We start from the raw sequence: 70,023 nt of genomic DNA, 5'->3' as shown, positions 1-70,023 counted from the left end.
ACAGCCAAAGTAATTTCTACTTTCTATCTCTATTCATTTTCCTTGAATTAAATTCTATTGTTTGGGCTGACGTTGAAAACCTTGTCTGAATGAATGTATTTATTCATATTGAGTTTGAGCAGGCACGTCGGGCCTTGAGATGGTCTGATGCAAGCTGCACTGTAGGTGCTGGCTTTGCCTTGGCAGATGTATGCACTGAAGAGTGGGCTGATAAAACAGCTGAATATTGATTCCCAGTTTCTTTTGTGCTTCTGCGTTGCACACCAGTATTTCTAAAATATCCGGAGGTGTTCTTGAATGCAGGTGTAGACAGCTCTTTCAAAACAGTTTTAAACAGTCTGTTCTTTGCAAAATATGTTCTTGAACTATAACTGCTTCCTGAAGTTGCATTTGATATTAATTTCTCTCCTCAACAGCCGATCAACGAATCACTGAGCGTCCACTGTCACTGAATTGTGTTCAAGCTCACAGCACATACTGTGTAGTCCTGTAAATTAGCTCAAAGCGATGGATTGTGAATACTTGTGCACCTGTTTCTTTTGTTTATCTCTCATTAGAACCTACATGGTACAGGTCCAGAAACAGGCTCAGGAGCAGGAACTATTTCCCCCAGTGAAGTGAGTATGAGTGAAGTGCATCTTCGGTCACCCTGGCGCTTCCAAATAAAAAAAAAAAAAGGCAGGGTTTGTGCAAGCTGGCATCTGTCAGCTGTCACTGGACTTTCATGTCTTTTCTTTCCCCTCTTTATCTCTCCCATCCCTGTTCTTGCACTCCAGTTTTTCATTAATAATTGCAGATTGTTGGAGACCTGAGTCTGTTAGAGCAAGTTTAGAGGAACAGCATGGGGTTTGCTGCCACTGGTTGGTTTTAACTGTACAAGTGGAAATTGCATGCAGTAAGCCACTTCTCCTTAATCTTGAAAGTGCATGACAAATGCAGCTTTTCCTGTACAATTATGATAACAAATGAAAATTGGAATAGCATTTGCACAGCAGCAGCTGCATCCTACCATTTTATACCCTATACTTTATCAAGCATAGCGTGATCATTCTGAGAAGTGTGCTCAGAATTCTATTGACACAAGCGCTATCTAATAACTGAACATCATCTTTTCCTCTGCATTTTCAACCAGGTAACCTCCACCTCCTCCACTCTTCTGTCGTCACTGCTGCCTGTTCTTTTTGCTGAACTTCTTTGCTTTTCTTCTCTATTATTTAACAGATTAATGTGATCTATTTTCTCCTCTCAGCTTCCTCCACTCTAATCTCAATTTACTATTTACTATTATTCTGCTCAGGTGTGATGGAACATTTTTCCCTGCTATTGTTCTGTATTGTACTAGTGGGTCTGTGATCTAGCATGTGTTGATAATATCGTATAATGCTATAGACTGCATGTGCAATGCCTCAGGTTTGATCGGTGACGGTAATGCAAGTTTGGGACTGGCCTTCTTCCATGTGCTCTATCTGCTTGTCAACTACGCCATGTTTCAGATCTGCACTAATTGTACTTGACCTTCTAACACTTTGTTTGTTTTCCTGATTACACAGCTAAGGCTCACGCTTCTGTTTGAGTAAATGTTTGCCTCTGTCCTTTGCAGAGCTCTCAGTACGTCCAGTGTGTGGCTGGGTGCCTTCAGCTGATGCTGCGGGTCAATGAGTATAGGTTTGCCTGGGTGGAGGCCGATGGAGTCAACTGGTGAGTAATGACTCTTTATAAACTGTTTTTTCACAGTCTAGAAAAAAATGATTACTTTCCATGTTCTGGAAAAATTCTGTAACTGGGCAATCAAACATGTAAACTGTGTGAACAGGCCGATGATTCAACATGATAAAATTATTTTTGATTAATCAGATTTGTCATGGTTTATAATATCCTTGTTATGGCTCTGGTCTAAAGAAAAATGTTATGGTACTTTATTTATGGTAGATTATGAGATAAATGTCAGCGTGATAATTATATTGCATATATGCAAGGCTGCAGTATCTAACCAGTTTGTCACCAAGTGCACAAGTCCGTCCTCATTTTTATATTGAGTAAAGACTTTTCAATGTAACAATGGTCCAAATGTCTCCAGGTGGGCTCAAACCGGGGACGTTGAAGTTCATGGTCTGCAACTTGGTTTATAGACAGCTGTCACATTAGAATGAAGTACACAAAAGTACAGCAATGAGTAAAAACAATAATAAATACAAAAAGGTGCTTAGGTTAATGCCAACAGCAGTTTTGTCATCATGAATCGTCACCAAAACCACCTTGAGAGACCAGCCAGAAGAAGCCAGAAACTAGAGGACCAACCTGTCGGATCCATAGCTAGTAACAGGCCAAATTACATTTTCTTTAAAAAGCCAATTACGGATCAGTCACAGTAAGATGACCTGAGCAAAATGGACCTAAAAAAGGGTGGTGCTCATGATCCAAAAAATACCCTCGTTGTGAAGTATATGTACAACTATTTTGCTTTGTAATTTAGAATCTGAGATGTTAATTGACAGGTTCATACCATATACTCATGACATGGACATATTGCCTACTGCAGCCACGTTTCTAAAGGGAGTAAACCAACTGAGTGAAGGCTCAATATTCCTGTGGCTGTGTGTTTGTGGTACAAATTCTTAATGATCCGCTCTTTCACTTCCCATACGTTTTTCTTAATAAAGGATTGTACAACTAACCTTACTGCTTCATTTGGATCAGATAATTATCGCACATCTATGAGCTCCACATCTCTGCACTTACCAGCTATTTCTGCAAATGTACGACCCGCTGTCGAGCTGTAGTCATTAGTATTTTGAGAAACTCTTCCATTATCTAAAGACTGATTTTATTCTTAACTATCACCATAGATAATGGATAAGCAGCATGTAGGCACACAGCTGTGAAAGCTACTCTATGTGTAAACAGGTACCAGATATAGATGTGGCTCCTTTTCCCAGCACTTTGCGTTGTTTTCTCCATTTTAGTTTTTATTTATTTATATAATATTTTTTTCTGTTTAAGCATCACAGCAGTGCTGAGCAACAAGTGTGGCTTCCAGCTCCAGTACCAGATGATCTTCTGTGTTTGGCTCCTGGCCTTCAGTCCTCAGCTCTGCGAGCAGTTGAGACGCTACAATGTAGTGCCAGCGCTGTCCGACATCCTCCAGGAGTCTGTCAAGGAGAAGGTCACTCGAATCATTCTGGCTGCCTTCAGGGTATGTGGAAAATTTCTCACTCATTCTGTGTGCCTCTAAAATGACACTTTTCTCTGAAAATCTTTTTACCACACTGGCTGAATTGCTGCCTCATATACTAGTCGTTTATTTTAAACAGTGGTTCCCTGCTGCGGCACCCTGGGGTGCCTTATGGACAGGCCAAGGAGGCCGCAGGATTTATTTCCTTTTTTATTTTTTACTCTACATTTGTTCTAACTTTTCACCCCATAGAGAACGAGGTAACATTTACGTTAGCTAAGTTTTATATTGCGTTTTCCAAAGAATGAAATAGATGAAATAAGTAATAAACGCCAATGAAATCAGCATATTAACCCTGTTAAATATACGGTCAGCTAAGATGACGGTAACACAACACACTTTCCAGTAAATGAAGGGTTGCCATTGTTTGTTTAAGTTTGGAAACCACTGGTCTTATTATTCTTTGTTTTTGGCAAAACCTGGCATTATCAAATATCTTTAAAATCGCTTGCAAAAGTTTGCAAGTCAGACCTTCTGATATGTAACAGTCTGTGTGCATTTTTCAAACTCTAGCACAGCACTTTGCTCTTGTTGTGATGTATACAGTTTAATTGAATGTGAATGTTCAAACTGAAATGATAAAAGATACATAAATATGATTTATGATTATGCTGTCCTTTCAGCTCGCTGCTGTAATTGCTCAAAACGTCTCTTGAATATTTGATTTAGTCCTAAGAGCTGTGCTCTGGACTTGTTCTGTTGTTTTGTGTTTATGCCAGGTAATGAATTCCCCATACTATGACCTGACAAAATTAAATTAATAGCAGAGGCCCCATTTATCATACCATGCTGTGATGCTTTTTTACTAGAGGAACTGAGTGTGTTTTTCAGGGCACCAACACAGGTCTGAAACATCTGGAAAATACATTGAAATTCAGTATGATAACTTCCAGGTCTTCAGAGGGCTGATTATTGTGTTTGTAAGAGTATAGAAATTGTTTTAGTCCCAAATGATTACACATTTTATGCAGATGAACACTCCTCTGATACTGATATTTTTTGTTAACAGTAATAATCCTCTCCTATAATAACACTGTGCATTCGTCTAGACGACAGCCTGCAGCTCCTGGCCACCTGCAGCACATCATATTGAATACCAAACAAAATATTCATGTCGAGTTGACGAATTAGGGCCTTGAAGAAATATGGATTTTTAAATGAAAAGCTTCAGTGATATTCTGGCTTTGTCCAACCTGGCAACACCAGACGGCCTCAGCGACCTTTCTCCTAGCACAATGGTGTGGTAAATGGCATTGATTACATGATTGAAACATGAGCTCATACACCAGTGGAGGACAGTTGGCTGATTTTCAAACCCAAATTTAAGGAAGGTTCTTAAGGTTGCTTGTACTTCTCTGTCAGACAGTTTCCATCAGTATCTCACTGTCATTGTAACCCCAGTAAATAGGCTTCTGTGTTCCTGATGGACTTCCTTTCTCGTGTCTTCTGTTCACTGAAAGAAATTAGTTTGAGACCAAATTTTAGAGACTATATTCTGCCATGTCATGTTTGCCTCAATGGAGACTGCATGTGTTCCTGCTTTGAATTTACCCCATAAGCTCATTCATCACACCTCTCATGCCAGCAGAGCTGTCACATCAAGCGTTTGTGAATTCACCCATAAAAGAAACGGACTCTGTTTTTAATTGGTCAGAGTAGCTTGTTGTTCAGTTATATCGCAACTAATTAAAAGCAAGGGTGGGCAGTGAAGGGAGACCCTGAAACGTCTTGACGCTGAGTGGGTGTTCCCCAGAGTCGTTCAACTTACATTACAGTGAGTGTGTTTGACGTGAAGAGAGCTGCGAAAACATTCCTCACCAGTAAATAGAGAATTGTTTTGTTGAGACCTAATGGTTTCTATAGTGTGCCATGGAGATTTTTGGAAGTTGGGATTATCACAATGTAATGTAACAGGAATTCTCTTTTTACAAAATCCTTTTACAAACATTGTTCCACAATGTGCTACATGTTGCTATTTTGCTATTTTCCCAAATGTCCTAATTATGCAAATGATTCTGCTCACCATTTGGGACTAGCAATGTGATTTAAATTATCCGGACCATCTGGAAGTCCTTGAACACATCCTCAAAGGCAGTACTGCTGTGTTTGTGATGTGTTCGCCCTAACCTATCTCTGGTGGTACTAAAAGTGGTTTCTTTTTTTCTTTTTCTTTTTTAACATATTCAATTAGGAAACATGAAATTTCCTTTAGCCATATGCCTTCAAAGGCAGACAGGCTCTAAACATTTGCTCTGCCTTGGCCTATTTGCTCGCTGTTGTGCTCAGTTCGCAGGTTATTGCTAGAAAACTGTAGCTGTAGCTTTGCCCTCAATGGTAGCTTAAAGGGTCCTACTGCTGAAGCCACTTTTCTTTTGTGTCACTCCAAAATGTCGCCACCAGAATATTTTCTCTACTATAGGAGAGACATCCAAGATGGTTTCCGGAAGTTCTTGCTACAGAAGTAGCTTTTACAACACTTGAACACTGTGTTCTTGTTGCAGGACAGCTTTCATCCTCTTCACATTCATTTAAGAAGTGTATTTTGAAATGCATCTTGGAAGAAATTCACAAAAGCCTCTATCACAGTATATTCCATTTTATATCACGATAAATAACTTTTTGGAAAATCAATTGAGAAACTATTTTGGATATCCCCATTCCATATCATTATGTCTAATGTTATTATATCTAATGGTAGCTTGCTGCCATTGAATAAAAATGAAAGATATAAATCCAGCTATTTACGATTGAACGTGTCCTCACTGCTTTACATTTCCAACAGATTACTGTGCTCTCTAAAAACTCTTTCCCTCCTCATTTCTTGCTACACAACACTGTTAGCAAACCACATTTGGTGCCAATGGTGTCACTTATTGTTACCATGGAAACATGGCTCTTAGTTTTGAGTTAGCCTGGTTGGCTATCTTTTTAGGCTTAAAACAAGTAAACTGTCTAACTTGCATTAGACTAATATAAAAGCAAAATTAAGACTTGCCTAACACCATGAACCAGTCTAAATATCTTCATTATTGAACTTTAGGCCTGCTACTTACAAGTATCTTCATTATCAATCATCTGTTGAGTGTTTTATTATATTAAATGAGTAATGAATTATTCATTTAGTTTATACAATGTCAGAAAATAGTAATCACAATTTCACATCTCACTGCTTAACCTAATTGCTCACGTATGAGTGAAGTAATTGATATAATTAAAAAGCTGTTCCTCACTCTGTTGTTCTCTGTGGCAGAATCTTCTGGAGAAGTCCGCAGAGAGGGAGACTCGACAGGAGTACGCTTTGGCCATGATTCAGTGCAAGGTGCTGAAGCAACTCGAGAACCTGGAGCAGCAGAAATACGACGATGAGGACATCACCGAGGACATTAAGTTCCTTCTGGAGAGGCTGGGAGAGAGCGTGCAAGATCTAAGGTACCCAGTGGACTCCATTTCATGAATAACATGAGGAAACCCATAGTTTACCAAACCATTCATTTTTAGTCATAAGTAGTCCCGCTGCAGAGAGCAGATTGTGAAAAAGAAATGCTTGGAACAAATATTTAAAAGAATTATGGATATTTTAGTGTTGTACATGAATCTGATGTATCCTTATGAAGCTATTTTCTAAATACATATTTGTTCATTTTGACTGCTGCATTGATTACATGTCAAATCCCTCCTCTACACAACAGATGGGTTGAAAGAAAGTAGCTTTCATTTGGCGAAGGGACAAATAACTGAAGATCGTTGGACTGTCCTTTTTACTCTTTGGAAAGTTTTAATGTTCCATGTATTTTTTTATCAACAGCTCATTTGATGAGTACAGCTCTGAACTCAAGTCCGGCCGCCTGGAATGGAGTCCTGTGCACAAGTCTGAGAAGTTCTGGCGTGAGAACGCAGTTCGCCTAAATGAGAAGAACTATGAGCTCCTCAAGTAAGATGAAGCATGTTTTTTCTTACCTTGACATTAAGTAACAGCTGAAGAGCTGTGCTGTTGAATGGGCACAAACTATTCTTTACCATTGACTAAGATATTACAACTAGAGGTAGATTTTAAATGACGTATACTTCTACTGAATTTGAATGTGAAAATCGGAATTAACAGATGCGATTTGATTCAGAAAGGTTTAATTTAATGTGATGTTTTCTCTTTATGATGCTCTAAACTACTTGATGCTTTCAAGGGTTTATACAGCTTCAAGTGATTATATCAATTTAAAACTGCTTTTGAATTAGTTAATACTGAATGGCTCTAGAAATGGAAATGTCTGTACTTTGTGATTAGTGCTAATTAGCAATTGTTAGCATGCTAACACACTAAATTAAGATGATGAACATGGTAGATATTATACCTGCAAAACATAAGCATGTTAGCATTTTCATTGTGGGCATGTTAGCAAGCTGACATTAGCATTTAGCTCAAAGCACTGCTGTGCCTAAATATAGTCTCACAGAGCTCCTAGCATGGCTGTAGCCCATATGAAAATGAGGCTTTGAAAGATTTTATACTTTTTCCCAAATATATAATATTTATACAATATTGATGATTGACAGTATTTTTAATTAATTGAAACTGAAACCAAATGTTGAAAAATTGAATTTTAAAGTAACAAATTCAGATTCCTTCATAAATTTTAAATTTAACTGGTTACATATATATAGATATATATATGCTTAACAAATTTATTACACCACCTGTCATAAAAACGAGAAAACACAAATATTTTAGAAATCTGTCAAAAACTTGTTTCAAACTAAAAATTGTATTGTTATTTATTAGGCAAATAACAAACTTATATTGACCAAAAATCTTTTGTATGACCTCCTTTGGCCCTGATAACAGCTTGCATTCTTGCTGGCATTGTTTTTATGTACTTTTCGACAGTCTCTTTTGTTATTGAGTTCCAAATAGTTTCTAGCTGTTCCCAGAGACTTGCTTTGGATGAAACTTTTGTGTGATCTATTTTTGAATTCAATAAATCCCAGATCTGTTCAGTAGGATTCAAGTCTGGACTTTGACTTGGCCAGTCCATCAGTTCCAGTACTCCAGATTCCTTTTTCTTGGTCAAGTAGTCTCTGCACAGCTTTGCAGCATGCATGGGGTCATTGTCTTGGTATATGAACCCACGACCAATCAGGTTCAATCCAGAAGGGATTCCATGATGCACCAAGATGTTGTGGTAGACCTTCTTGTTCATGATACCGTCGTTTTTAACTAATTTGCCCATGCCGTGTCCACAAATGGAACCCCATACCATAATGGAATCTCCACCGTGTTTCACTGTAGGTGTAATGCATCTAGCATCAAAACGTTCTCCAGCTTTTCTGCGGACATAAACACGACGATGCTGACCGAAGAGTTCAAACTTGGACTCGTCCGTCCAGAGTACCTTCTTCCAGTCATCTACAGTCCAGTGTTTGTGCTCCTGGCAAATTTTAGGCGTTTTTGGATGTTTGCAGGCCTCAATAATGGCTTCTTAGCGGCTATTCTTCCCTTTAAGCCTTGTTCCTTCAGTCGTCTGCTTATGGTCATTCTGGAGACTTTCTCAGATTCTGATCTAGAAGCAGTAATCTCTGCCTGAAGATCAGCAGTGGTCTTCCTTCTGTCTCTAGTACTTAAAATCTTGAGGTGCCTGACATCTGCTTCAGTTAGCTTTCGTTTTCGGCCTCTTCCTTGACGCATTTTGTAAGTACCAGTCTCTGCAATCGAGTCCAAGGCATACTTGGACTTGGACACACTGTGAGAACACTTTATGTCTTGCCCCATTTGTCTCAAAGACCATCCAGCATCATGAAGTGCTTTAATTCGGACTCTTTCTTTCCCAGTGAGTTCCCTACGCTTCACCATTTTGAACAGGAGTGAGGAATTTCAAACTGAATTCACGTTTTTATACCCAAATTTGAGCCAGCACACTGGAATTCTCTGAGAAGTCACAAATTAATCAAGAATAACATACAACCACTAAAACAAATTTTTCTGTTCAGGAATGCAAGTAAATAACTGTAATTTGGCATCTCAATCAAAAAATAATAATGTGCTTTACTATTCTTTTTCTGCTTAGTAAATTTGAAAATTCATGGATAACAACAATAATTATATTTTAGCATTAAAGATATCATTTTGATTAAAGAGCTTGCACATACTGGTGCATTAACCATTACAGAAACATAAAAAAATATTTTGGTAATGAGCAATACTGTTAATTTAGGGCAGCGGTGGCAAACACCTTACACTGGGTGGTGTCTAATAAATTTGTTAAGCACTGTATATAACACAGATCTGTTGTAACACCTATCTCAGGTCGTACTTTTAACAGCTGCTGAAAAGACACACAGTCGCCAACATCTTCTTTGATGATTGCACAGCTTCTTAACATTGTTTTTCGTTGTTCATTGTGTGTGTGTCCAATCTAAGGACTCCGATCACAAGAGATAAAACATCAATTTGTGTTCTTTGTTATTCCAGTCACACACACTGTTGGGCCTATTGACATTCAGTAAAAATCCTGATCTACCCATCTCATTGTCTCATCACTGTCCTCTCTCTGTAATCAGCTCAGGCATCATCTCGGCTTAAATTGCCCTCGTTTTTTATTCGCCCCTTCCCCGACTCTCAAACACGCTTTGTCTCACTTTGAACCCTGAGGTGTCACTTCTTCAGAGGATGCCCTATATCTCACGTCCTTGGATTTAGATTTTAGAGTTTGGGTTTTACCTCAGTTTTAACATTAACCAAGGCTTTCAGAGAGATCATTGCATTTCTACAGCCAAGATAATCTCAGCTAATCTATTTATTTCAAGAAGCTCTCTCAGAAAAGTCTTTGCCTAGAAGCATCTGAGGAATATGTGATTTTCAGTGTGAATAGGGTGTGATTGAATCTGACCCTCTCCAATTGGATGCCTCAACTTTTGTCTTCCTTTCTTCAATAGGATCCTAACAAGGCTGTTGGAGGTGTCTGATGATCCTCAAGTCATAGCCGTGGCAGCTCATGACGTTGGAGAGTATGTGCGACATTACCCACGTGGCAAACGGTAAGGCATTTCTCTGTGAAAACCAATTCATAACAAGGCTTAAAGCCTCTACTTGTAGAAATTCAAGCTTTTGGTTGATTGTGGTGGTATCAAGAGACATTACGATAGAGAGAAATGCACGCTGCTACCACAAAAACCTACTTCCACTCACAGATCTAAGAACACTTTATGTCCTCAGAAGCAGAAAGAGGACATACTGTCTTCCAAAACCTTAGGCCATAAATTCCGATTGATAGCTTTGATAAAACTGAAGTGTGTTTCTTCTGAGGTCAAAAAAACACTGTCCTTTAGATGAATGTGCTGAAAGCAACGCAGGCGTCACCAAAGTTCATCAGGATTGGGTCATTTTTCAATGGTCAAATCACAATTTAACACATAGTGGCTATAAGATTGTATTTGTGGTTGCCCCTACATTGTCGACACCTGCTTGTTCAAATTAGTTAAAATGGTGGTTAACAAAAGGGGAAAAAAGTTTGCAGCACACCATACCTCAGTTCTGGATGTACTTACAAATAAATTAATGTTGGCAGTTTTACAAGTACTGGACGGGTGAGCAACACCTTTTGCATGTGCTTCAACAAGTTCTCTCCTCCTGAGCATTTTGGTTGGACTTTCATCATCCCAAGGGTTGATATGTAACAGTACCAGAGTTCCTGTACTTTCACCTACTTTTCTTTTCTCTGGTCACACCATTCACTCTATTACCACATGCATTATACAGCTCTGCTTCCCTTTTTCAAAGCATTATATCCTTGTACAAGGCCAGTGACCCTTCATAAAATACATAGAAAATTTCAGTCAGGCTGGATTCGATTACCTGGTGCCGGACCGCTGAATGACATAAAACATGAAAATAGTACCTGTTTACTGTGTGGAAAAAGGCTGTTTCCCATTATTCCTTTTATTCCTCCAATTTCAGGGTGATTGAGCAGCTGGGTGGAAAACAGCTGGTGATGAATCACATGCACCACGAGGACCAGCTCGTTCGTTACAACGCCCTGTTAGCTGTGCAGAAGCTCATGGTCCACAACTGGTATGAACTAATTTCTAGCTTCATTGATTTTATGCATTCAGTTTGAACCACTCATCATGCAGATGTTGTCTTGAGGAAAACTTGCCCTAAAAGTTTTAGTTGAACTGTGATTTCTGACATTAAGTAAAAAAAACCTTACATTTGCATACAAATGATTTAAGGCCCTGCAATAAAGCTAACAGGAGACTCACAGGCATGTCAGTCAGACTCTGTACATACACACCTACACAGTCATATAAAAGGTCTATTTAAACAAAATAAGTGAAATCACCTGTGTGGGTGGACCATGGCAAGGCCTTTAAAGACGATCTGAGATACATCAATATTTCAGTGACACCCAACAGGTCACAACTTAGCTACCAGCTCCCTGTTTTGACAGTGTGTTATATGTTATTCATGGAGAATACAAAGAGAAAGATATAGAAGGCAGACATTCGTCTTGTTATTGATGACTCGGCTATGACTAAAGATTTTTTGTTCTGTGAGGATTTAGATGTTTGCCATTGTGTTCTTCTCACATCAAGGCAGAGTAGGCTGTCAGTTTTGATTTGATGCTGTTAATCAGTTTTTTGCTGGTTCGTCTTTATGGTTGTTTAGTGTGTGCAGAGCTTCTTCATTGTGGCTGCAGTTTAAAGATGGCCCTTTTAAAGATGACTAGGTTGATGCTCAGTGAGAGCTGTTTGACATTTTGGGAAATACAGTTAGATGAGAACATGGATACCGTTTTCATATGTGTACGTTAAACATGAAGCTGCAGCCGGTTAGCCAGTTAGTATTTCTCAAATGTAAAATCAGAACAGTACATATCTTGTACATATCACATATACACATATCACAATTCTTTAATAACAAAATTTAAGGGACCCTAATCCAAAATCCTTGTTAATCTTATTTGTTTCTGTAAAAAAGCATATATATATCAGCTGATATGTTGTTCAATATCAGATTTTTTTGAACTCTCAAATATCTATCCGTATCTATTCAAACCTCTCACCAGCACCATTACAAACTCTATATGTTTTATTTTACTGAGGCACCGGTCCGTACCTCAGCTTTAATGTTAAGGCACCACTCCTCAGATTTTCTCTGGGTCGAAACACTCAACTCGGCCATCATCTTTGTGTGTGTTTTCTGTCTACTGGAAACACTAAAAATCAACAAGCAACAAGTGAAAATGTGTTTGTTTTGCTGCCACTATCTAAAGCACACTCGGCTCCCTGAGCAACTGTGGATGGAGGTATTGTGTTTAATATCATATTGTAGTGCTGTTTTCCCATCTAAGTGACCATAATGTTCCGTGTAAAGTGTATGTTCACTGAAGTGTGGCCAGAAGTTTATTTGTTCATTGTAGCACAAAAGGTTTTCAGTCTGGTTTCAGTAACTGACAAGAAAAACAAGCAGATTGTCATTATCAGACCTACAATAGAAAGCAAGATGCGCTTTCCACACGTCAACTTGAATACTGTAACTTTCAATGCAAGATAGATTTTCTAAATTTCTAAATTACATTTTACAGGCAGAGAAATCAGATAACCGTTGCAGAAGGAGAGGGGGGCAGATGCAGGGTTAATTACATTATTTGGAAGTTTTGAGAAGCTAGCTTGAAGCTAAGAGAGTTAGATACCTGTTTTATCAAATATATATACAGTATTTGGCCGTATGTTGAATCCCAGAAACTGGATCTCATGTTGTCGTTTTATTTTCTGTGATGAAATGAAATAGATGGAAGAAAGATGAAGTACTAAAATTATATACACAGGCAAGATAAGAAAAACTGAGCGCTGCATAAAAATATTTTACTGCAAAAACGCAAAAACAGGAATTACACTAGCAAATGAGTTATACATGGAGTTGAAAAAGATGCAAAGACAAAGTTAATTTGATTTGATAAGGAAATAGAAATTTAATCACTCGCAGCTTGTTTTTTTTGTATTTAGCTACATGAAAACGTGTAATTTTAAAAACCCGGCACACAAATCACATCTGAAGACATTCATCTGTTGTATTGTCATTAATTTTCACTGTGCTGACGTAGCACTACAATGATTGATTTGTTTTTGTGTTGAAATAATATAATGAATGAGAAAGAGACAATGATGGCAATACATGAGCTTTGTTGTCTGTCAGTTTTCTCTCTTATGTGCCGGCCGCTTCCTCACTAGTTTATTTATTTCAACAGGATCTATAATGTGAGGAGGCTTTACGTCTCAAGGTTGTTCTGTCACATTGGATTATTTGTGCTGCCTACACTCATTTTTTTTTTGAAAAGGTGAGGTCTCATTTCACCCACAAATTGAAGATATTCTCAAAGCGGTTCACCACACCCACTGTCGCCTTGAGTCGGTTGCCTTGTCATTGTTACCATGAGAAGATCCTCTCGTCTCTACTTACTGAAGGTCCCTGCTGTCATGACAACAGCAGAGATGAATGTGGGAACGGAGAAACTTCTGTTATTTATCCTCGTGGCCTTTCGTCTGCTTTGAAAATTCGTTTTCTTTAATAGGTTTCCTGAGCTTGAATACTGTGTTGTGAAAGAATGAAATCTTTGCCGCTCAGCTTTCTGTTTAAACCCATCAGCTATTGACAGTCACGGCTCTTTCTACAGAAGTCTATAATTGACATTTCATGATATATTATTAGCATTAGATATATAATTTGCTTTTCATACACTAGTTGGCTGTTAGACCCACAAAAACACCCAAATGTCTGTTCAAAATCACTTTGTGCTCCTTTTTGAAAAGCCAGAGGGAGGGAGTGAGAAAATTGACCTTGGTGAGAATTTAAAGGGACCAAGTGCTCTTAAATTCATATTCCACTCTAGGGCTGAATCGAAATATTATTGAAATCGCAATATGGCCAAGAGCAATATCCAGATCGCAGGAGCTGCAGTTTTTTGACAACAGTAAAATGTGTCACAACATACCATTTTATAAATGAAGCATTGTGGTGCTGCAGAGATGCCCTGGCCTACAAATCATATTCTTCAGACGTAAGGGAACTTTGTTTGGTACAGACCCCAGCTAAAATCACGCTGTCATCATTCTTTTTTTTCAGTGAAAATGAAATGCAAAAATTACCATGACTCATATTGCAACATCTGTCAAAATAATCACAATATTCCTCTCTCCAGTACTCCTTTTGTGGAAACAGTTATCTGGAAAATAAACATTATCAACACATCAACATTACGTTCTATTCAGGGACAGTCTTTATTTTTATATTATAGTGGATACAGCCTAGTTACTTGAAATCCCAAACTTTGCATATTAATATCTTGCTTTGTTTAACCTCCAGGACTCATTTGGCTGTGTAGGTATTAATTCATACAGCAGCTGCAGATGCGAACATCAGAAAGCACTCGGCTGCAGAACATTGACTTCATCATAGTCATAACTCCATTATTAAGACCCTGGCAGTATTCTGAATCAACATATAGCAGTTATTTGCAGATCAGCTCAAGGTTATCACCGACCACTTCAGGGAAATGGAGAGACTTTTCAAGTTGATTGTTTTTTCCTCTTCAAAGCTGAAATTCTCCATGTGGTTGATCTAAACAACCTGTTGTGTTTGATAGATCTGAATTGATCTAGAGCAGGTGTGAGGAGTCATGTTCCTTGGAGAGTCTGCAGGTTTTGTTTCGTTTTTAATCAACTGCTCTAGTTGTTGAAATCCCCAGGTGTAGATACAGACTTTTGGCCCTCGAAACACTGCATACCTGCTTGATTTGTTAGGAAAATGCTTTGGTATAGTAATAGTTGGGGTCAGTAGTCAACAATGAGATTAAACATTTGTAGTGCAGGCGTGGAGGCTTTGACCGGAGATGAGCAATGTTTGGTATTTTAAGAGGGAGAAACCTGTGACAAATATGGAAACAAATTATGTTTATCAGCAGTCACTAGTCTGAGTTTTAGTTTTCGAAGCTGGTGTGCGGGACTTTTACAGATAAATGAACGTCCATTACATTCAGACGAGTTCACACAATGCTGATTAACCCTATCACCGCCAGGTAAATCTCTCTGTACTGTATGTATAAATCTGATGTCCGTGGCCACTTTCCCGTGCTGGTGCATTTATTTGCCAGCCTTTTCCATTTTTAGGATTGTGAGAGCCATTTGATATTTGTGGTAACAGTAAGGTGAATGTCATGATATCAAATCTGAAAATGTTACTGCCAAGAAGAAACCTGAAGGAGAAGTGTGACCTTTCAAAATAATGGCATTTTATTTCAACACTTAGACTCACATCATGTCTGGGTCAGAATAACTGGGGGAAGCTCATTCTGAAAACGAGTTAAAACTCCCACTTACTCTGAAATTAGAGGAAATTGAAGGTCCTAATTCCACCCCAATAATCAACTGGATGGGAGTTTAAATACATTCATTAAAGGAATAGTTCAACTTTTTTGGAAATACGCTTATCCAATTTTTTGTTGAGAGTTAGATGAGAAAATTGATACCACTCTCATGTTTGTAAAGTAAATGCGAAGCTACTGCCAGCAGCTGTTTAGCTTAGCTTAGCATAAAGACTGGAAACGGGAAAACAGCTAGCCAGCTCGGTTGGCAAATCAGTCATTCGTTTAATCTGTATAACAACTGCAAAGTCTTGTCGACACCGTGAGGTTGCCAGGAGATTACTGCTCCTGGCCAAAAAATAGTCTGACACAGAGCTAAAACAATTTGTCAATAATAGGTCAACTGGCAGAAAATAAATCAATGACTATTTTGATTACCAATGAATCACTTTGGCATTTTTTCACAGATTTCTTCTCAAAAATAACTGAAGTCATTTGTCACTCGCTGGTCCCAGCTTCTCAAATGAGCGGATTTGCTGCTTTTCATTGTAATACATCATTGTCTGAATATCTTACGGTTTGGGGCTTTCTAACAAAACTAGCAATTTGAAGATGTCATTTAGGGATTGGGTAAAATTGTGATATACATGACAAAATATTATTGACCTATTGATTACTTAACAATGTAATCTTCAGATAAATCAATAATGAAAACAATCCTTAGTTGCAGCCGTAGTCTCAAACAGAAAAAACACATCTTTTTTTTTTTCTTTTTTTTTTACACTTCAGCTTTTGTGCGGATTAAACAAACAAGATATAACATGTTCATTAATGAGCTTTAGAGGAGCTGGTAAGCGGATTTTGTTACTGTTAAACAGAGCTAGGCTAGCTGTTTCCCCCTGCTTCCAGTCTTTATGCTAAGCTAAGCAGCTGCATGGCTGCAGCTTCATATTTACCGTACAGACATGAAAGTGGTATTGACCTTCTCAGCTAACTCTCATCAAGAAAGCATTAGTATTTCCCAAAATGTCAAACTATTCCTTTAAAGGGTATTAAAGGCATATTAAAGGCCATGAGTTGTATGTGAATTCAAATGCATCTAATTTGGCATTAAGTGGGTTTGTGTCGAGGTGTAATTTGTTGTTTTCTTTTACAGGGAGTACCTGGGAAGACAACTCCAGTCTACTGATCAGCAGCAAGCTCCAGCCGTGGCAGCTCGAAGCTGAACTGCTCCTGTGCATGCGTGTTTGTGTATTACTGTGTGGATGAGTGTGTACCGTATGTACGTTGGTCTTTGCCATTTTAATTATCATCTGTTCATTTTGTGTAATGACTTGAAAATCGAACGGCGTAGTTTCCTCATTCCACCTGTGAATCCTAAATGATCCTCGATGTTCCTTGATTTGACTGTCGTGCTTCGTGTTGTGCCCTCTCAGCAAAGTGATGTGTGGTGATTGAAGTCGCACTTTATGTCTGTGATAATGTACAAAACTACAAGTTATTTAAGTCTTACCTGTAAAACATTGTATGTATTCCAATAAAGATGCTTATCTATGGTGCTCCTGTGTGTTGTCTGCATTTCCTGTCCAGGATTTAGCTGTTATTGGGGTTACAGCTGCTGAATAACAACAAGATTTACTGAGATTAACTTGATTAGGTTATTGAGTTTTCTTATCAGACCATATTCAGTGGACAGCAGAACATGTCATTCTTTCTTTCCAAGTGTTTTTGTTGTCATGTTTACTCTCATCAGCCTTCAGGCTCGAGTTGAACGTGCCTGTAGTAGGGAGTCAAAAATAGCTTGTGAAATGATTTCAGCGCTCTGTTGCCAGGTGAAATGTAGAGGTAATGCAACGGGGGTTTTTTTCTCCTTTTTATGACTTGCAATTTTTTATTTTGAAATATAACATCAGGGCACTCCGGTAGCTAACCTTTAGTCCTTACCGCAGCGGCCCGGGTTCAATTCCTGCATGTCGTTCTCTCTCTCCCGCCTTTCCTGTCTCTCTTCAGCTGTCACTATCTAATAAAGGCAAAAATGCCTGAAAGAAATGATTAAAAAAAATAAATAAATAAAACATCAGTACTGTAAATCATAAAAAAAAAAAGATAACAGCCTGTTTCCAAACAAAACATTCCCAGTTACTCCTACAACTCCTACGTGGAAATCAGTGTGCCGCCACCTCATCCTCTCCCTTTCGCAATTACAAAAGAAATACACACTAGGTGGTTAAAATATGTAACTTAAATTATGTTTATTATTAAAGTCATAGTTAAAGGTGGTATTGTACTGCACTACATTATATTGAGAGGTATTTCTAATGTTTCGTCCTCCCTGTTTACATACATGAGGGGTCAGAATATTAGAACCACCTCTGAATATAATGCAGTCCACTACAGCACCATCACTAATTATCATCTCAATGCTAAAATATAAAACTGAATCAACACCTCTACGATGGCGTGGAAAATTGATCATTATAGGCATCATAAAAGCAGACTTTACAGGTAGAACAGTTGCATTGGATTGTGTTACAGTGGATTGTACCTAATAAAGTGGCCATTGACTGTACATACTTCCACCTGAGGAAATGTTTTTCTGTTTTGTTACACATCCTATGCTCTTTCATATAGCGCTGCAATGATTAGTCGATTAATCAATTTGTCGATCAACAGAAAATTATTCTGCAACTATTTTAATAAGCGTTTCATAATTTTAAGGGGTCGAGCTTCACAAATGTTAATATTTGCTTGTTTCTTTAGTCTTCTATGATTGTAAAGTACATTTATTTGGGGTTTTGACAGCTGAAGATGTCACCTTGGGCTTTTGGAAATTGTGATTCCCGTTTTTCACCATTTTTTGGGATTTTATGGACTTTTATAGAATTCATCGATAAATTGAGAAAACAAAATTATCGTTACTTGCTGCCCTACTTTCGTATGCAGCAACTTTGCAAAACTCTTGTCAACCCAGTCCTGAAAACGAGGCTCTTCAAGCTTCTTCCAATTATTGAGAATCACTTTCCATCCAATCAGTGACGCCGTCTTGGCAGATAACTCCTCACAGTCTCCATAACGTCTTTGACAGAATACAAACCTGTGACGTTAACAACGTAACAGTGAATCTTCATCCAAAACTGACAAATATGCAGAGGTTTGCTTTTAATGTTGAGCAGACAGGATGCTTTTTAACAAAACCTCATTAAGGTTTTGGTTGTTGTCTAATTAACATGCAAAAGCTTTACCACTGCAGATCTTTGTTCTCAAACCTTCTTGCTGAAAGGCCAAAACCTTTAGTCCTTGAAACAATATTTATTGCTTCTATCTGCAATCTTCCCAACAGATTACAATAATCCATTTGTTCTGGATGAGTGGCTCTTAAAAGAAAACTATTTTGTGACTGTCTTATACAACAAGTTAGGTTTCAAATGCTGTTGTGAGTTTCTGTGTGCTCCCATCAGAATTTAAATTGAATCTGAGGTGTGTTTGACCTTTTTTCATCTGACCTTGTCTGTACACATGATTTTCAGTGTTTCAGCACATTCAGCACATACAGTAGTTGTAAATGGACTGAACCTTCCTATAGGGGGAAGAGGCCGCTGTTTGAATGTGTTCTGACTTATATAACAGGAGGTGTTGATAAAGGACTGAATCTGAGTTTTTTATGTAACTCCCAAGGCTGTTTTTTGTACCTGTAGTACCAAGTTGAAGTGCTGTGTTTCATTTTTCTCTTTAATGGATCCCCGAGGAACAAAACAGTTCTATCAATCAACACATTTGTATGGAAAGCCATGGCTGTGATTATTCTTTTGTTATTTGTAGGGTTTGAGTCGCATTGTCATTGAATAAACATCTTTAAAATAAAACTAGAGACCATCTTGAGATGGGATCACACCAGCCGCGACGCCCGTCAGCATGTTGATGTTCCGACCCACATACGAACATAGTATTTTGCCACCATTTAAAACTAATGTGGTCCAGGGAAGTAAAGTGGGGGAGGGCCCTTCCCTACTTTGTACCCCCTACTTATACATACTTATACATATAAACACCTGACAGTACACAAAACTGCTTCTGTGGTAGTGTCTCCAAGACCACATCCTGTAGCGGCTTTCTCTATTATAAACTGTTGTCTATCACAGACACATTATTAGTACATGCTGTACTAGTAAGGCACTTACTTATATTGTACTCTGTATTTTTAGGAATATGAACTCCACTGATTTCATTGATACACATCAAAGTCTGTTTACAGGTTTTTGGAGCATTACTGCCTATGAGAAGTAAAATGTCTCGTCTTCTACTGATGTGATATAAGGTGATAAGTTGTATTGTATTTGCATACCTGAACTATAATTACTTATATAAACGTGCGCAGTCCCTCTTTGATTAGGTCTTAGTCACGTGGCCAAAATTATATGTATTTTCATATTGAATCATATCACAGATTCCGTCACAATAGTGTAAATGCGTCCAAAAGTGTCCTGGTGGCCCAGGGCCGTCCTGCTGGGGACCTTTGCTGCAGGTCTGCAGGCAGTATTGTTCAATGAGATGCTTAAAATAATTCACATATACAGACAATCGTGGAAAGGTTCCCATATGCAACAAGTTCTGCAGTAAATAGCCATTTAATTTGGAGACATTAGTATTTACGACAGCTACTGTCTGCTGAACCTCACAGCTGCGTAGACAGCCAGAAGGCCAGGCTGGCAGCAGCGTACCCGAGGGTAATCTGCTTCCAGATGCCTTCAGTGCTGAAGTTAAACTCCACGAGGAGAATGAACATGTTTTTCAACTTGAATCCTCTGCAGAAATCTTTCTATCCAAATACCCAGACCAAGAATGTCCAAACAGAATTCAACAGCCAACTTTCAATGTTAACTGAAATCAAAAGTCTGCTTAAACTTTCCATCTTGACAGTCTTCTGAATATCACTTCTTAACCTTGGTGGATAAAAAGCACCCATTCAACATTAACACTTACAGTTTCTTGAGCATGTAGCTGTCCTCCAACTTTGTTAGCAAGCATTCAAATCAGGTTTCAGTTGTTGCAGACTCTGATGCGCTCATCCCTCCTGTTTTGACGTCTAAAAGGTCTGCAGAGCTGGGATGTACACAGAGTCAATATTTATGTAGAGGCTCACTGCATCTGGCTGCAGTTTGCCTGGCCCTGCTTTGCTCTCTGAGCGCTATTTACAATGGCTGGCACTCTGTAGTCCCCGTGCATGCTCACCTGCAACATCTGAGTGAACTCTGGACCCTGAAACAGATGGTTTTTCTTCCCCCACTGCCTTTTTTTTATTATGCTACCCACATTTGTTGTTCAGGGTCAAAGCAGAGGGTGAAAGTGGCTATTTGTGTGCACAGTCAGTCTCTGAGGTTGTGTTTATAGATTAAACTCCCCTGAGGCAAAAGCTGTCTTTTGTCTTGTCTCAAATTTTCAATTCAGTTTTGTTCCCCCGCTCTCAGAAAGGGGTTTCATGCGGTCATATTTCATGAATATTCAGGTAATGAAATGTGATGGGCAAATAAAGACAAGTTTCCGGTTCATGCTTCCAAATTGTTTGTGTTTGACACCTTCGTCTGCGCAGCCTGGCAGACTGTTAGATTTGCTCAGTGAAAGAAGAGTATTGTTGCCTTGTTTCATCGATCAAATCCCTTTGCTCTTGTAACCATGGGTCAGAGACTGTTCGTTTCCATAGTGACCATCAAAACAAGACTCTGCCAACAGCCACGCGGCGTTAAGCTCGATTTAAGGCTGCGTCTAAGGAGAATCACAAACAAATGTGAGTATTCACAGCTGGCTCTTAAGCCTGAAAATAATGCTCCTGTGTGTAATACCTGTTGTGGCTGTGGATACCTGTTATCTCATGCTGTGAAATCAACTATGCCATATGGACACTAGAATTACCCAACTTCCAAGGCTTTCAGAGATGGACTTCATATCGCTCATGACCAAGTGCAGGTGCACAGTAATTATTTTCATGCTGGGCTGTGTGCAGTCACACTAGATTGGAGAACCATCTCTGCAAACAGTTTGTTCTTATGTGACCTGCCTGTCACATAACAATCGGTAAAATCTGGTTTGAACTGTATGTTGTTCTGGAAGTGTTACTGCATCTTTTAATAGTGAACAGAGGAGGTAATTTATTTACTTGCAACTGCTGAGTGACTGTTTGTACACAGTGGGGTCTGATTTCATTATTTACCAAAACCAATTAGCATTCCTAAATCAATACTTAATAATAATGGATTATTTAGAAACAATTCCACTATTAATAAAATAAGAAAATAGAATATAATACATCTTAATATATTGTTTGGAAACACGTCAGTTTTCCCAAACTGTCACATTAAAGTTGCTGTAATGATCGAAAGCCCCAGAACATTATGTACACCCTGTATATGCAATGACATCTAAATGTACACGCACACACAAAACACACACAATACACACACACTTATACCAGCAACACAGGCAGACAAAGTTAGCGACTAGCTGGTGAACATAGTGAAGCATTTAGCAGCCAGATATTTTCCTCAGGAGTTGGTGGAGACCAGAGCTGAGCTAGAAGATGAGTGAATATGAGACTTGACATGACTCCATATGAATGATAATGTTGCTCCATGTTTGATGTGTAAATGGGCAGTAGTTTGTTGTGGATTTGAGCTCAAGTGGCCAAAAAATCTGATTAATGCAGCTTCAACTAATAAATGGAATAGTTAATGTTACAAATGTGTGCTATCATCTAATAACTATTAAAATATTAAAATGACTAACTCAGAGACTAGTTGAATGATATGTCACCATACATGTAAATGAGTGCTGTAGCAACTATCAGGTGACATATGCAAACACATGTACAGTATTCTCCTACACTTAATACACCTCATGAATTGGTTTAATCTTTTAACATGTCCATCCTTATAGAAAAGGGTCACACACACTGACAAAATGGGGGGGGGGGGGGGGGGGGGGGGGGGGCTCTAGAAGATGCTCTTCAGATGCCAAATATAATTTCATATACAACAAGGGTCTGAAAATTGCAAAATAAAGGTGAATGTTTCAGCCATAAGACCATTGTTAGCACAACTTACAAACTGTGTTATTCTAGAGATTTAAATTCCCTCTAGTTTGTACTTTTTGTCCACATCTGACAAACAGTAATGGCCAATTGAGAGAAAGGTGGCAAAAGGCAGAAAAGGTTTTCCATGAACTTGTCAAATGGTTGGGTGTTGTGAAGCAGGCGTACAAGAGTATCTGAATGAATATATACACACTGTGTGCTGCTCTTTCAATAACTGCCAGATTCAGTGCTGTAATGTCACAACTGCTGCTGTTTGTCCAAACAATCACGACCAAAAGAAACAAACATTTTGTTCCAGATTGTTGTCCTCGTGCAGAAATACAAACCGCACTGCAGCTGAATTCTCTAAATTGACAACATCACATTTTCATCTTCATCCAGAGCAGACAGGCGCTCCTGAGATGACTACAACATCTGGATACCTGTGTATGTATAGGTGTTGATCTTTGTGAGGCAGAACAGCGTCTGCATACACAGCTGCTTTCACAAACAAGTAGGGTGTAATTATGCTGCTGAGGTGTTTGTGACGGTCATACAGTTGTCTCCACATGAAAACCTTTATGGTTGGATACCTCATTTTTGTGCAAGAATTTCCATCCGACACACAAGACTAGACAATGCAGGATATTGGAAAAGAAAAGGCTTCATAAGTAAGAAAATTGTTCTGGGTGCTTTACCTGAGAGCATCTTACCTAGTTCCCTCGCCAGTAAAGTGCTGGAGCATCTTATGAGGGAAATCAACATCTGGATACTGAGCTGTTTTGATGCCAATTAACAATTTTAGAGACATTTTTAGTTTAAAGCACACGGGGAAATGGGTCTCCAGATGCAAAGACAAAGACGCCCTATTCAAGTATCTCCATGTACCTCCAAAGTATGGAAATGAAAAATAATAATATTCAGATAAACTCTCTTAGACTAATAAAACCTTTTAAAACCCTATTGGATTATCTCACAAATGCATTCTCACAAATCTTAAATGGTTCATGGATGTTTTGAAGTTATGAGGTATTCACTGGACAGCGACAAACAAAAGACATCTTCTCTTCTTTCTTGCACCCTCTCGGGAGATTTCAAAGCGCTGTGACGAATATAAATCTTGGAGGTAATGAGACATTATTATGAGCTCTGCCAGGATTGCCTATGGATCTTTATGGGTGTAATCTGTAGTTATAGAACTCAAGAAATTACACCACATCTCAACAATAGGGACAGATTACTTAACCCCAAAGACAGCGTGGAGAACAGCGGGGAATGGTTTGGACCTGTATACCTTTTTAAAAATGAGGTATGTAGGTGCAAACCCTAAACTATTACACATCAGATTAACTTAACTCACTGAAATATAAATCTGTCCATTTTCCCCATTCCTTGTTTCACAGTCAGCATTAAGCAGTTCATTCTTTCCATCATTTGCTCACTGAGAAACAGGTACATGCAAGTTTAATATCTTCTGTTTCAGTGGATTTCTCAAACACAGTGATGACCGATAAGCTTAAATCAAGTCCAAATTGTGCACACTTGAGTAGCATGTCTTCCTTGTGTAACAGGTCTGGCCGAGCGTGGGAGAAGAGGCAGTTATTTTGAAATTTAATCAATAACATAGTAGTAGGATCAAATGAGTATTTCTTTGCAAATGGGGAAGGGTTTCAGTCTGCGAAATCCACGTTTTGCTGCTGGGGGAGAGAAAAGCTCGAAAAGCTGCTCCACAGGAAACAATGCATGGCGAGTGCCATGACAATTTTCAAATCCAGGAGGATAAATGAAAATGAGACGGTAATCAGCTTGTAGTATAATCATTTGGGAAAAAGCAAGAAAAAGAGTCTTGTTCACATATTCACAAAACATATTTTTCCTCCAAATATGAAATGATCAAGCTCTAATATCTTAGTGTTGAACACCTGTCTTCATCATTGAACCATTCATTAAAGCATTTTACTGAAAGGACGGCAGCTCTCGTCGTTATGCAAAGGGCAGTAAAATGCAAAAGGAATTTATTTTCTCTACCTCGTCTACTGGACGTTACATAGCAAACATTTCCTCTCCTCCTCTGGAACTCAAATAAAACGTCCTGTTTCAAGTGCCAGAGGAAGAGCAGCAGATTGTATCTGTGCGCAAACAGACCTTTGCTACTGCGTTATTAAGGTTGAGGGTAAATACTCTCTCTTTCCTCCGCTGGAGCGCTCATATGAGGAAAGATGTGGTTCACCCTTTAATTACTGCCAGTTCAAGGTTTAAGGAGGACCTCAGTGAAGTTGTATCAAATATTTGTGCTGACACTCACACACACACACGGCCATCTCCCAAACTCAAGCCTGTGGGGCACTTAACAATAGCAGCACACCTACAAAAAGGCTTTGTCACTCAAGCAACACCTGGCCATGATGGGTCTCTAAGCAACGCATGTTGGTGCATGAAAGGAGGGAAAAGGAAACAGCACCCGCTTAATCACGTGCTGGTTGAAATCTGTGTCCTATCTGTGGGGGTGAAAAAAAGAAGGTGGTTAGAGAGGAATAGCCTGTGATTTCAGTCAGCATGTTTGTATTTTACATTTAGAGCCAGATTCACTGCTGCTACATTTGGTGTTGCTGTGGGGATGATTAGTAAACTCGCATTGAATTGATAAGATAGAGAAAATGCACATGAGAAAGGTGTAAATCATGAGCCCACAGAGCTGAAAGGAAATGATGACAATGGCACTCTTCTCTTCTTGCTGCAAAGCTAATTCTGACCAATTTATAGTCAAAACAAGCAGTTTTTATTAGAAGGCCTACAAAATTATCTCGATAATAGTGCAGTTAGTTATTTTACATGTTGCTTATCATTTGGTGTGGCTGGCAGGTACAGATGTGATCATCAAGAAGGTCGTCCTTTATACTTCATGCCTCTTCAACATCTCAGAGGACTCTGCATGTTTGCATTGCAGTGGTTGCAGGAGTTGCTAGGGAACATCTTATGACAGCATCGATGGGTATTTAAACATTTTCAGAAAGGTGTGCACATGATATTGTAGCACACTTAGTTTTACTTTTGAACTTATACAAAATGTATAAAATATGTTTTTTTAAGGTTGATATGTCTGAATAGGAAAGCAGATGTTTTAATGGTCACATCTTTGCGAGTGTGAGGGGTCTTTAATGATGCATTTGACCAGAAATGATGTAAAATATATAACCACATCTAAATACAGTATTAAATGTATGTGGTTAATATGTCTTCAGCTGACTGAGATGCACATGGTTGGAGCCTTTCTGCTGGCTGGAGACTCTCATATCTGTTGGCTCAGCCTCTGATGTCACTGAATGAGCAGTGCGGGCTTCCAGTGCGCACCTTCGGGGACGCAGAGGTGGCACAGGCAGTGAATTTTCTGCTCGTCCACAACTACCCAGAAACCTTTTGTTTCTGCCATATTTCCAGCATCCGGACTCGAATCAGTGGCTGAGCGTCCAATAAGAAACTCCTCATCAGTGTTGTTGTATTTGAATGAACTTTTCAGACGCAGAAAAACAGGTAAGGTGGTGTTACGCTTGTGCAGTAATGTCCTTGAGTGCGGGCTGTTGCGCTCTTTTTTCACTGGAGCTGTAATCTGTGATGGTAGAGAAATTTGCTGTTTTTTTTGTTTTTTTTCCAGCAGTCGTCGGACATTTCAGCTGTCTTGACCGACATCTGTTTAAGTTGAGCGGTCAGTTACGCCCATCAGCAGCAGCCAGGCAGCGATCAGCATCATGGAGAGCAGCGTGGTGCACATCTACAAAGAGGACAGGTGTCCCTCGGGACAACCGGAGGAGTGCATCCCAAACTTCACCTGGCAACCCGGCTTATCGGACATCTTCAACTACACCCCCAACGGCACCTGGGACGCTGAACCGGAGCCCATGTCGCCCATCATCCCCATCATAGTCGCGGTGTACTCCGTGGTGTTCGTGGTGGGCTTGGCGGGCAATTGTTTGGTGATGTATGTCATCATTAGGTGAGTTTCCAGCTTTGCGAACATGTCAGCGATTCATTTTATGTCAAAAGCAAAGCCAGTCATCTGACCAGGCATGCGGCTCATAAAGCAATAGGAAACTCGTATGTGCGCATTCATTTTTGAACAATACAAGTTTATAGCTGTGAAACTGCTGTACGCGAGTGTTTGTTCAGCTGCTGTCATGAATGTGTGGAGTTTCACTCGCATCCAGGTCCCTGCAGGGCCATAAATGGAAATAAACCGTGACAATGTAGAAAGAGAAAGCTTAAAAACAAAGTGTAATTAAATTTGCTTGAAATTTCGTTGTTTGTGCCCCTGTTTGTGTTTGTGTTTCCTGTGCATGTGTTTAAGGTTTCTTTTGGTTTTATTGGTAAACTGACTCCAGCATCCTGAGCTATTTTCTTTCTTCACCAATGACCACAATGCGTTATGGACTGTAACAAGGTTTGCAGTGATTGTAATGTCAATACCTCCTCTCACAGCTCATCTGTTCCATTTCATGTGATGTTCTGTGCAAAGCCTCATCATCGTCTGTTCATTGTACGTGCTGGCTGCGAGATCAACCTTGATAGATCACATTTTCCTCCCTTTGGTTCCCTTTGTGTGTATAAACAGTATTTTGGCTGTTGAAGTTAATCTGTTTACAGAAAAGAGCTGGGCACTGTGGTAACTAAATCCATATCTCAAAAAGTGATTTAATTAACCTTGTTTCTCTTTTAAAGGATTTAAACAACAAAAAAGTGAGACAAATGACAATCATATCCATTCTTCATGTCCCCCCCCCCCCCCCCCCCCCTCCCAACAATAGATACACCAAAATGAAAACCGCCACCAACATCTACATCTTCAACCTGGCTGTGGCCGACGCTCTGGTCACCACCACCATGCCCTTCCAGAGCACCGACTACCTGCTCAGCTCCTGGCCGTTCGGCGAGGTGGCATGCAAAGTCTTCATCTCCATCGATTACTACAACATGTTCACCAGCATCTTCACCCTGACCATGATGAGCGTGGACCGCTACGTGGCCGTGTGCCACCCCATCAAGGCCCTGGACTTCCGTACGCCCGTCAAGGCCAAGATCGTCAATGTGATCATCTGGGTGCTGTCGTCTGCTGCTGGGATCCCTGCCATGATACTCGGCAGCACAAAGACAAACAACGGTACCTTGACCTTGCATTCGTTCACACTGTTATGCGTTGGTGTGATTGCCACCTTTTATGTTTAACAGGTGTTACAAGTCTTGTTACTCATATTTGTTTGGTTTATTCCACCTCTGTGTCTATTATAGGGAGAAAAGATCTTCTGTCAGCTGCAAATAGACTCTTACAGGCAATTTTAATTTTGAAGCCCAACTGCATTACAACATCCTTACCTTAAATTATCTCAATTGGCTGCAGGAAGCATCCTTCAAATTCCATGAAAAGGATGTTCTGTAGGTTTGATGAGAGCCTACATTGCAGCTACTTGACTAGATGAAGCTATGACAAGCATAATTGGTCCTCCTAGGTTGAGAATAGAGCCTGAAAGATTTATTTTTTCTTTCAGCGAGAGTCTAATAGCCTGTTCATGTTCACAATGAGCCTCCATTCAATAAGCACAGTGCACTTTACCCACATCTATTAGACTAGCTGATGAATCCAACTCTGCCCGTTACCTCTCTGTATGTGACAGCCTCACTGCATCACAGGATCTGACATTATAGGTTTTAGCCATGCTACTACGTCAATGTCCATCGGTCAGTTGGTTCTGTTGGGCGTTATGGCCGAAAATGTTATCACAAAAAAACCGTCATATTAGTCAATATTGATAATTGTCATGATAAATGTCAAATCATTATTTATTTCAAGTTTAAAGGCTCATTTCGCTTACCGGTATTTAGCTTATTCCACTCCAACTACAAGCCTGTCAGCCACTGCGTCTGTAAGCATACCTCTATTCCTGCGACTTGATTGGCTGTTCGTCTTCTTCTTCTATTTAATGGCGTGTGGCAACTAGCATTTAAGGTACATTAGCGCTCCCCTCTCCCGGTGTATGGATGGTTTAATTATATCTAACATTTATCGAACATTTGTTATATTTCTAGCGAGGAACATTATATTGAGATGATTATTGTTTTATTGCCCAGCCCTAATGGATCGCCATGAGATTTATTACAGACATTCATGGTTCCCAACTTTCCAATGACTTTTCCTCCAGCGCCACCATGAGGTTGACTTTATTGGTTAGTTAGTTAAATGTCTTGACAACTTTTAGATGGATTGCCATGACATTTGGTACGACATTGATCCCCATGGGATGAATTGTAATAACTTTGGTGAAGTTTTCGGCTACTTAGCATATATAAGCAGAATATAAACATTTACTATGATATTATTGTAAGCAGATATTCACATTTATTAATGTAATTGTCAACAACTAGCTTTAATTCCACCAGTGGCAACCAATATGTGGAGGCTGATGTATAAACAGATAATATAACACAGTTATGATATTACAGAATATGTCTTCATTGGAGAAGTTATGATTGCTGACAAATACTGTACATTAATTAACACTTAAAAATGTCCTTAAAATTAAATGTTATCAACTTTTCATCTAGCGGCATGATCAGGTTTTCCAATACTTTGGTTTATGACCAAATACCTGCAAAACTAATGACATTTCCATCACCCTCAGCTCTACTTTGTGTTTTGTGCTAATAAGTAAATGCTAACATGCCTAACTAAGGTGGTGAACGTGGTAAACATATCTGCTAAACATCACTATGTTAGCATTATCATTGTGAGCACATAAGCCAGCAGCATGGAGCTAACTTCAGACATTTAGCTCAAAGCATGTAGGTACTGTAAACTTCTAAAACGTCTTGTTGGTTTTCTCCTGAATTAAATATGACTGTGTGTCTATCTCTGTTCTGCTGTCTCTGTTTTAACAGGGACTACAGAGTGTGCCCTACAGTTCCCCGAACCCTACATCTACTGGGACACCCTGATGAAGATCTGTGTCTTCATCTTTGGCTTTGTGGCACCCGTCATCATCATCACTGTCTGCTACACGCTGATGGTCATGCGACTAAAGAGTGTGCGCCTGCTGTCAGGCTCACGCGAGAAGGACCGCAACCTCCGCCGGATCACTCGTCTGGTGCTGGTGGTGGTCGCCGTCTTCGTGGTGTGCTGGACGCCCATCCACATCTTCATCTTAGTCAAGGCGCTGTCGGCCAACGTGCCCGAGACCACCGCCGTCATGGCCGCCTACTTCTTCTGCGTGGCGCTGGGCTACACCAACAGCAGCCTCAACCCCATCCTCTACGCCTTCCTGGATGAGAACTTCAAGAGGTGCTTCAGGGACTTTTGCTGCCCCGGTGCCAAAGGACACGGAGACTGTCAGGGAGTGAGCCGGGTGAGGAGCACCTTGCGGGACCACTCGTGTCCCACAGAAGCCCGGCAGGCCAGGCCCGTATGACTAGCCATGGACATGTCCTCTTTGCCCTATCAGGGCTGGGAGGACTCCAATGACCTGGGATTGACTCAAATCACCACTGCCATCTGATGGAGAGGCTAAAGCGAGGGCTTGTTGTTATTTATTTATCCAGCATGTAGATCAGAGAATTCACTCACTTAAAGGATAATCTGGTGATGTTCTACATGTTTCTTATTCTCAACAAATCCCATGAAAACACCAAAACCATCAAAGAATTGATCCTACTAGCCACTATTTCCTGTGTAGCCAAAACCTGATAAAGGTTATTCCCTCGCTGTACTATTAAAAACACATCAATGAGCCACACTTTTGTACTGGATGTCATGTTCCTTCTTTATGATGAATCTGGGCACTGTATCATTTTTAATTAAACCCACATCCATCATCATCCTGCTGCTGTAAATGCTCACTAGACTTTCAAATGTGTATCAGTCCGCCGCTGAAAATAGTCCCCAACAAGTACACAATTTACTCTTGTTAGAGTAATATTTCCAAAAATCTACAGTGCCCAGCTGTCTGGAAAATGACTTCAAATTAAGTAAAAATTAAACTATACATGTGTGACCTGTTGTATTAAAGATATACGTCTTTAGAGAATGAATGGGCTGAGTGCTACAGAGAGACGGACAAACACATTGTTTTTTTTGGGCCTTTCGTGGGATTTGTTGACGTTAGATTAAAAGCCTATGAGACAGTGATTAAGTCTAAGTGCAAAGATGCCTCCGGGATCACAGCCCAGCTAGATACTGCATTGCTATAAAGTATTTCGTAATGTATAAAATCCCTTCTGATGAAATTGAAGCTTGTTGTATTAAAAAGCTGAAATGTAACTCAAAATATGTACTTTTTAATATTATTTTTCACATTGTTGATATCAACAATGAAATGATGTCCAGACAAGAGGAACCAAAAGTATTTTATTATGTAGCTTAATGACACTTTGTTTACCTGACCAATAAGTTGTCCTGTACGCTTTTCACATAAAAGTGATTAATATAGTTCTCATGCATAGAAAGATCAACAAGTAATTGTCCCTGATTATTCTGGGAGCAAAGCATCACGAGCATTGTTTTAAACTGATTGTGTTTTATGTGAATTGTAATTTGGAGCTTTGCTGTATTATAAATTTGTGAATAGTCACTGGCAGTAAACCCATGTAGAATATTTATTAACCTCTCAGGGATCATCCTCTGTAATTCACCACGAGAGGACACTGAATGAAAGTTGTTTCTCCTTGACAAGATGGTTGACTTTGACTTTCAGAGTCGAAACATCAACGGCTACTGTTCTTTAAAGCTGAACCTGAAATTATTGTTACACCTGACACTGCTTCACACCTTTAAACATCTTCTGCTGTGATGCTGCGTCTCATGGAGGAGATGTCGAATATTGTACATAGTGCCGTCAACCTGGCATGTTCTCACCTTGTCTGAAATGCTAGTACGTACGTTAAAACTGGCCCGCGGGCTCCAAGGCAACGGCTGACGTGACAATAACATATTGCATCTACACATCAGGGCCTTTGGTGGTTTGTGCAATTTAATGTTTATACTGTAAACCTCTGCTCAACATGTTTTCTTTTCATCTGGATAACTATGCATTTTTGAGTTTATCCTCATGAGAATTATGTTTTCCCTCAGCAAAAAAAAAAAAAATTAACATGACTAATTTGTCCTGCTTCCTGAATTATTGCAGCTTTTATAGGAGTCACCAGATCAACCAGAATTAATAAAAAGCTTGTAAGGTTTTTTCTTAATGTAGAGCTAATTATTAATATATTTATCTGTCTAAATCTGATAATGATACTGATAATGGTAGTTATAGCAGAAAATGTGTTTTTGTGCCTTGTTTTGTGTGCCTTATCTTTGGCCTCTGAACTTAGCTATTTTGCTTGCTCTAAAAGATCAGCAATTAGCCACATCCAATTTTGTGATTACTTTTTTTTCCCTTTAAGAGTATGAAAGTATATCCTGGTATAAGCTTACTGCCTAAAGTTATTGTAGCATTATCTCTAAAGTCCTATTGTAAGCACCACATATGTATAACGTGTTACTGCATTGTAAATTCATTGCATCTGTTGGATATTTTGCTGTATCTTTAAGCTTTGAATGTCAAAACAGGCTTCACATGTGCAACTAAGTCGCAATAAAGCTGTAAAATGTGAGATTCCTTCATTTAAAGAAAAGACTAAATAAGAGGGGTTTCACTTCTGTCCTTTATGGTATCCAGGCAATAGCATCACAAAACTGCCATGAGATTATAACCCACCTCCCCAATGTTTCATCTTTTTTTCCCCCAATCCTGCAGTCGTTTCATTCAACTCAGACACAAAGTTAGTGTTTCCATGGTGAGCGCACTGACTGAAAAGCATGGTTTCAAGGCTTGTTGTACTTATTATGAGGCGTTTTGCTGTGAATAGTCACGCAGAGGAATTTGCGCTGACTGCAAATTCAATCACTGCGGAGGAGGTTATGGATCTGTTGCTGCCGCTGCGCCTCTCTGGTATTGAGTTTACCAATTTTATTGCACATGTTGCAGTAGAGGGCCAGTGCCACCATAGCTGAGAGGTTCTGCATGCAGCTTAATATCTAAAAACATAACTGTTATTCACACTGAAGTGCTTCTGATGGTGTTACAATAGTGTAAACACACACAATAAAGAGTAGATAGCCAAAGTAGTCTTGACATTCGTTGCTACACAAAATCCAATTCTCCTTGTATGTCAGACCTCATCACTGCAAACTCCAATGCACAAATGTAAAACCTGCAGGGGTTTACACTACTACTACTACTACTACGGTCCTATCCCCTCTGTGCAGGCGCCACAACAAACCAATAGGACGAGACTGTTCTCATTTATTGGAATACCTAAAACTACCTAATGTTGCCCTGACAGAGACTGCAGTAGTGTGACGCTCTTGTAGCATAGCAAAACCTCTCAGGGGTCAGGGTCTAACAGTCCACATAGTGTTGACCCTAACTCCAAAGCTGGATTACCAACTGGGCGAGCAGCAAACTGTCCTCAGGGGCCCCAGACTTCAGGCCCAAAGGCTGTAGCAATTACTGCGATAATTAAATTAATTGAAAATGTGTTTATGAATACTGCATGAATCTCCAAAGCACATTATTAACTGGGACACTATTATTTAATCCTGAGGTCCCAGTTTATGGAGGGCCCTGAGGTCAAAATCGAGGTTTGAGGCCTTTATTATTTCAGAGCTTACATGGTGTATTTAAGTAAATAAATGTGTGCTTAATCAACCAGTTACTAATTACTAACTAATTCATACACAATACACAGAAATGTGTTATACCTAAACTTAACCTTAAAGTAGCTAAACAAAGCTTTATAGTGAATTTCAGTTTCTCATTGTTCAACTGTCCAGCAGCTTGACTGTTTTTGTTCACTCTCAACGCTCGTTTTCAGCCGCAGTAGGCAGCTATTTACATGGAAACAGCTCTAAAAACGCACAGTAAACTACTGCTCAGCACCAAACAGCAAACAAACGCAGCATTAGCAACTAGCTGGTGAACATAGTGGAACATTTAGCAGCTGATGAGCCAGATATTTCCCTCAGGAGTTGGTGGAGACTAAAAACAGAGCGAAAAGAGAGTGAATATTGGACTTATATCCATCAGGTGGGCACAAACACAATAAAGTTGCTCTGTAACTGCTGGATGTGTAAATAAGCAACTGTTTGCTCACAAGTTTGCTGTATCAACTTAAAAGGGGATGATACGATTGTGCACAATGATTTTTATTTTATAAAAAAAAGTTTTTTCCCACAGTTGGCATTTGTCAAAGGCTTGAGGAATATGCAGCAGTCCTTTCAGCAGCTAACAGGCCAAATGATGCACAGGGATTCTCAGAGAATTGAGAGGCAAATTAAATCAATCAGTCCTTGTGTGCATTGATGAAGCTGTCAGCCATAGTGACCAAGATTACTGGTCTTTTTTTTTCTACTCTCTGTCTGTCTCTGGTTAGTGTGCATTAGCAAGCCATTACATAGCCAGGTCCAGTGACAGGCTGTTGTGTCTAATAAGGCTCTAATAGGCTTCATTGTTCAAAGGAAAACTGTCGCTCATTACTTGCTGCATAAAACATACACAAAAAAATGGCAAGTGAAAATAAGCTATGAATATTATGTGTATTAGTATTATGTGCTATTAATTATATCAATATTAAAGATTAAAGAATATTTGAAGAGTTTATGAGTAGTAAATAATGGCATTTTTAGTGGTTAATAAATGTTTTGGTAATGCTTTATAGATCTGTTATAAGACAGTAATGAGAACATGTTTGGGGTTGCCAGGTTGTTAAAAATCTCTTTTGAGTTTCTCACTTTCTAATAAGCCATCATGTCTGCAGTTATAAATCCTAATAAGATGTTAATAAACAGATTTTGGTGCAGATGCTCTGCAGACCTTTCTCAGAAGGTAAATGGTCTAATGGTCCATTGGAGGGTCTTCCAGATTAATTAAAAAGCTAAAAAGACACATCAAGTGTCATGCAAGTGTCACCAGCCAGAGAGATTTTTCACAACCTGGCAACCCCCAAAATGTTCTTAATTAATGGCTTATAACCAAGAGCTCGTATCCAAGCGTAACCCAGCCCAACCCCCAAAGAAGTAACCAACCAAAAAATCTTTATTTTTCATCCTTCATTTAACTGTTCATTTGCTTTGCTCTGTAAATGTTGCTTTCCGAGTGCTATTTTGCACACTGCAAGGGCAAGAATTTGGGGAAATAAATACTAAATCTCTTAATTGTAATTTAAAGGTCTTTAGCATAAAATATGTCAGAATTAGCTGTTAAGACACAAATTCCCAGACACAATACTGAGGAAAAGACCTTGGTGTCCTCAATGGTATTTATGGTGCTTATAACTGATCTGTAAAGCATTAGTAACTCATTTATTAATCCTGGATAAGGCCATGGTGCCTTATTACAAAGTGGTACCAATTAATATGTATCCATTGAGGAGTATATAGTACATCAATTATACTTTATAATCATTAAATATCAATCTGCACGTAGGATTAAAAGCTCAATTTAATGCCATCATATCTGCAGTGTCGAGGTGTAACAAAGACAATGGGGTTTCACTGAAGCTGCAACCCATCTGCTCGCCACACGGGGGCAGGCACGTGTCAACACCCTCATTGGTCACAACTGTTTACGCCAGCCAATGGGAACCTTTGCGTCCGAACCGTTGCTTCCGCGTGTGTTAAATGAAGAAATCCTTTTGGATTTGATGTTATTTTGTATTTTCTAAGGAAAGCTATAAGCTACGTGGCCCCAAAACGTTTAGGAAATGAACAGAATATTCGGACGCGGAAAGCCGAAAGCGCCTCCTCCGAATCTGTCGGACTGTATCGGCAATGTGAGTAACGTTACTGTCAGGCTGAGATGTATTGTTGTTTATGTCTGTACTATGTGACCTAACGGTACCGTTAATAAGCTAGCATGATCTCAAAAGGGCAGTCAAACCAGCAAACCGTGCTAGCTAGCTAACAACGTACAGTTATTTAGCACCTTCCACTACTAGCAACACAAATATCGCCTGTCGTATTTCTTTCCTCCTGACTTTGAGTGAGAAAAAGAGATGTATTAGTTAACCACAACCGTCCATCCTCTGATAGGCGTTTAGCCCTCCAGCTGTCTTCTGTTTTCCTCTAACTCACACACAGCATATACAGGCAGGGCATTGTGTTTGGTCTGCTGGATACCATTACATTATTTGATCTCCTTGTCACTCAGGTGGACGCGAGGTCAGAGTCCATAGAAAAGAAGATTGGCAGGCTAGATGCTGAACTGGTGAAGTACAAGGATCAGATGAAAAAGATGAGAGATGGGCCCTCGAAGGTAACACACAACACGTCGGCCTCAGGAATTATGGAATTATTACAAGATTGTTTTGCACATATAACACATGTCAGTTTTATTTATTCGTTTTTTAAAATGCAGAACATGGTGAAACAGAAGGCGATGAGAGTCCTGAAGCAGAAGAGAATGTGAGTCTTACATTGCTTCATTTTAACTCTTGGATATGTTTTAACACAGAGATGTGAGAGATGTGAGAACTAGAGCCAGGCTGGTATACTGGCATGGCTGATAGTATTATCACATGTCTTCAAACGTTACAAATATTAGCAGATATATTGTCATCACATTTTTTTTAAAACACTTATAGCCTCAACAATCCAATATTGGCATAGCTTTAATGAGAACTGAGCTTTAAAATAATATTATATGCGCAGTACAAAAGTTTTAAAACCAACTGTATTTTTCTTCCACACAGGTATGAGGGTCAAAGAGAGCAGCTGGCTCAGCAGTCTTTTAACATGGAGCAGGCAAACTACACAATCCAGACACTAAAGGACACCAAAACAACAGTAAGAGCCACACGACTTGATAAGATGCCAGGAAAGACACAGTTATTACAAGACAGATTATTTCGCCAGTGCAGATAAATTCCTTTTTTACCAGTGACAAAATATATATTTAATATTTTCTGTTCCCAGGTGGAGGCCATGAAGATCGGTGCAAAGGAAATGAAAAGGGCTTACAAGGACGTCAAACTTGATCAGATTGACGTATGTTTGTTATATACCACTACACTGTTTCTGTTGTGGCAGAATTACTTTAAGTATGTCAAGACTTACACAGCAGTGAGGGGGGGATTAGATGTTAGAATTAGATATTTAGCGTGTTTGCATTCTTGCCCCACTCATATATAGATTTTACTTTTTGTTTTGTGTGTATGTTTTTATTTTTTCTGTAATTTGAATTTCTAAAACTGTGGAGCAACTAATTGTCAGTTTGACAGTTGTCTACAGTCCCGCTTCAATCAAATGTAATCTGGTTTCAACAACCAACAGTGTAATAATTCAAAGACTCAAGACTTTATTAAAACAAACATAACATGTTCTTATATGTTTAAGTGTGGCCTGATGAGCAGGTCTTAGCCTTTTACCTCTACTGTTAAATTATTATTGCTGTATAACAAATGGTAAATTCTTCTAAACCTCAATAAATAAAAAGCAGGTGAGTTTGCATCTTACACGACAGTTTAAAGTTGGTCGTAAGTAAAAATCTATATTCCAGTTGTTATGCCAGATATCGGACATTAAAAGTGATCACATGTATTTGAACTTTCAGGATTTACAAGACCAACTGGAGGACATGATGGAGGATGCCAACGAGGTCCAAGAGGCGCTGAGCCGCAGCTACGGCACTCCAGAGATAGATGAGGATGATCTTGAAGCAGGTATGCCTGACTGTCTCTGCATTCTGCATTTACTTTCTGGCAGGACACCTTCATCTATAGAGCAACTTAAAATAAATATAATCACCAACATTTAAAACATCCCATTTATCATGATTTTGTGTTCTGATGACGACTCATCCTCTTCTTCTTCCTTTTTTTTAAGTCCCTGTGTGTTAATATATTATTCATTTCCAACACCAAAACTCACAGAGTCAAAAATCTCCAAGTTCATTATCAGAAATTAGACCCTTAAGTAGTGACCAAAAGGGAAAGAACACGTCTGACATCTCAGTTTTCAAGTTTCACAGACTTCACAGGATTATGCCCCTGATTTGGGACCCAACTCATGTTTCATCAAATTGAAACCTTAGATGGAGAAACAAACCAAATCACCTTTTCTCTACCGTTATTAAAAACAATAAAAGAACCACTCAGAGAGGAAAATCACTCTCCAGAGTCTTAACATGAACGTATTCTTGTCGTTCATGCGTGTCCCACGCTATACTGATGCTGATGCCACAGACGACAAACAACTACAGGTTCTTTTCAAACTGAACTTCATAAACGATGACAATAAAAAGGGCTGAAATAACGCTGAAAGCATGAATATAACTGCTGCTACTTCAGTCCTACTGCCCTGAAAATTTGATATTAAACAGCCATGTCCAAATATGAAAGAAATTGTAACAAAGACAAATAATAGTCTTTAAAATAAGTGAAATAACACAATGAAAAAGATGCAAAGCAGGATAATCAGTTGTTGGGATAAGAGTGGGGCCAAAACTTGCGTGTTTTGGTCTTGATAACTTACTAACTAAAGTGTCTACAGTGTTACAGTGACTGTGTGACTGGTTTCAGAGCTGGACGCACTGGGCGATGAGCTGCTGCTGGATGATGACAGCTCCTACCTGGATGAGGCCTCAGCTGCCCCGTCTATCCCTGAGGGCATCCCCAGTGACAGCAAGACAAACAAGGTAACAGTCTTCAGAGAGCAGTGATGATGATGATTACTCAAGGCACGGATCGGAGAATTACGTGAAAATACTTGACAGTGAAATCAGAAAGAATCATGCTGGTGTTTTTGCATGCTTTGACATCATGTCTACATATTTTTCTGATCATACCATAGTTTTTTCAGGTTTCCCTCAACTTCCTGGCAGGCAGTTGTTTAAATGTATTTAATTATTGTATGACAGTAAACTGATAGAAACTTGTGATTGGTAATCCAACAGTGATAACCCCTCATCATCACATATTCAACCCTTATTTTTTGCTAAACATACCCGAAAAACACACCCAGCGTCATGCATTCATACGATGTTGGGAAGCTCCAACATCTTAGATTTAAGACTCACAAATCCTCATTATCCCTTTCATGATGTCTGTGGATGCTTGTTGGTTTTCACCGCATTTTGCAAGTCTGTGCGATGCTGCAGCTGCTTCTCAAAGCACAGATGTCATAGCTGGTAGACATACAGTACAAATACCGACTTCGGGATTTGGGACTCCTGATGTCAACACTTTCCAAAATGATCGCACTGATAGCTTGCTGATGATAGCGATTCCATCAATACTAGCACCAATGTAACGTAAATGTGTTTTGTAGTAGATGGGCTAAAATGTATTGGTATGGTGCAGTCATTTAAGTGTTTTCTTCTTTTGTTTTCAGGATGGTGTTTTGGTGGATGAGTTTGGCCTGCCACAGATTCCTGCAACATAAACAAAGAATGGATTAAAACAACTGCACTTCAACTGAAAACACTTTTATATGTGGAGTAACATTTATACATGCAAAACCATTTGACCTGAGAACACTACGATTTTGGAGCTGTCTTGGTGTTGGGTTGTGTATTGTTACCACTACCGTGCTAGCATGTGGCCTTGTAACATACTGAACCTTTTTAAAAAAAAAAAACGTTTCATCCTCCTGTCTAACACTCATCAGTCTCGTTCATCACCAGTATTACCTAGTATTCATTTATTTTCATTTGTTTTATTTTTACTCTAGTTTTGTGTGTTGAGTCATTACCATTTTGTTTGAGCTCTCACAAGTGGAGATGATTCCCACTGAGCCTGTTCAAATGTCTGCAGGTTGTTTGAAACATGCAAAATAAATTATGTGCTTTAATTTAACCTTGAATTATTGACTTATTGATTACTGTCTCAGAGATGGTGAACTCAGTAAACATTATACCTGCTAAGCATGTTAGCATTGCCGTTGTGAGCATGTTAGCCTGCTGACGTTAGCAGCTAGCGTGGTTGTAGACTCTTGTCTGGTTTACTTTTTAGATATGGAGCCCCAAAGAGTTCAGTATTAAATAAGTAGAAGACATGTAAATAATACTGCTAACACTGGGTTTTTGCTTTGATGCTAAATATTGTCCAAGCTGATAACCTAGCCTAGCTTGTTAGCCAAAAGGTAGGCAGCCTTGTTAAGCTACATAAAAGGAGAGGTTAGTTATTGTGTCCTGTGTTTTGTTTACTGCAGCAGCTAGTTAGTTGCGTTTGAATTACTTTTGCTCCAGCTCACAGGTTGATATATTGTGTGTTTTTAATAACATTTCACCACACCACAACAAAACAATTCCCATGAAAGGGTGCCCAAGTTTTGGAATCACTACTCAAGCTAGTAGAAACTAAGTGTTAATGAGCACATTTTGGTGGCAGTTGTTGAGCTTCCTCACTTTAGAGAGGTTGGGGGCAAGTTTTTAACTGTACAGTGGCTCCAAATTGTCAGAAGACATGACCATAGTGTTCTCAATGCTAAATCAATGTATCTTTGTCTCTGACCCTTTTATCGCAAAACTCTCACATCAGTTGCTTACAGTAATATTGATTATTCATAGTCACAGCGACCCCGTTTGAAACTTTCAGGATATGTCCTTCAATGCACACGTTTAACGGGAAATATCATAAGTAACTCCTGTTAAAAGTCCGACTCTGGTGGGACTCGAACCCACAACCTTTGAATCACTTCTCAAGCGTTTGACTAGAAGTCCAATGCGCTATCCATTGCGCCACAGAGCCAGATGCGACGTTTATACGTACAGAGACATAAACATTTTGTCATTCTGTAGAAAAAGTCTGACTTTAATGCTAACTTTGGACACTTTTACGAATAGTTATGTGAATCTGGCACCCCAGTTAGGTAGGTGTTTAAAACAAGAATGAGGAGAAAACTTACGGTAATACGGTAAATGTGCACTTAGGTTGAAATACTTTCAGGTTATATCGCTGGTATGATCTTGTGTGATTTTGTGTGTGCATATTTAGTTTGCATGTACTGTTCCGTTAACAAAAGATAAATAAATAAAGTAAACAATAAAAACGCTAGAAGAACTGTTTCCTGTCTGTCCCGGAAGTGGTTAGCAATCAGCTACAGTTAGCTGTGTGATTCATGTTGTGATTAAAGGACGCTAAAAAGCAAAATGTCAGAGCAAACGATTACAGTGACAGTCGCATACGGTAATACGATTTTGCGATATATTACACGATTGTTACCAGATGTTAGATAGACATAAGAGTGTACGTTTACTAACCAATCGGTCGAGGTGCTAGGAAATGTTAGCTCATGTAGCGGTAGCTAGCTCTTACCAAACATTTGCTAGCAACTCAGTTTAGTAGCTAGCTCTTCCTTAGTTCAGTTGAATATGCTTAATGCCCAAATACATTTTAAAATCCTTAATGAAGTATTGCCCTCGAATGAGGATATTACAGTCAGATTTAATGTATAACTGTCTTTTTTTTTTTTTTATCTTACTCGCAAAATGTGTATGTGTAATTGGCCTCGTTCCTACAATCCCCTAGCTCCAAAATGTATTGATTCACTAACTAAGTACAATTTTAGATTTCGTCTCGATTATGTTTAAATGTCTATCTGTTTTTGTCTAAAATTAATTGGACATTACTGTAAAGCATTCTGTAGTGCAAATGATATATGTGAATGGCCATGCTTATATCCACATCATTCCACAATAAAATAATCATCCACTGTTTAGAAAGTCATTGCCACACAGGGAAGCACTTATGCTAACATTTTTAGAGTTACAGCTATACATTTTTTCTCCCACTCCAGGATCTACAAAGCACAGCATCACATTAACTTGTCAGGATGATGGCAAGGGCCCCACTGTCAAAGACCTGTCAGATGCCCTCAGTCAAGCTACTGGAGTTCCACAAACCTCACAGAAACTCATCTTTAAAGGTAGACTGTAGGTCTCTCTTTTCTGTCACTGCCCAGTGAGCTTGAATATCATATTGTGTATATATCCATCCAGCTGTAACCTTGTCCTATTCATCTTGGCGTTCCAGGAAAATCGCTGAAGGATGTGGAGGAGAGTCTGTCCAGCTATGGAATAAAAGAAGGCTGCAAACTCATGTTGATTGGAAAGCGGGTAAGGCCTTTACATGTGTGATGTCTCTCATGTGTGACTGTATGTAATCAAATACTAACAATAATGTACAAACAGAACAGTCCTGAGGAAGAAGCTGAGCTGAAGAAGCTGAAAGACATTGAGAAATCTGTGGAACAGACGGCTAAAAAGCTTGAGAAGGTAGACGGGGAGTTGACTGGACTCAAGAATGTAAGCGTTCAATTGTTTTTTAAGATTTTTCAAATTCATTGTCCTGCATTGGTCTGCTTTCTTCTCCACGATATGTGTGTTATAACCACCCATTTTCCCCACAGGGCTTCTTGGCCAAAGACCTCCAGGCAGAAGCGTTGGGTAAACTAGACCACAGAGTGAAAATAGCAGCTGAACAGTTCATGAAGATCCTGGAGCAAATTGATACTATGGTAATCTATTTTGGTTCAGGTGTTAATTTGTGTGTGCGTCCTTCATTTTTTTAATATGTCACATATAACAAACCCTGTGTCTCTTCTTTTTTCAGACTCTCCCAGACAATTTCAATGACTGCAGAATGAAGAAAAAGGGACTTGTAAAGACAGTGCAGGTAAACCCTTTCTCTGTCACCAACTTGTTTTTATTAAAAATCATGGAGAATACTGACTTATAGCATTAAGTGTGATTATTTTGTCAACAGGATTTCCTGGCCCAGTGTGACAAGATCGAGGCTTGTATATCAGACCACCTATCGAAGATCCAGTCAAAAAACCTTGCTCTGGCAGACTAGAGCTACAAAGTCTCCCGTATCTTGTGATATACATTGCTCTGTGAGCAACTGCAAAGTGTACAGACGGTTTCAAGTGTGGAGCAGCTCCTTGTCTATTTATTGTTGGTGTGATGTGTATGAGAGAGCACTCATCACTGAGAACCCTGTGAACAGAAGGAGGCAGGTTGTCTGTGCTGATGCTGGGTACATCTGGGATACGTTCTCTGGGTTAAAGGCAGATATGAAGTGCTCCTTGACATATTGTAACCACAGTCACTCTGTGAAAGGATCAGAGGTGCTTTGAATTGTGGCAAATTATGGCCAATTATGTAGATCCCCTTATAGCATCCCAAACTAGTGCTGAGTAGAACTACCACGGCCAAATGTTTATCAAATTATCCATGATGATGTCAGAAAACTGTTCATCACCCAGTATCTCTCAAACTGTACAACAACAGAGAGAAAACACGTTTTGTTTCTCTTCTCATTGTGATGTGCCAACTGTGGAGTGTTCCATATCTCAGCTTGTACACACATGGCCAAAAGTATGTGGACATTGTTTTCACAGGATTTTGGGACCTGATCATCAGTGAGGGGGGAATTAGCATGTTGTAACAGGAAAGGGTCCTCCACCAACTGTTGCCACAACGTCACTATTGTATAATAAATCTTTGTATTGCAGTTGGAACTAAGGGGCCAAAAGTAGTGCTGAATACCTTTGTTGATTGAAAAGTAATCAACTATTTTGATGATCATTTAATGGGTTGTCGTGTAAAAATGCAAAACATTCTCTGAATTCCAGCCTCTCACTTGTGAGGACCTGCTGCTTTTCTTCATCATATGTGATAGACTGAAAATGTTGTGGTTTTAGACAGAATTTGATGGCATCAGGAAAAATTTTCCATTGTGTGATGTTTTGTTGACCAAAGGATTAATAAATAGTTAGTTGCAACCCTAGTCCTCACCATTAAAAATAGCCCAAGAAGTACACAATGCTGTCCACATACTTTTGGCCATATAGTGTATATTTATTATTCTACATTGAGAGTCAGCACCTTCTGTTAAATCCAGTAACTGATCCTGTGTAATCATGTATCTTTGAAATTAGTGTGAACTGTGGAATTGGTATTGCTTTAAACCATCACCTATCTACTTTATTTGTTTTAAAATAAATCCTTTTTGAAAAGTGAATCGGGCATCAGTGATTTATCTCAGAACATTATTTAATGTTGAAACTTTAATTACCTAAAAAGTACAAATGATTCAGTAAAACCAAACCAGCCACAATAACAAGACTCTTGTTTCTGTTTATTTCCAGCTTTATCCATGAGCGTCTTTTCATACATTTTTACTAGCTTATGCAGACCCGTTAGTGGTGTTTTCACAGATGTGCAAATGAGCTTTGAGAGTAGGGTTGAGGAGTAGGAGGGGGATCCAGAGATATGGTCCAACAAGCAGCTTAAACAAATAACCTTCTGTGAAACTTGACATGAGCCAAATAACAGTATATAGCTGTTCTAAGTGGAAACCCATTAAAGATACACACGATTTACAGAATAAACCTGGTCCAGAGCTGCTTCACTAATCATCTTTGTCCTTTGCGCCGTGCTTTAGTATGCGTGTGAATGCTACATAGTTGAAGTTGCCTTTCTTGTCGATGGGCGCCTCTCGGAAGAGCTCGTCCACTTCTTCATCTGTAAACCTGTCACCCATCGTCGTGAGCAGCTCCCGCAGATACTCCTCCTGGATCACACCTGTGGGAGAAGACATTTTTAATTCATTCCTTTAAACATTTTTTTTTTTTTAAACACCAATTACCCCACCCACCGATTCATTTCATTGGGTAATTAAAGAAATTCTCGGATTAAACAATGAAATTAGCTAATTGCAGCTTTAATTCATTTCCATTTGTGAATTCAGGACATAAAATAGTGGCATTATTTATTTGGTTGCCTTTGAGCATTCATCTGTATTGATCAAAAATAATTTTAATAAAACAAAAGTGTCAACTCACCTGTGCCCTCCTCGTCAAAGCAGGCAAAAGCGTTACGGATCACATCCTCAGGATCTGTGCCGTTCAGCTTCTCTCCGAACATGGTCAGAAACATGGTGAAGTTGATTGGGCCTGGCGCTTCATTCATCATTGTCTCCAGGTACTCATCTGTGGGGTTCTTACCTGGGAAACGGTCACATGAATGAGGATTTATGACTCTCACCCACTATCCATGCTGAGGTCATGTTGGCTTTACAAAAACAGCTGCCAATATATTTTTCGGCCTAACTTTCATTTCTTCATCTCTAATCTTTGTTAAATTACTATTCAAAGGAACATTTGTTACTTGAACTAACTACATTTAGTACAGTTTTCAGAGCAGGACATTTACTCTTAGTATTTTACCTAATGAGGCCAGCATGTCATGAAGGTCTTCTTTGTCAATAAAACCGTCCCTGTTTTGGTCGATCATGTTGAAGGCCTCCTTGAACTCCTGAATTTGAGACTGGTCAAACATAGCGAACACGTTGGAGGTGGCCCGCTGAGGACGCTTCTTGGTGTTCTTTCCCTTGGCCCTTTTGCTCGACATGTTGGCGGTTGGTAGGTCCCACCCTCCTGTAATACAGATGACATGAAGGCTGTCAACTAGAGCTAGACAATATGGTCTAAAATCTATATCACTACTGTCAAATTTACCTCAATAACAATAAATGGTAGGAAGATGGAACATATTCTGGCTTTGTGTGTGTGTTAATTCTTGTCCAGCTAACTTGCTTCTTTGATTAGTTATAGGATTGATTGATCTTAGATTAAGTTGTCTTAAGTAACAGTGAGCTTTTATTTTGAAATAAAAGGCAACACAAGTATATATAATTTATAAAATTGACTCAAATTGAATTTGTTGTTTCAACCATGTGTACAATTTCAGGACTCCCCATTGTCCTCATAATTAATAACGTTGTTTTCTGGTTCAATTGGTCTCATAACAGTTGACTGACAAAGGTTTCATCATCATCCAACTAACTGTCAATAAGGCTGCACTTTTGCAGGTTTGAACATAAAGACATGTTTCTCTGGCACCAGCTCCTGGTACATTTTAAGCCAGCTTCAATCAAGGCAAGGCTTATTTATTATTTATATAGCACATTTCAAACACAGGGAATTCAAAGTGCTTCACACAGGCAAGGCAAAGAAAAGCATCACGGCGATATTTACAGAACAGGGCCCAGTTCAATATGTGGACCTCTGGACTCAGTTGATAAAGATGTTCTCAATTTAGTTAGATGGGATTCTGGCTATTTACTTATTGAGAACTTCGAGGAGAGTACCTTTAACTTAGTAAGAGAACAACAATGTTGGCAAACAGACACAATTAGTTTACTGTCCAGCATACTGTTAGCTAACTGTCATGAGGTTTGCACAACAAATGATGATAGGGTTAGCCTGCCACACATTAGCTGCAACATTAAATGGAACAAACGCAAATGGCCCTGAAACCGTTATTGATAGCAGAAACCTATGTTTGGGCTGTAACATATTTTTGCCACCCAACGTCCTTCAGAAATCCCAGGTAGCGTTGACGAAACATTTCAATTATTAGCTAGCATTACTTAGCTAGCCCACTGTTGACCTAGCTAAGTAACTGACTGACCAGACTAGCTTTGGCGAGCTAACCGAGACCAGTTCACAGGACATTGACCTTATGGTCCCTTTATGTGCACAAGATTTAAACATAAAAAGCCCAGCAAATTAAAATCACCCACCTTAGAGAATACAAGCGTTATTGCCAAAAGGCTGTGCACACAGCTGCCAGAGCATCCACAGGCTGATGAAGAGGAACCATCAATGTTTTATTTCCTCTTCCACAAACTGACCAATCACAGCCGAGCTGGAAGGAGCCAACAGCCTGGAATATTCCATGTTGGCTTCATGTCTCCCTGTTTGTTCATTTTACATTGGACCAGATGAGTTAATTAAATACTCATCAGTGGGGATACTGAAAAGAGATTTAGCATTTCTAGACTCACTGATATAAATAATGCACCTCTCATTCTGAAAATGTCTTTATTTGTCCAAACGACAAATGCTGTAGTTCACATGCTTCACCACCAGGTGGCAGCAACTACTAACAAACCTGTGTAAGTTGCCCAGCACATCGCTGCAAAATGTATTCTGTTCCGACTCTCTATCGCAGTATTCAATTATGGCGCAGACCATCTAGTCCATGCAACAGAATGACTGCACATTGGTCACTAACAAGTAAGTTGGGAGGCTGAACTGTAGGTTTAGAGAAATGGAGACAAATTAAAACGCGCCGAGGTCACATTTTGGTGCAGTCCTGCCATTAGAGTGGGCCGGTGAATACACGTGTTTAGATACAGTAGTTTGGCAGGGTTTTGGTTCAGGAGATGGCAGTTTGACTTTGGAACAATTTATGGCATCCCATTCAACAGGTAGCAGCATTGAAGTGTAGTACTGCAGCTCTTCTGTCAACTCCTACTAATTAACCCGACCTACGACCACACACCAGAAAGCCCCTCATTTCACCCTCAAGTAGCCCACAGCACACAGCGGAGGGCCGGGCTCCTCAGCTCGGCTGGCCCTTCTCATGGTCTCATGGTCTAAATTTAAAGCTGTCCCAGCCTTAAAAGGACCTGACGGTGTCTTGTGCATTCTGCCGAGTGGCAGCATTATTTTTGCTCTGTGGACTGCCGTCCTGTCCACTGCCCCTCACCCTGCTGCTTTGCCTGGATCTGGACTTGCTTTAGCTACTTTTGGAATAGCACAGCCTTTCTTTTATTTTCAACTATTGTGGATTGGTGAATCCTTAGTTGTGGTGAGTGATGTGTTTATACATATATATAAATATATCTTTATTAATACAGCTGTCTCTAATGCTGAGTTATTGTTAATCTAGTTCATGTTCTTTTGTCTTCTGTTAAAAGCTTGTATCAGTGAGGCCTGAGGCCTTCTCTTAACCACTTTATTGATTTTTAATCATGTGTTTTAATTCAGATATTTTTATTGTCCCTTATACTAACAAGGTTTTGTTCACTTTTTGCTATTGTGTCCTTGTAGATTAGACTGCATGTAGTGAAATTTCATCCTAAAAAAAAGAGCTAATCTGGTAATTTAACATTTGCTTTACCTCAAAACAAGACGTTTTTATGACTCAGATGACTCTGAATGCACTCTGTGCCCTCATGGCTTACAGTCCAGTTTGCAGCTTGTAGCTCTCTACAAGTAAAGAGGCACACAGTACATTACCTGTCATAGGTGTTGCTCAGGGACATAACCATCAGAATATACATGTTTAAGTCTATTGTGAGAAACTGCAGATCTTATCATTACCGCATTGATCTGGTCACATGATGATGGGCCTATGCCCACTGGGAGCTGCTCATGTTTTCATGCTGTATAACTTGAGCAGGTCCTACTAGAGCCGAAATTATTTGTCGAATGATCGATTGGTGAATCTATATTTAAGTGTATTTCTTTTTAAAGGAAAAAATGCCATAAATTAACTTGTTCCAGCTTCTCAAATGTGAATGTTTGCTTGTTTTCTGTGACAGAAGATACCTTTGGGCTTTGGACTTTTGGTCATACAAAACAAGCAGTCTGAATATGTGAGCATTGGCTTTAGGACATTTTGAAGGGCATTTCTTTTACTTTATAAACCAAACAATTATTCAATTAATCAACAAAATAATCAACAGATCAATCAACAGTTAACATAATCATTAGTTGCAGCCTCAGTACGTAACAGAGTGTAATATCTATTACTTTTATGTGTATATTTATACTGTTATTCACCAAAAACCTAATTACTGAAGACATTCCCAAACACAACATTTTACCACCACTCACTGGATCACATCACACCACATTTTGTTTTCTCTTCCACCTGTGGAGGTGACTGTCATTTAAATTCTCCAATTATTTTTGATTATCTTTGAAGACACAAACCCACTATGCAGAGTGTGAAATCGATGCTGACACAGTTTATTTTTTACCTGCTGCGTCTTCATCTAACACAGTAGAAGTAGATCTTAACCAGAGCTAACGCTTTAGCTGCTCAAACAAAATAAAAATCATAACGCCAACGTTACTACTTTAACATTTACTGGTTGCCTAAACCACCATCCCTAATACCTAATTACCATCTCCTGCTCTAAACTAACCCCCAAACAGAAATCAATCAGTAATAATAACAATGAGATTGATTTACAGAGCTGGTAAAGGAAAGGAAAGTCTGATATTATAAGTTGGTGGAGTGGCCCTCAGGATGTCAGGATCGTTACAAGTGACGCAGCAGCAGCAGCAGCAGCAGCATCATCATCATCAACAACAGCAGGAACAGCATCAGCATCACTATGAGAGCAGCTGTTACCTGAGCACCAAGTCGTCTGTTAGCCAGCAGTCGTTCTCGACTTACAAGACCACCACCCGTCGGTAAGAGGTTGGGAGAGACGCAGATGCTGCTGGTTGATATTTGAAAACTGTAAAAGGAAAAAAGAGGTTCTCTTAATGCAACCTGCCACTTCTGTAGCCTCGGAAGTGATGAATGCATTCAAGCAGACCTCTTTCAAATATTCAACGCTGTACTTTGGGTCTGGTGTGAAGTGTGTTCAGCAGGCGGAGAGAAAAGACATGCAGCTCAAAGTGTGTTTTCATGGAGAGCAGGTGCTGTCTCTCTGCTGCTCTTCATCTGCAGAGATGTTCCTCTTTTAATGACGTCCAGGGTTTTGTGTTTTTATAAGAGCACAGAGATCGTTCTCAGCAGAGCAGCCTGTTTTTAACTCTTCTGGGCCAAATTCAAGTCAAGTACTGAGTATTTATTTGCAAATTAAGTTCTTGAATGCTGACCAATGCCAGCATTTTAATTTCAAAGTTAATTGTATTAAAAGCTTAAAGCAAGTTATTTCAAAGGAAAGGCCTGATTGGATATCCCAGCTGTGAGGTTATACAAGCCCTGTGAGACGTTGTCTTAGTTCATTTTATCAGGTCAAAACTTGAGACCTGAGTGTTTCTGCTGTCAAATTTCATGTCAATTCAGGTTTTCAGGTTAGTTTTAAGCAAGTAAAATCTCAAAATGGTCAAGTCCAAGTCAAGACACAAATCCTAATTTTTATTACTTAAGTCCTGAGTTTATCTGGGCTGTTTGTTATGTTTGTAACATTAGTTCTACGTAGTAATAATATTGCGCTTATGTATTTGACAGAAAGAGCACATTATGTTTATATACTTTCATTTGCACCATCTGGAGTGAAGCTAATGGCATCTCCATCTATTAGCATATTAAAATACAGTAATGTAAATCCCAGCGAATACAATAAAACAAAGACAATTACAATAAAAGACGGCGCTGAAACAATTAGTCAATGGATTTGATCAACAACGTTAAGCAACAGCAATTTTGATAATTAATTGATTGTTTAAGTCTTTTTTTAAGCAAATATTTATTGTTTCCAGCTTCTCTAATGTGAAGGTTTGTTTTCTATGATATTAAATTAAATATCTTTGGCTTTTGGACAAAATTAGCAGCTTGGAGATGTCAAATTGCATCATACATTTTTCACTGCTTTATGGTATTTGATATGAGACCAAAGAGTCAATCGATTAATCGAGAAAATAATTGGCAGATTAATCATTAATAATGTAATAACTGTTATATAGAGATATAGATTACGTCCCCCTCTCCAGCCTGAACTGTATACTACAGGTCTGCTGCAGGAATAAACGTTTGCGAAACCAAGGACATGTCACTAGAAGTCGTAGTGGTATTAAACCTGGTGTACTGGTAACACTTCCTTCATGTCAACTTATATGTGAAATTCTGTGTTAGAATCAAATGAGGCTTGATCAGAGTATACTCAAAGTCTAGTATAAGTGTTGTGTGAAAGGGGCACTGTCTATAAAACAAGTCTAAAATCAACAGCTGCCAACACAGCACCTTATTTTTGCATTTGTGTGCATGTTCCATTGTGTCAGTGACTCTTGTCAACATGCAATAAGGTCTGAGTTTCTTTGTCCTTCAGGCTGCAGGGCTCACTGTGCATGTTGGAACCATGATGGCTTTCTAAACGGGGTCAGGGAAGGAATTTCAGCTGTAGTGAAGGCTGCCAGATGTATTCATGGACAGCCAAGCTATTTTTGTAGGCGGGACATGAGACATTGCCATTAGGCCGACTGTAAAGACACTGTATGGAAGTCATGAAATTGTAAAAGGTTGTACACTGGCTTCCACGGACTTTAATATTTAACAACTCTTGGGCCAGTATCCACATTTCCTAGTCAAATTGATTAGTCTGTGTTATTCTCAAAGATTTGATACCAGTTTGTAACTGGTCCTGCGCCTTGTTTCTGAAATTGCGTAAAAACTTTGGTACTTTTTCAAATTTAAATCTTAAGATTGACACTTACTGTGGCTTCTCAGGAATTAAATCAGCAGTAAAACTTTTTTGTACCTTTTGACTTTCCTCTACACTGAACCAAAGGTGTCCTTTCAACACACCTGGTGAGTCAGCCGTAGAAAAATAAAACGACTCTGCAGAAATCTTTTGAGACTCTCTCCATCTGTCTGTCTCTGCTGTGCATTCAGCCCCTTCCATCGACTTGATCCCGCCTCGCCTGTATGGAATAGAGTTTTTCAAAGCCACGTTGTGCCGCCACTCCTCCAGGCCAAATGGATAGACTGGGGCAGACTTGGCAGAGATTATGAGTGAAAGCAGGGCTTTAAAACGCACCTTTCCACCCTTCTGCATATCCACCAGTTCCGGCTCCATTTATAAACCCAGCTGACAATAGCGAGGCCTCAGAGGCTGATAGGTAAATGAGTCAGAGTGTAATATGGGTCAGGGTCGTGAAGGGTGGACAGAAATGCATCTTCCATTTCTGAGTAACTGGACTGAAGCATATTCTGAATGTGTCTTTATGTAACTTATTTCAAGTTTTATAAATGCAGAGTTGCAGTACTGTTCAGGCTGAGTATTTTTGGCGGCTTTGCGTACCTTCTTTTAGATATCTTTTGTCTCATTGTTTGTCATTGCAAACAAATGTGGTACATACTATAGAAGTCACATTTCAATTACCTGATCTACTACTAGTTTGATTAACTACATGCAAGTGTGTAATGTTGTATGTTGTCTTTTTACATATCTAATTTATCCAAACGGTCATCTTTAATTAGAACTAAGTTATATTCATTCAGTTTGTAGCATTTTTTTTAACTGCTCAGACTGCCACAGTGTTACCATTAGTTAAGGAAGAAATATTGAAAAACCACAAAACGACCAAAACCAACCATCTCTACACTGCGTATGGCACTCAGCCCCAAGCCTGTTCGTTCCTCCCGAGGCTGTAAATATTTCAAAATTAGTTTTAAAAGGCTCAGTTATTTCCTAAAACACCTGGGCACTGTAGTTTGTAGCAAATGTTTCTTAAACAGGAATAAATTGCGTATTTGTTGGGGACTATTTTCAGACGCAGATTAATACGCGTTAGCAGCAGAACTGTGCATGTGGGTTTGACTCAAACTAAACTACAGTGCCCACGTTCATGGCAGTGACGAAACATGTCGCAGTGCAACAGTGTGGCTTATTTTTGTGTTTTTAACAAAACAATGGAGGTCTTTGACACAGAGGAAATACCATATGATGTATTTTGGTGTTTGTAGTGTTGTGATTGTTTGTAGTGTTGTGATTGTTGCCTCTTCCCTCTAAGCCTGAAGACCTCTGTGAAGACAGAGAAGGGGCAGGAGGTGGTTAAACTGAGCCCGCTACCCAAGAGAGCCAAACGCACCTACCTGGCGATGGACACGGACAAAGAAGTTATCGGCTATGTCATTCCCGTATTCAGGGCCAAGTGAGTGACGACACAAAGTAATCAGTACCACCGATGCTGAACATTGTCAATGACACTAAATGAGGTATTTTCATATTTCACTGCAAGTTGTTTCTCCCATGTTGGTGCTTTGTTGTGTTCCAGTCATGATGTGGTTCGCGGTCTGATGGAGGCCCGGGAGGAGGACGTGACGGAGGAGGGGATTAACTATGTGGCCATGAGGAACCTGTTTGTCAGGGAGGCCAGGGAGGCTATGGAGGTTAAAGTGGTGAAGAAAACCAGAACAACACATGTCAGGGAATCCGCCGAACGCATGGAACTGAGCAAGACGGTAAACCCCTTTCAAATCCTTTGTGGATTGTGGTCCATTTTCAAATAATCCAGTCTCTCACATGAAGCCTACAAGATGCTCGTGTGCTTTATACGACGATCTGGCTTCACTCTCTGGCTGTAGATGGACGAGTGGGCTGAGTTCCGTAAGAAAATGAACCCAGACAGCCTGACACACCCTCCAGAGTTTATCGTCAAGCCCCGTGGACAGACTGTCTGGGAGGGCAAGACCGTCAAGCTGCACTGCACTGTGGCTGGATGGCCCAAACCCAAGGTTGCCTGGTAAGATATATGCTCCAAATTCTGTGGTCCCCACCTTCTCTGAGTCACAAGAAAAAGAGGCTGATGAGAGCGATCAGTCATGCGTGTGTCATAGAGAAGTTTCCATCCAAGGCTCTCATCATTAGCCAAATCTATTTTCCACAGTCGCAACATCAACACACACACACACACACACACACACACACTGACACTCCTCTGCAATTGTAGACCCTGAAGGCGACGGTATAAATAAACCAGCTGTCTTTCTGCTGTCTTCAAGGTACAAAAACAATGTGCTCATTGATGCCAAGGCCCACCCCGAGAAGTACACCGTCGAGTGCAATTACAACATGCACTCCCTGGAGATCAAGAAGTAGGTAATCATTAAGCTCACACTGCATGGCCTCATGTACCCCAAATGCACACTACCCCAAACTGAATGTTTTATGCTAAAAATATTCTGCAGAGTACTAAATAAAAAATGTAATTCACCATTTCTGTATGTTTTTATTTTCAGCTGTGATTTCATCGACACTGCTCAGTATCAGCCCTCTGCCCTCAATGTGAGAGGGGAAGCTTCCACTGTGGCTACTGTTGTTGTCAAAAGTAGGTAACCGTTCTCCTCTCAGATTATTGTTCTATTATTGTTATGGTCATTCTCTGCAGCAGCTCTTGTCTGCTTCGGTTAGAGGTCAAAGTTTAAAGGTTTTTAAGGTTTAAAATGAACACCACTGTAAACACAACAGGGTTCTTCAGCTGTGTCTATTTTTCAGGACCTGGCTTTAGTAGAACATGTCTGGCTGCAGGAAAGTCCTAAAGCTCATGCCCAAATGTAGAATGACACATTTTTGTGCCCACGGTGTGTCATATTTTACAAGGTTGCTGAATGATATATTCCTCTGCAGGGTTCCAGGAGGGCGAGGAAGCAGGTCCACTTGATCCTAAACCACGTGAGTCACTTTAAATAATTTTCTTTTGTTTTTAAGTAGGCCAGGCAACTTAATCTGTATATATCAATTCACTTTTCACATACACAGGGTAAGTAAAAGTACTCTACATAAGACAATAACACATATAAATTAAGGCTGTATTACTCATATTTTTTATATAAACAATCCCCCTCTGCTCTGCAGAGTGTTTTAGCGTCTTTCCGCTGATTTTTTTCATCAACCCCATTACCAGCCAAAAGCTCTAAAAGTTAGGGACCAGCAGGTGAACACAACAGTGAGACATTTTTACTTAAGAGTTAGAGGAGACCAAAAACTGAAATGGAGAATATTGGACAAAAACACAACTACAAATGAATGATTATGTCTGCCGAACTGTAATATAATAATGTGTTTACAGCTTGTTGCACAAAAAGTCAATTAATGTAGTTTTGTTCTAATAGGAGTGTTTTTATTTTTCTCCTGCAGATGGTTTCTGCGCTGAGCACGGTGTTACCTTTGAAACAACCATCATTGACAAATTCGAAGTGGCCTTTGGCAGTGAAGGCGAGACACTGAGTCTGGGCTGCACTGTCATCGTTTATCCCACTGTGAAGAAATACCAGCCTGATGTTGTGTGGTACAGAAACTGTAAGTGAAAACATAAAATGAAACTAGTGCTTTATCTTCCTTTTATAACTACTGTATATTACCTCTCTAATGAATCCTTTATATGTATCCAATCACATGTCTTTTGTTTTTGACTTCTCCCATTAGCTGTCCCCTTGAAGCCCTCTAAATGGGTTCACGCCCACTGGTCTGGGGAGCGTGCCACACTCACTCTTGTCCACCTCAACAAGGAAGATGAGGGCATGTACACCATGCGCGTCAACACCAAATCTGGCTTTGACACCTACTCTGCCTATGTGTTTGTCAGGGGTAAGGTGCCCGATGGATATTTCAACTGAAGCTTTTGATTTCATTGCAAAAAGAGGGAATATTTAGCTTTTTTTAGTTTTGTATTACATTGAAAATTGAATTAATCTATGAAGCCACTTACCCTCAGGTTATGTGCAAAGTAAAGCGACATATTACAGATCACCACACACACAGACTTGTTGGGGAACCATTCAATTCTGCTGTGTCTTTAAGTGACACAACACTCTGCAGTGTTTGGTTTCCTCTGTGGAATGCTGCTTCTATATCCGTCTGCAGGTCAGAGAAGTCGCCACAGAGAGTGTGATCTGACTTAAAAATCAGCAGGTTTATGCATAAGAGGGACTCCTCAAAATCCCCTTTAATGTTACCCAGATATAAACCAATCTATCATCGTTAGCTACAGTGCTGCCACACATGCTGTACTGTAAAGAAGTAAGTAGGTCAGAAAGTGGAAACTGGGTATGTAATGGAGATCAGCCTGATTTAGAAACAGCACTACTAAGTGTGTGTGTGTGTGTGTGTGTGTGTGTGTGTGTGTGTGTGTGTGTGTGTGTGTCTTGCTATGCCAGATGCCGAAGTGGAGGTGGAGGGTGTTCCTGTGGCCCCCCTGGATGTGCGCTGTCATGATGCCAACAAGGACTATGTGGTGGTAACCTGGAAGCAGCCAGCGGTGGAGGGTAGCAGCTCCATCCTGGGATACTACATCGACAGGTTGGTCAGCTCACTCTTTCTTTTATTACGTGAATTGTTTGCCAGAGAAATTATTATTCATCTGACTACTTTGGCGATGATAAAATTCTACATACAGTATATTCAGCAAAAGTGGTCAGTTTCTATGTAGAATAACTCATTCAGCAGGCACATGCCACAAATTCCTGCTAGATTTCTACCAAATTGCCACCTTGACAGATAAATGTTCCCTTCCACGTTACTAAAACACCCACATACATTCCTACCTGTCTACTGTAGCTGTCAGTCAGTCATTCAGTTACTGTGTGGGCTATGCATGATGCCTAAAATCAACATATAAGATGGCAGTACTGCAATGGAAAGATTCTTTTACCCTCATGATTGAATTACAATATTGTTTGTAATGTTCACAGATCTAATTTATATGTGTGTTTTCTTGGCAGGTGCGAGGTGGGCACTCATCACTGGGCTCAGTGTAATGACAACCCAGTGAAGTACGCCCGCTTCCCCGTCACAGGACTGGTGGAGGGCCGTTCTTACATCTTCAGGGTGCGGGCCTTTAATAAGGCGGGAGTCAGCCGTCCATCTCGTGTCTCGGAGACCGTGGTTGCCATGGATCCCTCCGACAGAGCCCGCCTCCGAGGTGAGAGACCCACCAGGGTCCTGCTGTGACACACTGCAACAAAGCGAACAACTGCACTTTTTTAATGTATTTGTTTTCCCAACAGCTGGCCCCTCCGCTCCTTGGACTGGGATGATCAAGTTCACCGAGGAGGATCCCACTGGTATGACAGCTTCAAACTCTGTTATTTCCATGACAGAAGGAAATAAACACATTAAGGTGTCATAAAGTGAGACGTTTTCATTTCCAGATGGGTCAGCAGTTAATTGTGACATGGTATTGTATACTGATTTGTAGGGCTGGGTATTGAACCTGATCAAGTCACCTGATTAAAGTGACTTCCTACCAAATAATGTGAGCTTCCTCTTGCGTCCTCAGTGGGCGTCGTTCCTGGAGAACCCACTGATGTTGTGGTTACCGAGGCAACCAAGAGCTACGTGGTGCTCGCCTGGAAGCCTCCAGTCCAGAGGGGTCACGAAGGAGTCATGTATTACATTGAGAAGGTGAGGAGAAATGGATGTCTGTCTCTTGTAGAGCTGAACCAGCTTGTCAGGAACTGCCTCGTTGATTGACAGAAAATGTATCCGTAAATGTGGTAATATATGCAACCAGTGACGAGAAGTTTTAACACTGTTTTAAGAAGCACCTATGACCTCTTGTAGGTTATTGTTTGAATGTACTACTACTGATATGTGAATCATATCTTTCCTTTATAAACTGCTCATTGTGTTGTTTTAAGTTCCAGACTTTTCATGTTATCTGCTGCCTTACTGACATGTCACCGGTTCTCTGTCGACCGCAGTGTATTTCAGGGACAGACACCTGGCAGAGGGTGAACACTGGTATGCCAGTCAAGTCTCCCCGCTTTGCCCTGTTCGACCTGGCAGAGGGCGGGTCCTATAGCTTCCGTGTGCGCTGCTGCAACTCTGCTGGTGTGGGCGAGTCCTCTGTATCCACAGGAGACATCATGGTCGGAGATAAACTGGGTGAGACTTTATATTATGTATTAAGCATTTATATTGTATTGGTGTCATAGTTTCAGGAGATTCCTGCATGGAGCTGGACAGTATGACCTAAAATCTATTGTTGTTGCTGTATTCCTTCATTAGTTAGTTTAGAGACTGCTGGTCCTTCCTGCACTATGTTGTGTCTGATCCCAGTCCATTATATTCCCTCTTTGCTCACTATAATTAGTCTTCCATATTCTTTCTTAACAGACCTGCCCTCAGCTCCGGGCAATCCAGTGGCCACCAGGAACACCGACACCTCAGTGGTGGTCTCCTGGGGGGCCTCTAAGGATGTTGTACACCTGGTTGGCTACTATATTGAATACAGCGTGGTGGGCACCGATGTGTGGATGCCCTGCAACAACAAACCTGTAAAGCAGACCAGGTAGGTTTTCAGGAAATCTGAATTTTATACAAACTTTTTTTTGTTGCTGCTATAGTGGTTGAAATATATTATGTTTTGGTGTTCAAATTGGATAACAGCAAACTGGAAATGGATACTACTGGTTAAGAAAATAAATGTCGCTGATCATTTTATTTGATTCATTGTCATCATCCATCACCCTAGTTTGTTTAGCTGGGTAACTAGCTTCCCAACAGTAGTAGTGAAACCAGAGTTTTAAATGAGACGAGGTAACTTTTGCTAAATAAGGCTGAATAAGTTAAAGTTATGGGATAATGAAAAATGTCAAAATGTAGTATAACAGTAGCACAAGTAGAGAAGAGTCTTGAAGTCAGTGAACTGAGTCAGTAATGTCAGTTACACAACAATGTCTACCTTCAAAGGTTTGCTAATATTAGCTGACATTAGCAAACATTAGCTACCGTAAGCTACTGGTCACAGAAGGCTGTAGCTAGCTAGCGACTAAACCCCTGAGTGTATTATATTGAGCAGTGGGTGTGTTTTATTGCCTCTGAATTTTTAATTTGTGAAGAATGTGTTATTTATATATTTAAAAATGTACAAAGTCTCACTTGGAAAGTCAAGGTTGGTTAGCTAAGCTAGCTAGCTACTTTGACTATCAATTGTCAGAAGAAATAGTAGGGGCGCTAATGCTTCATAAAATGAGTTTCTTGTTTTCCCTGGGCTTTAGTATAAACTAAAGCTTTTGTTTAACTAGAAGTCTAATCTTTCAGTTGTCATTTAATTTGATTTAACTGAAATCAAAGTGTAATGATAATATGAGACTCTTCACACCTTTGTACTGTTTTCAGGTTTGTGTGCCATGGCCTGACTACCGGGGCAAACTGCGTGTTTAGGGTCAAGGCAGTCAACGCTGCTGGATACAGCCAGAGCTCCCCCAATTCTGATGCTGTGGTTGTGCAGGCCGCCATCTGTGAGTGTCCTCACATCTCATCGTCATTATTCACTTTGCCTGCAGCATTCAAGCCATACTCTCTCCCTCTGCTCCATCCTCCCAGCTATTTTTAAACATTTATTTATCCAGGGAATGATTGCTGAGAATGTGCATTCGTATTTCTTTTCAGAAAGACCTGTTTTCAATTCAGATAGTTCACATTCACACATGACCTGCAGCCCTTTGCTTAACTCATCTTTTTTCATGAAACAATCACTTGTTTTCCTTTTCCTAACCAACAGTCTTTCATCATTATTCTCAATTACTTTATATGTATTTTCGTAGATTTTGTTCTGATACAGTTGGCTGCCCAATCCCTATATATATGTTTTTTATATATTACTGCTGGTTTGATATATTTGCATGTGCCTGCCTGTCATGCTCATCACTAACACTGGTCATTTAGCTGTTTCATATTCTTTCATTTACGAGTGACAAGGTTAAATAACAAATTAAAACATGTTTTACAATGCTTTTACTGTGTGTAGGAATTGACTTCTGTATACATTTGTTTTTGCTCGAGTTCCCTTTTGCTATTTGATAACTCTTCAGGGGTGCCTCTTGGTGCATGGCGCCAAGGTGAAGGCTAAAACATTGTGTTCTAAAGAGCATGAATCTAATGAGAGTCGTGCCTGGCTTTCGGAGAATTTCGTAGCGTGAAAGTTACTCTGCCTCTGGCCTTGAGTGTAAGTACTATCCATTACAATGACCCTAAAATGTGTGTTGCTTGTGCGCCCAAAGCATGTAGCATGTTCAACTGTACGAGTGTAATCGCTGTGATAGCTTAACATGAATGACAACTAAGATCTGTGCAATATTTGGCTAATGCCAGGCCATCTGTTTGAGATCACATATAGGACTGATTTTTTTTCATGAGAGAAAATACAAACAAATAGGGTTTGAATATCTGAAAATGATCTTCTTTAACATACTTCTTCACTTTTTCTCTTAAAAGAAATGCTGACAAGCTTATCTACTCTCTTCTCAGCCGTCCCTGGAAAGCCGACTGGTGTGACCCTGCTGGAGGCTGTAAAGGACTGCATGGTGCTGGGCTGGACCGAGCCGGCTAAAAATGGAGGAGCTGATATCAGGGGATATTTTGTGGACTACAGGACCGTGAAGGGAGACGTTGTTGGGAAATGGCATGAAATGAACCACCAGGCATTGACTACTACCTCCTATAAAGTACGCAGGCAGGCAGTTTGACCTCTATATGATGTTGTTTACAAATGATGAAGCTCAAATGTAGTTTAAGTTGCCCAAAACAAGTATTTTAATCATATCTCATAATGTGCATTTGTTTCTTTCAGGCTGAGAACCTGAAGGAGAACGTCTTCTACCAGTTCCAGGTGCGTGCTGTGAACATGGCAGGTGTGAGTAAAGCCTCTCTGGCCAGTGCAGCTCTGGAGTGCAAGGAGTGGACCATTACTGTGGCAGGTATGAGAGACAATGTGCTCACCAAAACAGAATAGTTGACTAGCCGATCGACAGAAAATGTATTGGCAACTGTTGCTCAATTAATAATTTAAGCTATTTTTTAAGCAAAAATACAGAACATTCCCTGGATCTAGCTTTTCAGTTGTTAGAATGTAATTCTGTTCTTAGTGTGATAGTAAACTGAATACCTTTGGACTGTTGGTCAGACAAAACAAGCATTTTGAAAACATCGCCTATGTCTTTTGATAGAATTTTCAGTTGCAGTGATACAAGAATGACAGAACCTGAGCCAAAAAGGTTGAGACAGTAGACCGTTACCTGACTTTGTATTGACCACAATGCATTAAGATAAATAGCCAACTCAGCTAACAGAATACATTTGAAGTGTGTTTTTATGCTATGCTATGATCTGTTTATATATAATACACTTACTAGAAATAAATGTAACCTGCAATCCATTACGATAAATATATTTTTGAAATATCAAAATACATTGGAATTGCATTTCAAATACTTGCTAGTCCAGTTTTAATATATATCTAATTGTTACTGAATTTGTATTGTTTTTGTGAAAGGCTGTTTTGAGAATCGTTGTCAAATATATTTTCTTTTTGTTTTGGTTACAGTTTGTTTGAGAGTCCGAAATTACCCCCACATTATTCAAACTGTCTCATTTATCCTCCAAGGTGCTCCTGTTGGTCTCCATGTGCTGGAGGTCCGTGACACCTCCCTCGTGGTCCTGTGGGAGCCGCCTGCATTTAATGGCCGCACTCCTGTCAATGGCTACTATTTGGATATCAAGGAGGCCTCTGCTGGAGAGCAAGGCTGGAAGGCTGCTCACGAGAAGGTTAACAAGATGAAATATATGAAGGTGAGGAAGACTGTTTAATTGGATCTTTTGAAATGTAGTTATTCTGTAACTGAGATCTGATGCATGTGAAATAATGATGAAACCGTTCTTTTATATATGTCACCCTCCAGGTGATGGGGCTGAAGGCTGGTACATCCTACGTCTTCCGTGTGCGTTCTCAAAATCTCGCTGGAGTTGGAAAGCCCTCAGCAGTCTTAGGTCCAATCCTGGCCCAGACTCACCCTGGTGAGTGCGATTGTTATGTAACTCACACATTCAGTCACATAGTGTTCCTACGCAAGTCTGGAAAGTCTGGAAAAGTAGTAAATTTCTCAGTACTGATACATGACTTCACTTTTTATATCGCTCACTGTCATGTCTCATAATTTATTATCCCTTCCTCAGGCACCAAAGAGATTTACGTAGATGTCGATGATGATGGTGTGATCTCTATGATCTTTGAGTGCTCTGAGATGAAGGAGAGCTCTGAGTTTATTTGGTCCAAGAATTACAAGGCCATCACAGACACCTCTCGTCTGACCATTGTCACTGAACGGGGCAAGTAAGTATCCTTTTATGTGACAAATTTCTTGTGCAACTTCCAGGGACCAAATTGGCTCTCTTGCTCCCCTGCAAAAATCCTTTCAAAGCTTAGGAAACAATCTTGCTAGTTTAAATCGGCAGTTCTTCCTCTTTCCTCATACTTTGTTGTCCCCATGTGTCCTCATCTCCAGGTCCAGAGCTATCTTCAACAGTCTTTCCATGGAGGATCTGGGCACCTTCTCCTGTGTGGTCACCAACACTGACGGCATGTCCTCCAGCTACACACTCACTGAGGAGGGTGAGTCAGCCCACAGTCTTGGCATCTCTCTGCTCCTGTGCGTCTGAAACTTGATTTGCTTGTTATTTGTTTGGGTGACGTCAGTGCTGAAAGGTGTGAAGAGGGCCTGAAGGACTGTGTACACTCCTCTGTTATCCTGTTTCAACAGCTGCATCAAATTGACCTCTGTTACACTCTGGGGTATATGTGTGTTTGTCTTGAAAATTGTGTGAAATGATTCAGTGCTGGTTGTCTGTCAAAGTTGTTGTAACATCCAAGGTTGTACTTGACATGGAGTATTTTTGACAGCATAAATAAAGTGCTTTTCTAGAATACTGTCAAATAAGAAAAAACAGTAAAAGTAGTAGTAGAAGAGTTGATGCTGAAAGGTTTTGCAGATGTCAAGACATTCACCCATTTTGCTGCTGTTATTTACTTGTTACTTGGCAGGTATCAAGCGTCTTCTGGACATCAGCCACGAGCACAAGTTCCCTGGTGAATATCCCACCACATCACAGATACTGCTAATACCACGTTTTTGTTTTTCACTTTTCAAGATTTCAGATTTGATTTATCAAGTGCAGATACTGTTTTAGATACAGTTTGGGGAGTAGAGTATCCATCATTATCACTTTACATTTTTCTCCAGTTATTCCCTTCAAGAATGAAATGTCCATGGAGCTGCTTGAGAAGGGTTGCGTGCGATTCTGGACTCAGGTGGAGAAATGCACTTCTGCCTGCCAAGTGGAGTATGTCTTTAATGACGTCATCATTACTCAGGGAAAGGTATGAATCGTACAAAAAAAATCCAACATGTGTCTTGTTGCTATGTGTCCACTTCTATTTTGGACTTATCTTATCATTACAACTGATGCTGTTTCTCTATATCTTTGTTTCCAGAAATACACAATGAACTTTGACAAGTCCACCGGCATCATTGAAATGTTTATGGACTCTCTGGAGGTCACCGATGAGGGAACGTTCACCTTTAACCTGGTGGATGGCAAGGCTAAGGGTACAACCAGTCTGGTGCTCATTGGAGATGGTAAGACCTCAAAAGCAATTTCTCCTTCCTAACAGATGATGTTAAATGTTGATACATTATGCACATCCCAACCTGCAAATTATTTTCAATGGCACACAAAAGCCTTGCTCTGCTGGGTGGATTGCATTTGCTGCAGTTAATGTATACGTCCACTGAGGGGCAGCAGAAGACAGAAGAAGACCTTTTCTTTACTGTCACATCTTTATTCTTATAATGCGACATATGCATTTACATTTTCTTTGCCGTTGTCCAGAATTCAGGGAGCTTCAAAAGAAATCTGAATTTGAGAGGGCAGAATGGGTCAGGAAACAAGGTAAGGGATCTTACTTTTCCATTACGGAAGGTTAACACTGATTACACAAGTTTTTCAATAATTGTTTTTTTATCCACAGGTCCTCACTTTGTTGAGTACCTTGACTTCACTGTCACTGCAGAATGTGATGTGTTGTTGAAATGCAAGGTAAGAAAAGTAACTGTAAATATCTGTACTGCTGTTAATATTTATTTAAAAAATGAAGCATCACAAATGGTCGCAGTTTAGGTGACGCAACTTATTCCTATTTCTTTTCTTTCTCTCTGCAGATAGGAAATGTCAAACCAGAGACCGAGATCACCTGGTCTAAGGACAGAATTGAGATTGCTGAGGATGACGAGGATGCTAAGAAAATTGAGAGACAGGACTGCGAGCTGACCTTTAATATCGGAAAGGTCTGCCCATTAGACCGAGGCCGTACTTTGTGAGGAGTTGTGACCTTATGAGTATAGAGCTAAAAGCGGAGCTTCTGATGCAGCTATGCTTCCATTGTAGACCTAGACTAGATGCTACGCTGCCAACCATCCCTCTCTGACACACAGAACCATAAATGATGAAACACTTTTAAAAATATTCATGTTCGTGAGTCCTGCTGGAGTGCTGCTGGAGTCAGCACGTCAGCATGTCATACTTAGGAATCAGAATAGATGTATTGTGTACAACTGACTCTATTTTGGAGCTTTTACTTTTAACTCTTATTCTGATATTGTATATTTTGATATTATAGACTTAATGGCCGTGCTTTTCAACATTTATGCCCATATAGTGTAAATACATTATATGGTTTATCTGTGTGATTAATTCATACTCTTCATTTCTAACACATGAATTGTAACTCCTCTGGCCATCTTACAAACATTTTAAAACTGGAAAGCTGTCCTTTTTTGAGGATAATAATCTGGTCTATCAGTCAGTGTCACGGCCAGTGAAGTTACATTGATGTTTCAAGGTGCATGTACATTGAAACTGTATAAACATTACTCATAACGAGAGGGTTGGTGTCATTGCATGAGCTCAGGAGAGGCGGCCTGTTCATCGCCTCTCCTGTCAACCGCATTTGCATTAACTGGCTTATCTGTCTAATTCACAGTGGGTTATTAAGCAAGAGAAACAGAAAGAAAAAGAAGGAAAAAAGCCACCTGCAGAGGACGTTCCCCCGCCACCAAGACCCAAAGTGTGGACATAATCTTTGCTGCCATAAGTTGACACCTATAGTTTCTCCATGTGTTTTCCTCGTCTTACCTTTTTCATGTTTTCCATTTAACGCCTGCAGCATCCCGGGTGGGAGAAAAGCTTGTCTTTTCGGTTTATTTCGTCTTTGTCTGGCTGTTCTACTGTCTGTTTTATGTCCCAAGAATTATACTGTATTCCCCCTCTGTTTGAGGTAGAAGGGAATTCATTGCTGTCTCACGGATTCTAAAGTAGCTTTTACTTCAAACTCTAGATCTCCAAGAACGATGCAGGTCTTTACGAGGTCTTCCTGAGGGACGACAGAGGCAAAGATAAGAGCACCTTCAATCTGACGGATGCAGGTAAAGTCTCTTTCAATCATTTTGTGAGTGAAAAATCAAGTGGAAAAGTGGAAATCAGTGCTCTCACCCTTGCAAAAAAAAGTGAGATCAGTGAATATGATATTAATTGCTTTTCTTATCCTTTTTTCCCAGGATACCAAGCTGTAATGAATGAGCTGTTCAGGGTTATTGGTGAGTCATTAAAATTAAACACTTACCAAGCAGTAATGAAGCAACACACAGTTTCCCTCAAGATAGATTCACTTCTGTCTTATCATGTCTTGTCTTCCATGGGATGTAGATAAACTCCTGCCTTTTATTCTTTTCCCTTCAGCCAAGTCCTCCTCTGAAATCAAAGTCGTCAGTACTGAACATGGCATCATCCTCTACTCCATGGTCACATATTACAATGAGGACCTGCGTGTTGGTTGGCTCCACAAGTATGTGAAATCAACCTTATTCACTTATATATTTGACATCCTTTTCTAATCTCCTCTCTGGCGTACACATGTGCGCTTGTCATGAAATACACAAAATAATATGAACACAACCATTTTAAACTATGTATCTTAATGCAAATGTTGCCAAACTTTGGAATTTGTCCCTGCGATGGAATTTGACCAATATTGTAAAATATTTTCTTTACTTTAATTTCATTCATTTATTTATCAGTGACAACATACATTACACATTTAGATAAAACAAGAAGACATTCACAATAACATCAGAGCACATATACAGTAGAAGGATACAGCATAAATGAAAAGAAAACCTTGTAAAAACAATTACAAAACAGACACATAGAAGCACAAATGACAGTCAGACAACAGACTAAACATCACAAAGTACTAAAAAACAAACAAACAAGGCAACAAACATTAAGCATCACATTTGACATCCAGATTTCAAGTACACTACATACTGTAGACACTGATGGACACGGCATGATGGAAATACATCAAATATCTCAAATATATATCCCATCAAAAGTAGCATAGCTTGTTAAGTCTCAAATCACTCTGTAGTTTTCCGGCCATGTGATGCTCAGAAAGACAAGGCTGATTGGCCAAATAAAATTTTCCTAAGTGGTATGAAGTTTGAGTCAAAGAGGATGGAGCGAGACTGTGAAGTATTTTAGAAACTAGTATGGCATCTGCATATTTGACCAAATTATCCCAGCTTTAAAGTTCATATTTTAGTAAAATGTCACAATGGTGGTGATGGTTTGGCTTTTCGTCAAAGACCTTCAAAGCTTCAAATAAGCTTTAGGGTGGTTTTACATGTCTGAGACCGATTAGTCAAGCAATATCTAATATGAGGGGGAATCATTGCATTCATAAATATTTCTTCCGCTTCCATAAATAAATTGTTTCTGATGACTAATATTGCTTAGTAAGAGCATGTTTAAATTGGACCATATATACTATAATTGTCACTCTCAGCTCTGGTGCATAATCTTCTGATGAATTATATGAAAACAGTTCACAGATGGGGACAAGCTCTCACCATCTGGTAGTGATAGAAGTCACATATATCAGATCTCTCATTTTGGTGTAATACAGGGATGATTTGAATCTTCCTTTTCGCTGTACTTGATCACATCACTGTATACTTTCAGTAAACAGCCAAGCATTAATTGATCTCTGTTTCACCCATTTCTCCATTAGAGATGCTAAGATTGCCGCCTCAGAGAGAGTTAAGTCTGGAGTCACAGGAGAGCAGCTTTGGCTTAAGATCAATGAGCCTACTGAGAAGGACAAGGGCAAATACACCATGGACATCTTTGATGGCAAGGATGGTGTAAAGAGAGCCTTTGATCTGACTGGCCAGGGTGAGTGAAACTTTTAAAGTAAAACGAGGAAGATGCTTTAGATTTTTTTTTAAATGTCCCATTGACTTTGGCTATTTTTATGCTTACGTTACTATTAATAATAATACATTTATATTTCCTGGTGCAGCATGGGAAGAGGCATTTGAAGAGTTCCAAAGGCTCAAGTAAGTAAACAAACTCATTTGGCTGGATCCTGCTGTGTAAATCTGTATTTCTGATTGAAGAGGATGTTTACACAAACAAATAGTAACAGTCATCACAAACTTAAAATAGACTCTATGAACTTTGTGAGCCCTTTCAGAAAAAAAAGGGAAAAAATATTTCAACCATTCAGCCTGTGACATCATTTTAAGATGCTCCTGACAATGCCTATGTCCTTCCTTCTGTAGGGCGGCAGCAATCGCAGAGAGAAGTAAGTGGTTATTTATTCTTTGGTTTCTCCCAAGAGACTTCGCTCTACAAAAGTATCTAACATTTTCTGGATGCAGAAGCTATTTCAGTTCTACTAGAATTTTAAACTTGCTTTCAGTGGAATTGAAGATACATGAGTCTACTGTTCATCTTAATATCAAGATCTCATTCGTGGGAAATGATTTTCCAGGAGATGAAATGGCTGCATTTCTGCAATATGGAATTGAAGAAAGGAAGTTTCCTGCCAAAACGTATTTAAAGTATCATTCATGCATACAGTAGAGTTAAAACTAGAGACTATCTTGCGATGGGATTACACCAGCCGCGACGCCCATCAACATGTTGACGTTCTGACCCATGAGTACTCAGTAGTCATAACTACATTATTACATGAGTACTCAGTCATCAGGAGCAATGGCCCCTTCCCTACTTCCTACTCCCCTATATCTGGCGCACTTGCTTTGACCACACCCAACTTCAAACTGGGTCTTCGTTTTGATCTCACCTACACACTTTCGTGACTGCATCGTACACATCTGTGACAAAATCTGTCCACAGACAGACAGACAGGCAGACATCACAAGGTGAAAACGATAGCAGCCACATGCTGTAGTAGCCGGTAAAGATTGTAATATGGTCTATGAAGGATGGTTCACTTACCAGTTTGAAAGTCTGTGTCAGTCGATATTATGTTGTCAACAGACAAAGGCTCCACAGGTTGACTGACTGACAGATTGTTGACATCTGCTTCTTGGCTCACTCTTGTATTTCTTGTTTAGACCGTGCTCGTGTTGTTGGAGGATTGCCGGATGTGGTTGCAATCCAAGAGGGCAAGGTAAATTAAATAGATGTTCAGAGTGTTTGTACACTGTATTAAGATCTTTGTCTCACCTTCCTCTTTCTCTTTCATTGTGTAATTCCTTGGAGCATCTCTTTCCGTGGAACTCTTAAATCAAAATTTTGGATGGCACACATCAAACCCATGCAATCTTCTTTTTCTCTTTAGTCCCTGAACCTGACTGGCAATGTCTGGGGCGAACCTGTACCTGAAGTTAGCTGGATTAAGAACGACAAGGAGCTGTTGTCTGACGACCGCTACCAACTCAAGTTCGAGCACGGCAAGTTTGCCAGCATCACAATTGCCACCGTCACCACGTCTGACTCTGGCAAATACGCCCTCCTGGTGAAGAACAAGTACGGCACAGAGGCTGGCGAATTCACCGTCAGCGTCTACAACCCAGAGGACGAGGAGAACAAGGAGGCTAAAGGATGATGCAGTGTAATGAAATAAAGCAGAAAAAGATGAACGACTGGGCTATCTCCAAAGCATTTTACCCCGGCACATGCCGGTGCACCAAAGCAGTTTAAATAAATGATGAATACAGCTGCTTCCTCCTGCGTCTTTCATGCGCTGGGCTAAAGAGCTTTGGGCATTGCTTGTCGTGGAAGCAAACAATGAATGAGATACAAAGAGGAGAATTGTGTGCTTATAGCTGCTGTCTTTTGTCACTTCTGGCCACTATCTGCAGTAAATGTAATGTATAAAAATGGGAGATGGTTGACTTGTCATTAATCTTTGTTTTAAAAACAGCCATGAAGGTCAGCAAAACCAAAATGCTGTTTTCTTATAATATTACAGTATTACATTTGGGAAATCTTTGACCTCTTAAAAGTCATGCCTGGGGTTTATGTACTGTAAAAAATAAAGGAAAAAATGATGTCATGAACTTCCTACAAACTATTTGTTTTGGAAAAATGTGTCAGTGGATATTATCCACTAATTAGAGCTCTCCGTGTCTATTTATAGCTATTAAATTGTTCTGTGTGCATGTATGTTGTGTACCTTGGCTGTACTGTTTGCAAGCAACAAATGTCAATCATTTACAACAGTTTGTAGGAGAGGTGGAGCAAGAAAACCCTGATGACGTGTAGAGTAGTTTGAGCGTGACAGCACACATGACAGTTAAAACTGGTTCATTCAAGGTGTCTCACACAACCTACAAAGCTGTGTGCAGTAGTATTACAGGCATAATTGGCATACTTTTGGAGGTCTTTGTTCTTCGTAGAACTAGTCATATGAGTGCCAGATGCTGTAAGGGAAATGTGTTGAAAGCAGGGGAATGGTGTATTTCAGGTAGAGTAGAAGGAAACAAACAGCCCTACAGCATTTGGACTGCGGCTGTGTGTCTAATGAACTAGTTAAACATAAGTCTGTTTTCTCTTCAAAGCACTCCTTCTTGTAATAAAGGTGCACCTGCTTTAGATGGGTTTCCCTTTGTCTTTACATAATCTCCCATAGACCGTTCATTCATTGAGAGAACGGCATTGTCTTCGTTGAAGCTAAATAATTTGATGTGCAAAAAGCTCCAGGGTTTTGGGGATTAGTGATGGAAAACAGCTGTTCTAATGGCATCTGATTTCTGCCTGCTTTTATTGCTGGTGACATTCATCATAAGTTCCCAAAGTGGGGTCCTGGGCCCACAAAGGGTCGTTAAAGGAGAGCCCCACTTATCGGAATGACTATTTATTATAGACATGTCACCTCTCATCCACATGTGTAATCCTGTGTGTCATAACTGTCAACAAATATACTCTAAGATGGGGCAAAGTCTTAATAAAGAGAATGTGGGTGCTTCACTATATTGTGTGAGAAGTTATGACAATTTAACTCTGGACAAAACTGTGTCAGCAGCTGTGAGAGTGCGCCGCCACTGTGCGGCTCTCTGTCCCATCAACTTCAGCCGCCTGTTTCCAGCCACACCAAACAGCCACGGTGGTCCAGGCACGGACACGTCAGGAGGCTTTTGAGGAGTTTCACGGGCAAAGATATGGGGACTCACTGAAGACACCATAACGTCCTTCATCGGCAGCATCCCGCTGAAGCAACCGAAAGGTAAATAGTTAGCGATAGGGTGATTTCAACCCATTTGATAGCCGTTCGCCGCTGCCTGTGATAATGCATATTTCTGATTGTACCGTCAGCTAATGTTAGCTAGCCTGTGAGATGGCTAACATATTTTAGCTACGATGCATTCATTTAACTCAGACGTACCTACGGGATTAGAAATTCATTCACCACGTAACAAATTAACGCGACCGCTTTTCATTGAAACCGGCGACCCAGCGTTAGCAGTGACTCTTGCCCGTTACCGTTTCACCGTTTGCTATTAGCTAACGGTAACCCTACGATAACATTGAAGCTAGCCGAGGGTTAACTGACTGGCAAACGGTTAGCCCTAGTCTCCATTCATTTATCTTCTAGTCTACTATTTTCTGCTCCACTGTTTATGGCGTACATCCCTACAAATGGCAAGCATTACAGATAGCAGTAACTCTAA

The 70,023-nt window shown here is 39.8% G+C and overlaps 6 protein-coding genes and 1 non-coding gene across 8 annotated transcripts in view; 5 read left to right on the top strand and 2 right to left on the bottom strand.

Annotated features, from left to right (window-relative positions):
* The window catches only part of atp6v1h (ATPase H+ transporting V1 subunit H), a 23,080-nt gene extending 5,936 nt beyond the window's left edge, over positions 1–17,144 (top strand). For both annotated transcript variants that reach the window (XM_070918891.1, XM_070918892.1), the window contains exons 7-14: positions 558–617; positions 1,601–1,698; positions 3,001–3,193; positions 6,483–6,661; positions 7,038–7,163; positions 10,160–10,261; positions 11,181–11,294; positions 16,742–17,144. In XM_070918891.1, coding sequence (XP_070774992.1) covers positions 558–617; positions 1,601–1,698; positions 3,001–3,193; positions 6,483–6,661; positions 7,038–7,163; positions 10,160–10,261; positions 11,181–11,294; positions 16,742–16,811 — 942 coding nt within the window. In that variant the 3' untranslated portion in view covers positions 16,812–17,144. The remainder of the gene's footprint in view (positions 1–557; positions 618–1,600; positions 1,699–3,000; positions 3,194–6,482; positions 6,662–7,037; positions 7,164–10,159; positions 10,262–11,180; positions 11,295–16,741) is intronic.
* Positions 17,145–26,394: 9,250 nt separating this feature from the next.
* oprk1 (opioid receptor, kappa 1) lies at positions 26,395–30,099 on the top strand. The gene is made up of 3 exons (XM_070918260.1): positions 26,395–26,639; positions 27,448–27,800; positions 29,573–30,099. The coding sequence occupies exons 1-3, from the start codon at positions 26,395–26,397 to the stop codon at positions 30,097–30,099; spliced, it is 1,125 nt and encodes a 374-aa protein (XP_070774361.1).
* Positions 30,100–35,361: 5,262 nt separating this feature from the next.
* On the top strand, positions 35,362–39,520 carry chmp5a (charged multivesicular body protein 5a). Its single transcript, XM_070919003.1, has 8 exons — positions 35,362–35,500; positions 35,878–35,982; positions 36,085–36,131; positions 36,419–36,512; positions 36,642–36,713; positions 37,279–37,387; positions 38,246–38,361; positions 39,057–39,520. The coding sequence occupies exons 1-8, from the start codon at positions 35,432–35,434 to the stop codon at positions 39,105–39,107; spliced, it is 663 nt and encodes a 220-aa protein (XP_070775104.1). The 5' UTR covers positions 35,362–35,431; the 3' UTR covers positions 39,108–39,520.
* Positions 39,521–40,322: 802 nt separating this feature from the next.
* On the bottom strand, positions 40,323–40,414 carry trnar-ucu (transfer RNA arginine (anticodon UCU)). The gene is given in 2 exon segments: positions 40,323–40,358; positions 40,378–40,414. It is a non-coding gene; the product is annotated as a tRNA-Arg (tRNA).
* A 337-nt stretch (positions 40,415–40,751) lies between these two features.
* bag1 (BCL2 associated athanogene 1) lies at positions 40,752–43,778 on the top strand. The gene is made up of 7 exons (XM_070918265.1): positions 40,752–40,852; positions 41,463–41,591; positions 41,699–41,781; positions 41,857–41,970; positions 42,075–42,182; positions 42,278–42,340; positions 42,431–43,778. The coding sequence occupies exons 1-7, from the start codon at positions 40,816–40,818 to the stop codon at positions 42,518–42,520; spliced, it is 624 nt and encodes a 207-aa protein (XP_070774366.1). The 5' UTR covers positions 40,752–40,815; the 3' UTR covers positions 42,521–43,778.
* An 8-nt stretch (positions 43,779–43,786) lies between these two features.
* myl12.2 (myosin, light chain 12, genome duplicate 2) lies at positions 43,787–46,317 on the bottom strand. Its single transcript, XM_070918264.1, has 4 exons — positions 46,256–46,317; positions 44,898–45,107; positions 44,514–44,675; positions 43,787–44,253 (listed from the first exon to the last, which is right to left on the bottom strand). The coding sequence occupies exons 2-4, from the start codon at positions 45,079–45,081 to the stop codon at positions 44,081–44,083; spliced, it is 519 nt and encodes a 172-aa protein (XP_070774365.1). The 5' UTR covers positions 45,082–45,107; positions 46,256–46,317; the 3' UTR covers positions 43,787–44,080.
* A 2,460-nt stretch (positions 46,318–48,777) lies between these two features.
* myom1a (myomesin 1a (skelemin)) lies at positions 48,778–68,947 on the top strand. The gene is made up of 37 exons (XM_070918183.1): positions 48,778–48,944; positions 52,215–52,355; positions 52,479–52,665; positions 52,789–52,946; positions 53,206–53,298; positions 53,443–53,531; positions 53,831–53,875; positions 54,341–54,502; positions 54,629–54,790; positions 55,360–55,501; positions 55,924–56,123; positions 56,209–56,265; positions 56,481–56,605; positions 56,905–57,088; positions 57,320–57,494; positions 58,325–58,446; positions 59,456–59,652; positions 59,778–59,904; positions 60,591–60,775; positions 60,886–61,000; positions 61,160–61,316; positions 61,489–61,595; positions 62,025–62,069; positions 62,224–62,360; positions 62,475–62,619; positions 62,873–62,932; positions 63,012–63,079; positions 63,202–63,327; positions 64,023–64,106; positions 64,377–64,464; positions 64,597–64,635; positions 64,778–64,883; positions 66,111–66,274; positions 66,402–66,438; positions 66,664–66,686; positions 67,465–67,520; positions 67,692–68,947. The coding sequence occupies exons 1-37, from the start codon at positions 48,778–48,780 to the stop codon at positions 67,956–67,958; spliced, it is 4,542 nt and encodes a 1,513-aa protein (XP_070774284.1). The 3' UTR covers positions 67,959–68,947.
* Positions 68,948–70,023: the final 1,076 nt, after the last annotated feature.

The sequence above is a fragment of the Enoplosus armatus genome, chromosome 14 (assembly GCF_043641665.1).
Source record: "Enoplosus armatus isolate fEnoArm2 chromosome 14, fEnoArm2.hap1, whole genome shotgun sequence".
NCBI classification, from domain to species: domain Eukaryota; kingdom Metazoa; phylum Chordata; class Actinopteri; order Centrarchiformes; family Enoplosidae; genus Enoplosus; species Enoplosus armatus.
This window is presented reverse-complemented; position numbering and strand designations above follow the sequence as displayed.

Coding starts and splice junctions, on each gene's coding strand:
- myom1a (XM_070918183.1), top strand. CDS start 48,778: ATGTCAGGATCGTTACAAGTGACGCAGCAGCAGCAGCAGCAGCAGCAT. Junction 48,945..52,214: donor TACAAGACCACCACCCGTCG/GTAAGAGGTTGG, acceptor CTTCCCTCTAAG/CCTGAAGACCTCTGTGAAGA. Junction 58,447..59,455: donor GGTTGTGCAGGCCGCCATCT/GTGAGTGTCCTC, acceptor CTCTCTTCTCAG/CCGTCCCTGGAAAGCCGACT.
- myl12.2 (XM_070918264.1), bottom strand. CDS start 45,081: ATGTCGAGCAAAAGGGCCAAGGGAAAGAACACCAAGAAGCGTCCTCAG. Junction 44,676..44,897: donor TGACATGCTGGCCTCATTAG/GTAAAATACTAA, acceptor ACCGTTTCCCAG/GTAAGAACCCCACAGATGAG. Junction 44,254..44,513: donor CTTTGACGAGGAGGGCACAG/GTGAGTTGACAC, acceptor CTTCTCCCACAG/GTGTGATCCAGGAGGAGTAT.
- oprk1 (XM_070918260.1), top strand. CDS start 26,395: ATGGAGAGCAGCGTGGTGCACATCTACAAAGAGGACAGGTGTCCCTCG. Junction 26,640..27,447: donor GTGATGTATGTCATCATTAG/GTGAGTTTCCAG, acceptor TCCCAACAATAG/ATACACCAAAATGAAAACCG. Junction 27,801..29,572: donor CAGCACAAAGACAAACAACG/GTACCTTGACCT, acceptor CTGTTTTAACAG/GGACTACAGAGTGTGCCCTA.
- bag1 (XM_070918265.1), top strand. CDS start 40,816: ATGTCAGAGCAAACGATTACAGTGACAGTCGCATACG. Junction 41,971..42,074: donor AGTTGACTGGACTCAAGAAT/GTAAGCGTTCAA, acceptor TTTTCCCCACAG/GGCTTCTTGGCCAAAGACCT. Junction 42,341..42,430: donor GACTTGTAAAGACAGTGCAG/GTAAACCCTTTC, acceptor TTTTGTCAACAG/GATTTCCTGGCCCAGTGTGA.
- chmp5a (XM_070919003.1), top strand. CDS start 35,432: ATGAACAGAATATTCGGACGCGGAAAGCCGAAAGCGCCTCCTCCGAAT. Junction 36,132..36,418: donor GTCCTGAAGCAGAAGAGAAT/GTGAGTCTTACA, acceptor TCTTCCACACAG/GTATGAGGGTCAAAGAGAGC. Junction 36,714..37,278: donor TCAAACTTGATCAGATTGAC/GTATGTTTGTTA, acceptor TTGAACTTTCAG/GATTTACAAGACCAACTGGA.